General features: G+C 36.9%; 1 pseudogene; it reads right to left on the bottom strand.

The window, feature by feature from the left end:
• Window positions 1-42,385: 42,385 nt before the first annotated feature.
• LOC114026596 lies at window positions 42,386-47,617 on the bottom strand (annotated as a pseudogene).
• Between the last annotated feature and the right edge of the window lie 24,472 nt (window positions 47,618-72,089).

Raw genomic sequence — 72,089 nt, 5'->3', positions numbered from 1 at the left:
GGTCCATGGGGTCATAGGTCATGAAGAATCTGACATGACTCAAAGACTCAACGACAATGTGGGGAGACACCAGGTGGTAATTTTGCCCAGGGCATCTTGTTTGGTGGAGTTTAAACCAAGCAGAGCTACAGATGGAAAGTGGAGTGAGCTGAAAGTACAATTTCTGCCTTCTACAAAGGAAGGTTTGGGGAGGAGTTCAGTGGTCCATCCTCCAGCCCTCCAATCAGAGGAGGCTGAAGAAGGTAGGAAGGAGAAGACTATCTAAGGTTTGAATTAACAGCATGGTGATGAGATTTGACCAGGAAGAGCTGCACCTTTTTTTCCTTTTGGATGAGACGGAAAGAGTGACACAGGATGAACAAGTGTGGATGGACTATGATCTGAATCAGAGATATTCACCTTCTAAACTTCCTTAATACTGTTGAGTGATTTAATATCCTTCCAGTGTTTTCACAATAGTGTCACCTTCAACTCCTTACTCTCCTAAATCTACATATGCAATCAGGTGCCAAATCTTGTCATTTCTTTTTTCCCCCCTTAGGCAATTGGGGTTAAATGACTTGCCCAGGGTCACACAGCTAGTAAGTAAGTGTTAAGTGTCTCAAGTGGGATTTGAACTCAGCTCCTCCTGATTCTAAAGCAGGAGCTCTATCCATTGCTCTACCTAGCTGCCCCAAACCTTGTCATTTCTACCTCCATTTCTCCATATATGTGTTTCCTTCTCTGTCTTCACACAGCCACCACCTAGCTCAGGGTCTCATCACCCTTCTTCTAGACTATTATGAAAATCTCTTACTTTGGGCTACCTGCCACAAGTCTCTGTCCTCTCTAATCCATCCTCCATGAAACTGCCAAAATGTTTTTCCTAAAGCACAGTTCTTATCATGTCATTGTTGACTCAGTAAAATCCAATCTATTATCTCCATTTTACAGATGAGGAAACTGAAGCCAGGAGAAGTTAAATGACTTCCCCAGAGTCACATAACTAGTTATCTGCGATATCTTTCTCACTTTCACGAAACCATTTCTCTAGACATTGTACTACCAAGTTTCCTTACTAGCTATGGAACACTAAATAAGTCAAGAAGTATTTATTAAGTACCTACTATGTGCACTTAATAAATAAGAGAACATTATGGCCTACTTAGAAAACTCAAAAGAATCAGCAAAGAAACAAGAGGATAGTTTCAGTTATGTAGGAGGATTAAAAATAGACAAAAGTCATCTGTTTTTTAACACAGAACTAACAAAAATCAGGAGAAAATTATAATACCAGGCACTGTTTTAAACAATGGGGACATGAAAAGACAAAATTAGTCCCTTCTCTTAAGGAGCTCATAATCCAATCATGAAGCCAACATGCAAATAACTACCTAGAAATGAGATAAACGTAGAATAAACTAGAGACAGAGGTCATTTAACCTCTCTGAGTCTCAATTTCATCAGTTCAAATTACAGGGTCGGACTTAATGGCCTCTAAGCTCCCTTCTAGCTCTACTTCTTTGATCTTAGGAAGTTAGACATAATCTAGTACAGGATCCTCATTTTACAGAGAAGGAAAGTAAGGACTTAGATTAGGAGAAGCGATTTGCTCAGTCACACAGCTAGTAGGAAGTAGAGTTGGTGTTGGAACAGCATTCTAATATCCTGTGCTAGCTTCATGACTAACATTTCCCCCTCTGCCTGAAATGCCTTTCCCTTCTCTCCACTTATTAAGATCTTACTTGTCTTTTACCTCTTTTTTGTATTCCCAGTGCTTAATACAGTAATTTTTTCCTTTTCTTTTTATTTTTATAATGAATTTATTTATTTTTGGTTTTCAACATTCACTTCCACAAGATTTTGAGTTTTAAATTTTCTCCCCCTTCTACTCCTCCCCCTTCCCCAAGACAGTACACGATCTGATATATCTCTACTTACACATTCATATTAAGCATATTTTTCACATTAGTCATGATGTAAAGTAGAATTAGCACTATTGGGGGAAACCATGAGAAAGAAGAAACAAAACAAAACAACAAAAGAACAGGAGATCAAATAGTATGCTTCCATCTGCATTCAGATTCCTAAGTTCTTTCTCTGGATGTGGATAGCATTTTCCAACATGAGTCTTTTGGACTTTGGACATTGGATAATGTCATAGATCCTCCTTGCATTGCTGAGAAGAGCTAAGTCTGTCCAAGTCAGTCATCTCACAATATGACTGTTACTATGTACAATGTTCTCCTGGTTATACTCGTTTCACTCAGCATCAGTTCATATAAATCTTTCCAGATTTTTCTGAAATCCACCTTCTCATCATTCCTTATGGAATAATAGTATTCCATTACATTCATATACCACAGCTTGCTCAGCCGTTCCCCACTTGATGGGCATCCCTTCAATTTCCAGGTCTTTGCCACCACAAAAAGAGCTGCTATAAATATTTTTGTATGTGTGGGTCCTTCTCCCATGTTTATGATCTCTTTGGGATACAAACCTAAGAGTGGTATTGCTGGGTCAAAGGATATGTATAATTTTATAGCCCTTTGAGCATAGTTGCAAATTGCTCTCCAGAATGATTGGATCAATTCACAACTCCACCAACAATTCATGAGTGTTCCTATTTTCCCACATCTTCTCCAACATTTATCATTTTCTGTTTTGTCATGTTAGCCAGTCTGATAAGTGTGATGTGGTACCTCAAAGTTGATTTGATTTGTATTTCTCTAATCAATAGTGATTTAGAGTATTTTTTCATATAACTTCCCTTCCCTTTAATTTCTTTAATTTCTTCCTCTGAAAACTTCCTGTTTACATCCTTTGACCATTCATCAATTGAGGAATAACTTGTATTCTTATAAATTTGACTCAGCTCTCTATATATTTGAGAAATGAGACCTTTATCAGAAACACTGGCTGTAAAAATTGTTTCCCCACTTTCTGCTTCCCTTCTAATCTTGGTTGTATTGGCTTTGTTTGTGCAAAAGCTTTTCAATTTAATATACTCAAAGTCATCCATTTTGCATTTCATAATGTTTTCTATCTCTTGTTTGGTCATGAATTCATCTCTTCTCCATAGATCTGGTAAGTAAACTATTCCTTGCTCTCCTGGTTTGCTTATAGTATCAGTCTTTATATCTAAATCATGTACCCATTTTGACTTTATCTTGGTATAGGGTGTAAGATGTTGGTCTATGCCTACTTTCTGCCATACTATTTTCCAGTTTTCCCAGCAGTTTTTGTTAAATAGTGAGTTTTTATCCCAAAAGCTGGAGTCTTTGGATTTATCAAATAGTAGATTACTATAGTCATTGACTGTTGTGTCTTGCATGTCTAACCTGTTCCACTGATCCACCACTCTATTTCTTAGTCAGTACCAAGTAGTTTTGATGATTGCTACTTTATAATACAATTTAAGATCTGGTACAGCTAGGCCACCTTCCCTTGCATTTCTTTTCATTAATTCCCTTGATATTCTGGATGTTTTGTTCTTCCAGATGAATTTTGTTGTTTTTCCTAGCTCTATCAAATAATTTTTAGTAGTTTGATTGGTATGGCACTGAATAAGTAAATTAATTTAAGTAGAATTGTCATTTTTATTATATTAGTTCAGCCTACCCATGAGCAACTGATATTTTTCAGTTATTTAGATCTGACTTTATTTGTGTGAAAAGTGTTTTGTTATTGTGCTCATATAGTCCCTGAGTTTGTTTTGGAAGGTGGACTTCCAAATATTTTATAATGTCTACAGTAACTTTAAATGGAATTTCTCTTTCTAAGAGTGATAGCTTTGTTTCTTCTTTGCTTATTCTAATTCTTTCAATGTCTTTTTCTTCTCTTATTGTTGAAGCTAACATTTCTAGTACAATATTGAATAACAGTGGTGATAATGAACATCCTTGTTTCACCCCAATCTTATTGGAAATGCTTCTAGCTTATTCCCATTACATATAATGATTGCTGATGGTTTTAGATAAATGCTACCTATCATTTTAAGGAAGACTACATTTATTCTTGTGCTCTCTAGTGGGTTGTGGTTTTTTTTTGTTTGTTTGTTTCACAAGGCAGTTGGGGTTAAGTGACTTGCCCAGGGTCACACAGCTAGTAAGTATCAAGTGTCTGAGGCTAGATTTGAACTCAGGTCCTCCTGACCCCAGAGCTGATGCTCTATCTACTGTGCCACCTAGCTGCTCCTTTCTCTTGTGTTTTTAATAGGAATGGGTGTTGTATTTTGTCAAATGCTTTTTCTGCATCTATTGAGATAATCACATGATTTCTGTTAGTTTTGTTGTTGATATGGTCAATTATGCTTGTGGTTTTCCTAATATTGAATCAGCCCTACGCTCCTGCTATAAATCCTACCTCGTCATAGGGTATTATCCTTGAGATAAGTTGCTATGATATTTTTGCTAATATTTTATTTAAATTTTTGCATCTATATTCATTAGGGAAATTGATCTATAATTTTCTTTCTCTGTTTTGGCTCTTCCCGGTTTAGGTAACAGCATTATATTTATATCATAAAAGGAATTTGGTAGGACTCCTTCACCTATTTCCCCATATAGTTTATATAGTATTGGAGTAATTATTCTTTAAATGTTTGATAGAATTCATTTGTAAATCCATCTGGAGATTTTTTCTTAGGAAGTTCATTGATGGCTTGTTCAATTTCTTTTTCTGAAGCATAGTTATTTAAGTATTTTATTTCCTCTTTAACATAGTAATTTAAATGTCATAGTAGACACTTAATGCTTATTGATTGACTGACTGACTTGTCCTTGCTCAAGATACCCCTTCAGCACAAACAGTAGCCTGAATAATCTTATTCTACTTACTTTGAATAGCATAATCTTGTTATTTGTTGTGCATTCCTAGGGTACATTTATCCCTATTCCCTGAACCACTGACAATAACTTCAGACTTCACAGAGGACTTTATTCATATATCTCTAGTACACTTATGATGTAATTCTATATAGTTAACTGTTTCAAGGGCCAGAAAAACAAATGAGAGCTCGTAAATCATCTGCAATCTTCACTAAAGCAGGGACTGCACATTCATGCCAAAAAAAAAAAAAAAAAAAAAAAACGTAAGTCCATTGAAAAATTAAAGTACCATTATCTAGCTTGGTGTTTTATTCCTCCTGATAGACGATAAGCTCCATGAAGGCAGGGTTCTATGTTCCCTAAACTTTTGTATTTCCCTAGCATTTAGCATGGTGCTCTAATTATAAAAGGCAGTTATGAAAATTTCTTTCTTTTTCTTTGTTTCTCCTTTTTTTTCTTCCCTCCCCACCACCCTAGAGATGACTATCATTAGACACAAATATGTGAACATATATATATGAGTGTGTGTGTATAAAATTATTCTATACATACTTCTATTTATCAATTTTTTCCTGGATGCAGATGCAGTCTTTCTTCATATATATCCTTTATAGTTAATTTTGGATATTTATAATAGTTAAAATGACTTGTTCACTCAAAGTCATTCTTAAAATAATATTGTTGTTACTGTATGTAATGTTCCCCTGGTTCACTTGTTTCACTCTTTATTATTTCATGCAAGTCTTTCCATGTTTTTCTAAGATAATTTTCAAAGAACTTTATTATATATTTAAAAGGAATAAAAGTTGCATGTAATAGATTTGCAGTTTTATGTGCAAGCATTTTTTATCATACTGTGTTATAAAAATACTTATTTTATTCCATAAATTAAAAATAAAATGAATAAATGTGGGGGGGGGGGGGAAATGCAGTTAGCCTTGAATGAATAAATATTGCCCTTGCTGCAAACCAGACTGAATCCTGATGAATGTGGGAGCAGAACTCTTCTCCTGCACACACACGTCCTCCACTTAAGGTCTCTGTTATCCCTCAGACTCTAGTCTATGCCTTTCTTGCCTTCAGGAAGGTGGTGAGAAAAGAGATATGTAAGAACTTAGAGTAAAAGGGTGGTGGTGAAAGCAATATGCATTACTCTTAAACAATTATTCCACCTTTTCTACAGGGAGACACTACTCTGAGCTCTATTCAGGTTAAGATATATGAGAATAATGTATTTTTGCTTAGGACCCTGGGGGTTTTGTCAAATTGTGCTTGTGTATTTGTGTGTTTTTTGGAGATAGAGAAATATTGGCTTTTAAATAGGTATTTAGAAATTTTGGGGTTTTTCTTTCCTTTGAGGTGGAAGGGAAATGGGCATGAGAGGATAGAAGGGGTATCTAGTGTGATAAAATGTCAGAGCTGGAAGGCATCTGAGAGATCATGAAGCATGGCCCTCATTTTACAGATTATGTAACTGATGCCTGAGGAGGTACATTTTCAGAGAAGCACTGCTATGTAATCTTACTTTAAGATCAAAAATGGAGATGGATTTTTATCCACAAATAAGTCAAAGCCAGATAGTCACATTCCAGCAATTTGTGCTAATAGAGCCTCACATGTGACTTAAGAACTGGATATCGTGTGGTCAACAGTAACAGTGTATAAGTTTCCCTTGCCAGCTGACCAACCAGATCCCCATGATCTTTTTTTTTTCCCTCATGCTGACCTTAAACTACTTTTAGAGATACAGCACTCTTCAGGCACAGTTTTATTTAAAATTGTGTAAAGGTCAAGTATCTCACAACTATATGGTCACTCATACATAATTATTAGGAGTATACTGTATGTAGGAGTTGGGTAATGTAGGAAACTTAATTTACATGAGATGTGGTCCCTGCCCCAAAGGAATTCATAGTCTAGAAGGGCATAAGCCAACAACAGAGAAAGCTGATTTATACAATATTATATGACCAATTAATGCAAACTCAGGTAACAGAAAGTCTAGAATACAGGAGGTAATAGTTAATCAATAAGCATTTATTAAGTATCAACTATATGCTAGGCACTGTGCTGGTGCTGGGGAAATAAAAACAAAAATGAAACAGTTCTTGCCCTAAGAGGGCTTACATTCTACTGTGGGAGACTATAGTGTATCAGTACATACAAGGTAAACATAAGGTAAATTTGGGGGATAGGGCAGTAGTAGTTGGGGGATCAGGAATGGACTGATACAAAGGTGGTGCTTGAGCTGAGTTTTGAAGGACATAAGAAATTCTAAGAGGCAGAAGTGAAGGAATGCATTTCAGGAATAGGGAACAGTCAGTGCAAAGGTGTGATGATAAGAAATGTTTCATGTGTGAAAAATAGCACGAATGGCAAGGGCACTTTGGCTGGACCATAAAGTATGAAAAGGGGAATAATATAATCTGATATAAGTTATACATGCACAGTCATGTTAAATATATTTCTGCATTAGTCATGTCGTGAAAGAAGAATCAGAGCAAAAGGGAAAACCACAAGAAAGAACCAAAAAAAAAAAAAGAGCAAATAGTATGCTTTGATCTGCATTCAGATTCCATAGTTCTTTCTCTGGATGTGGATAGCATTTTCCATCATGATGCTTTTGAAATTGTGTTGGATCATTGTATTTGCTGAGAAGCACTAAATCTATCATAATTGATTATCACACAATGTGTTGCTGTTACTGTGTACAATGTTCTCCTTGTTCAGTTCACTTCACTCAGCATCAGTTCATGTAAGTTTTTCCAGGTTTTACTGAAATCTATCTGCTCATCATTTCTTATAGCACAGTAGTATTTCATTACATTCATATACCAGAATTTGTTCAGTCATTCCCCAATTGAGGGGCAATCCCTCAATTTCCAATTCTTTACCACCACAAAAAGAACCGCTATAAATATATTTGTACACGTGGATCCTTTCCCCCTTTTTATGATCTTTCTGGGATACAGACCTAGAAGTGGTATTACTGGAACAAGGGGTATGCACAGTTTTACAGCCCTTTGGGCACAGTTCCAAATTACTCTCCAGAATGATTGGATTAGTTCACAACTTTACTAGCAATGCATTAGAGTTCCAATTTTCCCATATCTTCTCCAACATTTATCATTTTCCTTTTCTGTCATATTAGCCAGTCTGATAGGTGTGAGGTGGTACCTCAGAGTTGTTTTAATTTATATTTCTCTAATCAATAATGATTTAGAGCATTTTTTTCCACATGTCTATAGATAGCTTTAATTTCTTCATCTGAAAACTGCCTGTTCATATTCTTTGACCATTTATCAATTGGAGGTTGACTTGTATTCTTATATATTTGACTAAGCCCTCTATATATTTGAGAAATGAGGCCTTTATCAGAAACATTGGGTGTAAAAATTATTTCCCAGCTTTCTGTTTTCCTTCTAATCTTGTTTGCATTGATTTTGTTTGTGCAAAACCTTTTTAATTTAATGTAATTAAAATTATCCATTTAGCATTTCATAATGTTCTCTTTCTCTTGTTTGGTCATGAATTCTTCCCTTCACCATAGATCTAACAGGAAGACTATTCCTTGCTCTTCTAATTTGCTTATGATATCACCCTTTACATCTAAATCATGTACCCATTTTGACTTTATCTTGGTATGCAGTGTGAGATGTTGGTCTATGCCTAGTTTCTGCCATACTATTTTCCAGTTTTCCTGGCAGTTTTTGTCAAATAGTGAATTCTTTTCCCAGACGCTAGTCTTTGGGTTTATCAAACAGCAGATTACTACGGTCATTGATTACTGTGTCTTGTGTACCTAACCTATTCCACTGCTCCACCACTCTATTTCTTAGCCAGTACCAAATAGTCTTGATGATTGCTGCTTCATAATATAGTTTGAAATCTGGTATGGCTAGTCTACCTTCCTTTGCATTTATTTCATTAATTTACTTGACATTCTTGACCTTTTGTTCTTTCAGATGAATTTCATTTTTTTCTAGCTCTATCATATAATTTTTGATAGTTTGATTGGTATGGCACTGAATAAATAAATTAATTTAGGTAGAATTGTCATTTTTATTATATTAGCTTGGCCTACCCATAAGCAATTGATATTTTTCCTGTTGTTTAGATCTGACTGTGGGTGAAAAGTGTTTTGTAATTGTGTTATATAGTTCCTGGGTTTGTTTTTGGCAGGTAGCCTCCCAAATATTTTATATTGTCTACAGTTATTTTAAATGGAATTTCTCTTTCTATTTCTTGCTGCTGGGCTTTGTTGGTCACATAGAAATGCTGATGATTTATGTGAGTTTATCTTATATCCTGAAACTTTGCTAAAGTTGTTTATTATTTCAAGTAGTTTTTAAGTTGATTCTGTGGGATTCTCTGAGTAAACCATCATATCATCTGCAAAGAGTGATAGTTTTGTTTCTTCATTGCCTATTCTAATTTCTTCGATTTCCTTTTTTTCTCATCACTATCGCTAACATTTCTAGTACTATATTAAATAATAGTGGTAATAATGGGCATCTTTGCTTCACGGTGAACCCTGATCTTATTGGAAAGCTCCTACCTTATCTCCATTACATATAATGCTTGCTGATGATTTTAGATAGATACTATTTACCATTTTAAGGAAAACTCCATTTATTCCTATGCTCTCTAGTGTTTTTAGTAGGAATGGGTGCTGTAATCTTATAATTTCTGTTAATTTTGTTATTGATATGGTCGATTATTCTAATACTTTTCCTAATATTGAACCAGCCTTTCATTACAGGTATAAATCTCACCTGGTCATAGTGTATTACACTCATAATCATTTGATATAATCTCTTTGATAATATTTTATTTAAAATTTTTGCATCAATATTCATTAGGGAAATTGTTCTACAGTTTTCTTTCTCTGTTTTGGCTCTTCCTGGTTTATGTATCAGGACTATATTTGTCTCATAAAATGAATTTGGTAGGACTCTGCCTACTTTTCCAAAAAGCTTATTTAGTATTGGAATTAATTGCTCTTTAAATATTTGTAAATACTTGTAAATCCATCTGGCCCTGGAAATTTTTTCTTGGGAGTTCATTGATTGCTTGCTCGATTTCTTTTTCTAAAATGAAGTTATTTAAATATTTTATTTCCCTTTCTGTTAATCTGGGCAATTTATATTTTTGTAAACATTCATCCATTTCACTTAGATTGTCAGATTTATTGGCATACAGTTGGGCAAAATAGCTCCTAATTATTGCATCAATTTCCTCTTCATTGTGGTGAATTCATCCTTTTCATTTTTGATACTGGTAATTTGGTGAGTTATCCTCTTCTAAAGGTTCTTACTATTTTCACCCCAGCCATTAGCCACCATCTCACTGTTGCTGAGAGTAAATGTACAGGTTACCCTGACTGCTAAGGCCATGGCTAAAGGAGGGAAGGTGAAAGCTAACAACTTAACTTCAACAAAAATTTGTTAAATCCCTACTATGTACAAAGCATTGTAGTGGACACTAGGGTTTCAAAAATTTTAAATGATCACTGCCTGTAAGAAGCATACATCTTACCGATGAGTCACTATTTAAACAGATAAGTAGATACCAAATGATCACTAACAACTAGGTGCCCTAGATAGCTTTCTTGTCTGAGGTGATAGCTGAACTGAGCCTAGAGGAAAGTTAAGGATCCTAAGGGGTGTAGGTGAGGCAAGAGTGCATTCCAGGAATAGGCAAGACTGTGCAAAGGCAGGGTGATGGGAAATGGATTACCAAGTTTAAAGAGCAGCAGGTAGACCAGTTTGGCCAGAGCAGATTAATGTGAAATAAGTGTATAAAGGTAAAGCAGCCAGATAGTGAAGGGCTTTAAATGCCATGCTGAAGAGTTGGTATTTTATCCTAGAAATACTAGGGAACAAGATTTTTGAGCCAGGGAGTGACACAGCTATATGAAAGATGGATTGGAAAGGGAGCATACAGAAAGCAAGGATAGCAATTCAAGGATGGCAATGGCCTACTGAAATAGACCAGATGAACCCAAACTAGGGAAGATGCCATATGAATAGAGAGAAGAGGAAGGACGGAAGAGATATTGGGGAGGTAGAATTGAATTGATTTTTTTTTCTCTTTCAGTATTTCTATACACTTGGTTTTAGTTTACATTTTATATTAAGGCTTTCCCACTTCAGATTTCTTGATAAGATTTTCTGATTTAAAATCCCAAGATGGCCCAATGATAAGTCATCAGTCTGGGTAGCTGATGCCTTTCCATCAGGGAGTTTAGTCATTGGAACAAGCCCTCAGTTTCCCATACTAGAAAGCAACCAGAAAAAATTTTGAAAAATAAAAAACAAGCTAAAATACTAATCACATCATTCACCTTCCACTTGACAGGGGAACAGGTGCTTGAACTGAAGTCAGGAAGATCTGCATTCGAGCATCACCTCAGCACTTGCTAGTTATGTGACCATGGCAATTAATTTAACCTTCTGATCATCAGTTTGCTCATCTGTAAAATGGAGATAACAATACTGACTGAACTGAGCAGTATTGAGGATGGAATAAGATCCTGTATATAAAGTGCCTTGCAAACTTTACAGCTCTCTATTGTTTAGATCTAGCCAACGGCCAAAATTTGCAAAGAGAAAGACACAAGATTCAATTATTCAGTTTGTCTTTTGATATTTTCTGCAAATTACTTCTCCAAGACTTGCTAGGGGAAAAAAAAACATTCTAATTACATCCAGAGATTAGAGAGTTAGGAATCATAATCTTCTGGTGCTGACTGGAAAAAAAAAAAACAAACTTAAAACTAATTAGCTGTACATACTGTATCTTGTATCTTATTTGATATTCCTTTTTTATTTGTTTGTTTGTTTGTTTCTAATTAGAATCACTTATCTTCGTGCTTTTCCAATGAAATGCAAAACTATTCTGAGTTCTTTCCTTGGCTCCCTTCGAAGGTCCTCTGTAGAGGTTTAGAGCTTTATGTATTTTGTTCTCATCTCATATTCACAGGATCATCGATCTGTAGAGGTTAGAGTTGGGACTTTTCAGATTAATCCAATCCAAATCTCTCTTCCAAAAAATGAGAGTGCTTAATTAACACTGTGCCAAGCACATAGTAGGTACTGAATAAATGTTTATTGATTGATCGTTTGACTGAAACCTTAAGCAAGATCCACAGGAAGTGGAAGAAGCAGGACTGGATCCTAGGTCTTAAGGTGTCAAATTGAGTGATCGTTCCACTATTGCTGTTGTTTAGTCATTTTCACTCATGTCCAATTCTTCATAACCCCTTTTTGGGGTTTTCTTGGCAAAGATACTGGGGTGGTTTGATATTTTCTTCTCCAGCTCATTTTACAGATGAGGAAACTGAGGCAAACAGATACGTGACTTGCCTAGGGTCACACAGCTAGTGTCTTAGGCTAGATCTGAACCCAGGTCTTCCTGATTACAGGCCCAGCACTCTATCCACTGCAGCCTCATTTTACAAATAAGAAAGCCAAGGTGTAGAGGAGTTATGTGACACAAGCTTTGTAAAAGGTAGATCTATTACTATTATTGTTTTATTTAATTTCATGACAGCATGCTTGCCCAGGTTCTAAATAATGGACAATGCTTTCATGCTTTCCTAGTCACCAATGGACTAAAGCAAGGCTGTGTCCTTGTTCCCATGCTTTTTTAGCATGATGTTTTCAGCAATGTTGTCAGACACCTTTGATGAGAACGAACAGGGCATCAAGGTCAAGTATCTCACTGAGGGTAAATTATTTAACTTGAAAAGACCACAAGCGAAGACTAAAGTGGAGGGAAACTTGGTGCATGATTTTTGTTGTTGTTGGCAGATGAATATGCTGAGGCAATAAAGTGTAGATCAATTCTCTGCTGTTTGTGCTAATTTTGACCTAACAGTTAACACCAGAAAACAGCAGTTCTCTACCAGGCAGCATCACACCATCCTGATGGGGTATGGGCCCAAAGTAAGACCTTTGTCCCAATTTGGGCTCCATTTGTCTATGGGCCCTAGAAAACCTTTGGACTGTCTTTGAATTCTCCCATTTGATCAAGGAGATCTCTGGCATTCCCCTGAGGCCGTGATTCCTGTCTTTTTTTTTTTTTTGGCTACACCCAATCCCCCAATTCTGTTGTCCTTGACCTAGCCCGGCCCTCCATTGTCTTGCTTCCCTATGGCCCCAGGCCACTTCCCACCCTTGGTCCCACCTAGGCTCCATTTACCTGGAATTATATTACCTCATAGACTACTTGGCCACTCCTAGATATTACCTCATAGACTACTAGGCCACTCCTGGATCCCTCCCACTGTCTTTCTGTATATAAGGTCCATCTTGTCTCTATTAAGATGCTCAGAATTTCACAATCTAGCCAATAGCCCATAGATGCTCAGATTCCTTAAGAGTCTGGCTAATATGGCGAATCTTCAATAAACTTTGTTTTTGGCTGCAAGAAGGCTTTTGGGTCGAATTCTTTTGGGCAGGACACACATGTCGTGATTTTGGGATTCCAGGACCCCAACCTCTAGACCTCATCAATCCTGTGTGTGGAACAATTGGTCACAGCAAATGGAGAAATTTTAAATACTGTGGATAAGTTCACTTATCTTGGCAGTGTACTTTCCTGGGATGTACATGTAGATGATGAGGTTGACACATGCATTATCAGAGCTAGCTCAGTGGTTGGGTGGCTCTGAAGAAAAGTATAGGAGAGAAGAGAAGACTTCTTACAAACAAGGTTTACAGAGCCCTTGTGCTGATCTCATTGCTGTATGGCTATGAAACTAAATTGTTTCCATTTGAATTGTGTTAGGAAGATTCTGAAGATCACCTGACACGACAAGGGACTAGTCACAGGTCTTTCTTAAGCTAAACTGCCAAGCATTCAAGCTCTAATGCAGAGAGTGCAACTCTGAAGGGCTGGCCACTTGGTTCGAATGCCAAATGTGTTGCTGCCTAAAAGACTCTTTTATGGAGAATTCACACAAAGCAAGCCCTCACACGTAGGTCAGAAGAAGCAATACAAGGACACTCTTAAGATCTCTCTAAAGAAATCTGGAATCAATTGTGTAACCTCAGAAACACTGTCAAAGGACTGCCCAGCATGGTGTGCCCTCATCAAAGAAGGCACTGTGTTTTATGAGCGAAGCAAAATTGCAGCAGCTCAAAAGAAACATGAGATGTGCAAATTTAGGGACATCTCCATTCCAAATGTTCATGTGGACTATTTGTGACTGGCCTGTCGTACAGCCTTCCAAGCTCATACTGGTCTGATCAACCACACAGGGACACACTGTACCCTGACTCCAACATAGTGATGTCATTTTGGTCGTCTTTGAGAATGAAGGACAACAACCAACCAATCATCTTACTTCAGCACAAATACAAAATTACTTCTTTGGGTGACTCTTAACATATTTACAAAAAGTCACTGTTTTTCCTAATAAACAAGACTCCTAAATGAGTGCCAACAGCGACTAAATTGAGTTCAAATGGCTATTGTGAATCTGTAACAGTGGAGTCCACATCTCAGGCTCTCTGAGAAAGAAGGGATGTCTCATCTGGCTCTCCAATGACTAGCTCCAGCTAGAGAGAGATAGGAGCAGCTTGGAGTAGTGAACTGGGAGCTGGCCTAAAAGCCAGGGGTACTGGGGTTTAAGACATGTACTCCCTTGGTGATCCTAGGCAAGTTCTTTAACTTCTCAATGTTCTAAGCAATTATCTGATACTATAAATTACAGCAAAAATGCAGATCTGCATTAGGAAAGGGAGTTTCCTTACCTGGAAGTTTCCTATACCAGTGAAATCATAGCTCTAGTTCCTACCTTGCATCTAGATCTATGTTTAACTTTAGCTGTAGCTCTGAGAGGCACCATGATATAAGAGACAAAAGATAAGATGATATGGGTTCAAGCACCACTTCTGCAATCTTTTGGCTATGCAAACCTGGTCATATCATTTAACCTCTACATGCTTTATTCAATTCTCTAAGACAATAAGTTGCAGAGTAGATACCAGCCTGCAAAATGCTTTTCTAGCTAAAATGGCTGTCAGGGCCATAATAGAGTCGAATCATTTGAAGGCATTCACCATTGACTTGTAAACTTAGGTCATTGCTGAAAACTCCTCCCCTACCTAGTTATTTACCATTACTTATTCATACAAATTTCCATGTGCCCCATATCTTTTTCTGGGACCCCACTGGTGTAACAGTTCTTGTATAGAGTCCTATTTTTCTTTTCCTCTGCTAGTTGATTTCAGAAGGAATAGGGACAAAGAAGCTAATTATGTGATTTCATTAGTGTGAGAAATCCCTTTGAATAATATAGATCAGCAATCTGTCTAGAGATCTATAGCCTGGGGTACTAAGAGGTTGTGTTAATTGTCCATGGTGACCACAGCTAGTAAATATCAGAGGCTGGACTTGGACCAGGACTCTTTTACTCCCTGGCTAGACTTTTATCTATTATAACGTTGCTTCTTTTTGAATATTGATATATAAAATAATGAATAATAATAATAGCTATAACCTATATAGTGTTTTAAAGTTTGTGGAGTGCCTTACATACATTTTCTCATTGGATCCTTACAACAGCCCTTAGAAGCAGGTGGTGTTTTTATCTCCATTTAAGATATGAAGAGAATGGGACTGACTGAGGTTAAGTGACTTGTCTAGGGTCACACAGCTTGAGGCAGGATTCAAACTCACATCTTTCTGACTCCAAATCCATCACTCTAACCATTGTACCACCTAGATGAAAGACAATTTACTTTCTTTCCCCTACTTCTATCTGTTGTGTCAGACTTAAAGTCAGGAGAGACCTGGATTTTAATTCATCCTCTGGCAGTTATAAAATGTGTGGCCCTAAGTAATTCACTTAACCTTTTGCAGCCTCAGTTTCCTCATCTCTAAACTGAGGATAATAATACCATATAGGACCTATGGCAAAGAGCTACTGTGAGAATCAAGAGCAATAATGTGTGTAAAGTACTTTATTAACCTTAAAATACCATCTAAATATCAGCTGTTTTTATAACTCTCCCACCATATTAGAGAGGTAGTATAGTATAGTCAGAGTTCTGAACTTGGAATCATGAAGATCTGGTTCTAAATCTCACCTCAGGTACATACTAACTGCGTGACCCTGGGCAAGTCACTAAACCTCCCTAAGACTCAATTTTTTCATCTATAAAATGAGGGTATTACTAGTACCCATGTCATAAGAGTGTTGCAAAGGTCACATAATATAATCAATATAAAGAATTTTGTAAACTTTAGAGCACTCTATAAATGCAACATTATTATTATTACTCATATTTAAGGCCTATCTCAAATGCCATCTCCTCCATGAAGTCTTCTCCATTTCTAGAAGGTTAGATGAGAAGAGATCATACCCACTGTGTGTATCCCCTAAAACTATGCCATGGACCCTCTTTTCTTCATGTACTATTTTACATGATGAATCATCAGCTCCCATGGGTTCAGGTATCATCTCTATGCTGAAGATTCCCAGATCTATATATGATATCATGTCCCAATCTTTGGCCTGAGCTCCAGTCCCCCATCACAAACTGCCTTTTAGACTCTTGCACCAGATGTTCCATTAGCATCTTGAATTCAACATTTGTAGAACAAAACGTTTTTACCTTTCCCCCAAACCCTCCCCTCTTTCAAACTCCCTATTACTATCAAGGCATTGTGCTAAGTGCTAGAAATACAAAGAAAAGCACACAGTGTCCCCCATCTTCATAGAAGGAAAGAATAACAGGCTTCTCATTTGATATTTTGTAGTATACATTCAACTAACTAGATTATAAGCTACCTGAAAGCAGGCATTGTGCATCTTGTATACAAGTATTTGTATATGTGCTCACTGTACAAAGTAAACAATTAATAAAATATTTGTTTAATTATACTGGCATAACAAGTTTCAGTAGGAAAAAAATTATTTCATTGTAACTGTTAGGTAGAAGGCTATCTATAAGAAATTCAGGGGAAAAAAATGCTAAATACAGTTTGTGCCATTTGTTTAATTCTAATCAGGTTGACAAGGGTTTATTATTCCTTGTCACTTACACTTTGAATATAGAAGTTGGTCTGGTTTTGGTTTCTTTTCATGCTCTAATGTCTTTAAAACTCAATGTTCTCTGGTGTTGCCCAAACCACAATCACCCACTCTTGCAATCCTTGTAATAACAGAGTGAGAATCAAGGCTGGCAGCTGTGTTAGCATTTTCCCCTTCCAACAAAATCATCATCAGTATCAACATCATGGATCCAAACTAGCATCAGGGGATCCAGTTCAGTTGTTCAACCAACATTGCCAATTGTTTTGTTGCCAACCATGTTCCTTTTTAATAAAATTCCATCACATGCAAATTAGAGGAAGGAGGGAATTTAGAATCAATGGGTAATCTACATCCAGCACTCACCCACCATGACCTTTTTGAAATGCTGCTCAATTTTTCAAAGAAAACATTATTTTATTCAAATTTCATGATCCCAATCCCTCTTTCCTAAAGAGAGATAATACTAATATCATCATAAAATGAGTTATTTATTTTAAAATGCACCAGTGAAATTCTAAAATTTCACTTAATCATTACATTGGCAAAGATGGAAAAATCAACAACAGCAGACCAATAAAGTAGAAATGAGGTGTTTGCCCTTCCCAATCCTTCCTTCAAGGCTCAGTTCAGACATTAACTTTTCTTCCTGAAGCTTTCCTGGTTTCCCTACCTGAAAGCACTCTCTCTCTGCTCAAATTTTCCTAGAGTGCTTAGCAATAACTTTCTTTTTGCTCCCATCACAGACTTCTTTGAATCACACTTATCCATGTACATTCTGTATCTTTCCTCTCCCGAGTGTCCTTCCTCAGACTATGCCTCCCAGAAGCAGAATATAAGCTTTTCAAGGGCAAGGATGATGTATTTTTATCTTTGTATCCTTAGCACTTAGCACAATATGCTGCACATAGGAGATTCTTAAGAAATATTTGCTAATTTAAATTACTGGAACAGAAGAGGAGGAATTAGAAGATAAATTTCGACATTTTTACAGAGTACCTGGACCTCATTTTACAGAATAACTGTTCTGAAAAAGTTGTATGTAAACAGAATTTCTGTATGCTGAAACATTTTAAATATACTAAAGAAGCTTAGTATTTAAAGGAATTGTATAGTGAGTCTTATTTCTAGCCCTCATCAACATTATAATCATTCACAATGCTATAATTATTTAAAATTTGCAGACTACTTTACTCACAACAGCCCTCTGAGATAGATGCTACAAGTATTATTGTCCCTATTTTGTGAGTGAGGAAACTGAAATTCTGAAATTTTATATGACTTGTCCATGGTAAAAAAAAATATATAACAATAGTAATAATTAATTAAAATTAAAAATTAAAGAAAAAAAACCTTAGTAAGCATTTGAGTTAAAATTTTGAGCCGGGTCTTCCAAACTCCAGGTCAAACACTTTCTTCATTATAATACACTGCCTCTCAACCTTAATACATCTCAGTAGGTGGCAACCAATCCAAGCCTTTGCTTCCTATACATTGTGACAGTATGACACAGCCTTTTCATACCTATCATGTGCCTTTCCACTGGACTTTGGGCAAACCACAATTTAATTCCTCAGACTCTGTATTATGTGACCAGTAGTAACCAGAGCATCATCATCAGAACAATTATATTGAAAAGATAGCCCTTTGTCTCAAGGAGAAGCCTAAAGTTATTAAGAGCACTGCATACTTTCCCAGATGCAGTTAAGATTACAATTCTATTAAGTTCTAGGTACTACTCATTGTCTATCTGAATAACTTATTGAAGACCTATGTCCTGATAGAACAACTCTATGGATTGTCTGTTGAACTGATTGTCATAGTTTGGCCTATAGATAGCTTTGCTTCCACTTAGTTTTTTCTATATGGATGTTAGAAGAAATTATTTTGAGTGCTTCTAGATCTCATCTTGAAACTCAACACTGTCCCAAGGCCTGATTCAATCTGCATGATGTCATCACAAATTAGGGAATCCTCCATTCAATTTGTTCTGTGGCCTGAATTTCATGCGTAACAGTGACAAATAACTTTGTTGAGGTTGAGCTCTTTGTTTTATGCCTCACATAATTTTAATAATCAATTATTTCTGTTGTTACACCTTTTATCAAAGTCATCTCTGTTGTTACATCTTTTAAGGAATATTGTATGATTTTAACAAATGCATGGGAACCTTCCTATGGAAGCAAAGTCTTTAATACTAATCTACTGAATTAAATGGGGTTTTTAATAGTCAATAAATCATAGACATGGTGAGATCTTGTATTGTCTCCACCTTTTAATCAATTATGTATTCACAAAATTGTGGTCTGCTATAGAATATTATTTGCAAGATCCTGTGTATTTCCTTCTCAGACCTTAATTGAGGATGCCCTTGATATGCTTTTGACATTGTTCTTGTAAAAATTCTGTACCGATGGGAAAGTATTCATATAAATACATAGGTATTGATATTGACTTTTTGGGGGTCATGGGTATATGATATTTTTGATAAGTATCCTTTGGGGGTTATCTCATAACTTGCTGGTTGAGTCCCCAGAAGGTAGATAACTACTTTCACAAGTTCTGCAGAATTTAGCTTGTGGTGCTGCATTCCTAATCCTATAGCTCACCAAACCCCACTGGTGTGCTTCCCATTCACAATCAGTCAATAGCTCTTACCAAAGGCTTTGCCAAAATGGCACTAAAAAAAAAAAAAACCAAAACCTACTAACTAAATGTCATTCCCCCCCGAAAAACCCTGAGTCATACTCTACCACAAATATATACAACAATGGTAGTGAGGCATACATTTAAGATACATCTATGGCAAAGGAAACTTTTAAATTCTGGTACAGTAGGGGCTAGACAGCTTTTTTTTCTTTGTGGAGCCTCATGCAGCAACTCATGGGTACAACTTCTCTGGCAGGTTACTCAAATGAACCCCCAGAATCTGCCTTTCTCCACAGTCAGCTTTTTTTCTCTGCTTCCAATAGTCCTGTTCTTTTAAGGTACCTCCTTTCTTGAGGGTTTGTCTTTTTATGTCCATGTATATCTAATGAGCGTGTCTCTGCTCAGAGTCCTCCCCCTCCTGGACTCTCTCAAACCAGTGAAAGCTTGAATTGTTGTATATGTCTCCCCATGGGCAAGTTACTACTTAGAGGATTTATGAGGAGGGGGGAAGAAGAGAAAAATCCCTTCCTTTTCCCCCACAGGATTTTCTTCCACAAAGCATACCTGAGCTTTGACTCACTCTCATTCTCCAGGGCTAATCTATTTCCGGCACCCAATGGCATAGCTAATTTGCTCAGCCAATTAACTTATTCCCTTCTGACTCAATCATAGTGCTATTCATACTTCACAGATGGGTCAGTGTGTATGAAGTTAGTCTAACATATCATTTATACCTTGCGATTATATTCTGACCTTTCTGAGAGGGAAGGTTGCTCAAAGATTAACTTCCTTACACTAATTTCCCTTCTTAATATACCTTATTCTAATCTTTTCTTTCCTTTTTTGGAGTTAAGGCATGTAGTTCTGACTGGTTCTATGACATATCATCTTCTTTCTAACTACTTTGACCTTGGAACTCTGGACTTTGGTAATCACATGTCTGCTTCAGATGAGGTTTCTCTTTGTTAATGACTTTTGGAATCAATCAATCTTTATTTTGATTCCTGGTTTCAATTATTCTCTTCTATGATTTCTTAAGATATGATATTCAAGTTTGTCATTTCATTATAATTTTCTGCCACTGATTCTTATATTATCACTCCTTACTCTGTTTTACAGATCAATTCTTGTTCATAGTAGATATCTTGTGTGTTCTTCTAGTTTATCTTTGCTCTAACATGTTTTGATAACATTGAATCTTTTAATTTTGTTTCTTTCATCCTTTTTTTTAAGGGTTTCCATAGCTCTGCTAAGCTTTCCCAGTTTCTTCTCTAAGCTTTTCTTTTTTTATCTCTTCCTTCAATGCTTTGATAAAGTCTTCCAAAAACTTGGAATTCTCATTCTCCCAACCTGCTAGTATCTTCCCACTCACAGTTACTTTGTGTCTGCCTTGTATGTTTCTTTTTTAAAATTTTTAAATAATATTCTTCCCAATTACATGTGTCTGGTATGTTTCTTACATACTAATATACATACATCTGGTCTCCCTCCTTAGAATGTAAGCTCCCTGATGATAGGGACTGTTTTGCTTTATGTCCCCTGTATTTACACAATATCTGGCACATTGTAGGTCTCTAATCAGTATTTACTGATTGATCAAATGGTTGATTTGTGAATATACCACAGTCTTTTCTGGGGCTTACAAAATTATTTGCTTCTGGAGTCTTATTTTGGGATTCTATTACACTATAGTGTTTCTTCATTGCATTAACTGTTTTCCTTTGTTCAGTCATTTCTTCAGTATTTTTACCATTTTTCGCACCACTTCAATTAAACTCCACTCTCCCCTGACTTTACTGATGAATTTCTCTCCTTTTGAGTAATAGAGGACTCTAAATAGTTACAAAAGGAAATTTTCTAGGATTGACAAGTAAAGGCCTTTAGTGACTATTTATCCCTTCCAAAATTAGTTTCAAGTTTCCGTTAAATTATTCACCCCTAAGTGAGATGCCTATAGCCTAGAAGCTGAGCTAGGAGAGGGTACCAGAAGCTGCTAACTTTAATGGAATCTGGTGTGGTCTGTGAGGATCCTTGATATTGTTGCATGAAAATTATATCTCGTTCTGGTCCCCCTGACCCCCACCCCCTTCTAGTTAGTATAGAAAGTAAGTTATAAGTAGCCAGTATAAAGTAACAACAACAGGAAGTAAGATTAAGAGGGCAACCTCTTACAGTCATTTAAAGACTATCCCAATGGATCAAAGGAGCATAATTTGCAAACTATACAATATATTAACTAAAATCACATGCTGAGACTATATGCTAAATCAGGGGAAGTCATGTAGGCTTTTCTGTCAGAAGTTTTAGGTGCTATGATACGTAAACCTAAGATAAGTTCCAGATATCCTCAATAAGACTAGCAGAATACTGAATAATGCTGATAATCTTGAGATAATGTGGATATGCTTATGAACTTAATTTTGAAGTATTGCTGATAATTTTGAAATGATGCAGATATGTTAATGAACTAACCCCAAGGTGGCACAGATAATAGTCTGTCCCCTACTAAAACCTCATGAAAATGAGGCCCTAAACTCCTGCTCCTGAACACTTTCCCACCTCCTAAGAGCTCATGTTGCTCAAGTATTCCCAATTCTGATCCATGGTTATGTAAGTGACTTTCTGCCTCCTCATTCCTTTCCTCATATTGCCTGTCTTCTTTCACCGCACTATCTCCATTCCCACAATACCTGACTCTGTGTCCCTCCCCTTTTAACAACTTGTCTCTGTTCTTTCTGTGCCATTTGCCCCTACAACCTCAGTGCCTTACTAAAGCGTGATTGCAGTCTTACTTTCCATAGCCTTTGTGGTCTTTCCTGGTGAATACCCAAAGAACCAGGTGTGCCTGTTCCCATTTCATATTTCCGTAAATTAGTTAGCAATTCAATTGTCTACTATACCTGTAGGTAGTTTCAAGCTTTCATTGATTCAGCAACTATTGTAGACATTGACCATGATGATACCATAACAGGGCAAAGGTGGTAGTGGGGCCATATAAAGTATGTGAAATAAAGTATAGTTTGAGTTTTTTTTTTCTTTTAATTTTCAAACTACCATGTGAGAATTTCATTTTTCTTCCCTCTTCATTTCTATTATTCTACTTCATGGGCATACTTCTTACTATTTTGACCAGACACATTTTGCCATCTTCCTGGAGAATCTTTTATTTTGTTCTTCATAAGATTTTCCTCTCCTCTCATCTTCTGGAACAGATGATAATGCATGAAATTTATTTATCTTCATGATGGTCTTTTTGCAAATGTTTATCATGAGCATTGCAATATGAGACGAACAAATGATGTTTATTATTGCCTTTGGATGCATGACAAAATGAATTTTACCAATTCCTTTATTTGCTTCACAAAGTTGAATGAATCTATGAGCCTCTCTTCCATTGAACTGCACCAAATTTTTGTCCTCTGGTTTTATTTTTAATATCAATTTTAATTTCAAGTTTGATATGTCTATGTATCCTCTAACATGTCTATGTATACAGATGCCAATTGTATAATTATTGGTCATAATTTAAAGAATTACATCAAGAATTTAAATTACCAATAGTTAATGTTCATAGAAGATCCAAAAGTATGTGATTCTTAATACTTTCTCCCCCTCTCTTATACTCTGCTGGATTGGAAAGTGGTTGCATAGGACTGGGGCCACTTTGTTTATTACTGTTCCATGAGTTACCACAGCCAAAGAATTCACCACCAAGCAGCCAGACTAGTGATGAACCTTTCTTACCTTAGTAAAGTTAGTGAGGGTGGTCCTCAAAAAGAAAAAAAAATCAGTTGCCAAGACAATAGTTGAAGACTACCCACCCTCTCACCTTAGTGTCTCTTAATCCCCCAATAAGAAACCAGGTGTCTCAATCCCTACTGTCCCATTTTTCCATTCCCTTCAATTACATAATAAATGCCTGGGACCCAATTTGTTTCTGCAACTGCATGTCTTGCTAAATAAATCACTGTCTGGATGTAATTACTTGGAGTTTTTATTCCACCATACCATCTCTTATATCTTCTACTTGTTTTATCCTTTGAGGAATCTTTATACATATTATATTCACTAACTGTGGACATACCTCAAGGTTCTATCCCAGGCCATCTTCTCTTTTCCCTCTTTACTCTCTCCCTTGGTGATGTCTCCAGCTCCCTTGGGTTCAATTACCATCTCTATTTGGATGATTCCAACATCCACGTAAATATCCCATAGTATCTCTTCCTTGTGAGATTCTCACAAATGAAATTATCCTGCCCTTGCAGAACTTACAATCTAGCCACAAGAGAAAATGTGACTGTATAGGTTTATACAAAATGAGAAAAAAGATAATGTACGTGATGATGACAGTAGCATCTAGGCGGATCAAGAAAGGCTTCATGTAGAAAATGGCACCTGAGATAAGACTTGAAGGAAAGCAGGTATCTTAAAAGACAGTGGTGAAAAGGGAATACATTCCAGTCATGGAGGACAACCAATACAAAGCTATAGAGATGGCAGGTAGATTGCTGTGTATTACTATAACAAAAAGAAAGTCATTTTGTATGGACATGGTGTGTTTATATTTGAGCAATATATGATAAAGCTAGAAATGTAGATTGGTGCCAAGGCCTGAGTCACCATTCCCATGCAGTCCCTCCTCAATTTCATCCACCTAAGCTCGTTCACAGGATTTGACAGTTCACTGTTAATGGCTATGTAATTTATTAAAGTAATCAGATTATATTAAAAAAAGAAATTATGCTCATCATGTAATGCTATTATAATTATCTGTGTTCATGCCTTATTTCTCTTACTAAACCATAAGCTCTATGGAGACAGGGACTATGTCTCATCTAAACTTTGTGTCTTCTCATTTTCTTAGCATAGTGATTTGTACTATGAAGATATTTAATAAATGTTCAATGAGTGAATAAGTATGTGGTTACATTCCTAGAACCTGAGAGAATTCTAGATAGAACCAATGAAAATCATGCAGAAGATCCAATATAAATTGTCTCTTCTTTCAGTTCTTCATTTGGCTTCTATGGAAATTTGTGTTTATCAGGAAAGTGATGCTGTGTCTGTGTGACACCAAGACAGCAACCAGTCCAAGCTAAGTGCAATTAATAAATTCACTTGCCCAATTTTACACACAAACACACACATGTACATACACACACATGCATTCACATGCAAGCACAGGCTATAAAACTGCAGGGTTGTTTTTTTGTTTTTATTTTTTAAGGTGAATTCTAGCAAATGTTTTTGTCCAAACTAAATTGAGAGCATTTTCTTCTAGGGGATGCTTTATTGTGTGAAAAGCAGTAACAAGAGGTAAAGATGAGTAATTTCTTGCAATTATGCCCAAGGATTCTTTAAAAATCTATGAAATTGGTTTGAATAATTTAATTCATTTGGTATTCATCTTCTTTGATCCCTCACACACACACAAAAACACACATATTTAACTTCAACAAAATGTAAGCTTCTTTAAGGCAGGGAAACTTTTGGTTTTTAATATTGTACCCCCAACTCAACAAACATTTATTGAGCACCTACTATGTGCCAGGCAATGGAGATACAGAGGTTAAAATGAAAAAGTCCTGGTTCCTGAGGAACTTACATTCTGCTGGGGGAAAATAGCATGTACACAGATAAGTACATATACAATAAAAGTGTATACATATATATTTATATATATCATTTGAGGGATTAGGAAAAGGGTAATGACTAGAGAGATCTGGAAAGGGTTTTCAGTAATAAATATCTGTTGCATTTAACCCTGTCCTATTCAATAAAATAACTACAAAGAAATGTTTTATATAGGCCTTACTACTCCAGAGCTTACAATCTAATTGGGAAAACAATATATCCACACAAAAATATTCTAGTAATAGGAAGTCCTTCACCTAGAAATCTTTGTCATTTGGTTTATCTAACATTGTACTACTGTATTTGATTGTTTCTAGGTCTAGCTTATCTAATCTGTTACACTGATAGAATATTTTAAACCTGTACCAATTGTGTTGATAATTGATGCTTTATTATACAGTCTGTGCTCTGGTATTGTTGTGTTCTCTTCATTCCTACTTTTTTTTTCATGTTTTCCCTTGAGGTTCTAAACATTTTATTGTATATGATAAAAAGCAAGTAGGAGTGATACAAATAATAAGTGCCATCAGGATTCAGTGAAGAGAAAATTCAATGAAGACTTGAGAAGTCAGGGAAGATTTTGTGATGGAGATAGGTCTTGAACTGAACCTTGAAGGATAGAAGGACCATAAGAGGTGGAGGTGAAGGGCAAGGACATGTCAAGTATATTTGAAGGAAAGTGAAGAAATTGATCTGGCTAAAGAAGAGCCCAGAGAGGTTCAATGGCCTGCATAAAGTCACAGTTTGTTAGTTAAAAAATAATTAGAACTATTGAAAAATCAAATGGGTTTTCTCCTCTGAGCAAATTCCTGCTCATCAAAGGTATTTAAGGAAAGGCTTTCTATATGCCATAATCTTGTAAGGAAAGCCTGGTATCAATGAGGTACAATAGGCTTTGTGGTAGAGAGGAAGGAACAACAGATTTAAGAGTAAGAACTTTTGAATGTGAATCTAAATTTTGCTACACACTTAACAATAATCTTGGACAAGGAACTTCCTCCACATTGAACATCTTCAAGCAAAAGCTCAATGACCACTTGTCAGATGTGTTGTAAGCAGGGATGTGCTGGTAAATGTTTAACAACCAACTAACTCTATCTCTCTCTCTTTCTCTTTCTCTCTTTTCATATATGTGTGTGTGTGTGTGTGTGTGTGTGTACATGTATATATGTATATGTATATGTATATATGTATGTATGTGTATATTAAATAATTTTAATCTGCATTAACATTTTCTCCATCACTTAAGTCTAGACATGCAATGAAACAATAAATTAAGTTCTAACTTGTAGCATTTGCCAATTTCCATGATGTACGAATTCACACTGAAGATTTAATTATTGCCTCTCACAAACCAGTATGAGCTGACTCTAACATACCCTTGGTTGCAAATCAAATCATGTCAGTTAAACACCTACTGTGTACCAGGGTGTTGGGGATAGCCAGAAGGAAAAAAAAAACAATCCCTTCTCTCAAGGAGCTCACAATCTAATGTGAGATGTGACTTGCAAATAATTATATACAAACAAGACATAAAAAGCTTCTGTAAGAAGGCTTTCCCAGTCTTTCGTAATGCTAGTGCCTTCCTTCTGAGACTATTTTCAATTTATCTTAATACACATCTTACTTGCACCTAGTTGTTTGTGTGTCATATTCCTTATTAGATTGTGAGCTCCTTAAGAGCAGGGACTCTTTTTTCCCCCTTCTTTGTACCTGGAGCACTTAGCACAGTGCCTAGCACATAGTAGGTGCTTAACAAATGCTCATTGAATTCACTCAACTTCCTTTCTTCATATATTTCACCAATTTTCTTCTTCTTAAATGAAATTCCATGACTCCCCCTACAAATTCTCCTTATCAGTTCTTACTCCTGGTAATTACTTTATCCTGAATATAACCTTAGTCCCAAAGCCCATTGTTATGGAACTCTCTTCTCATTGATGGAAATGAATACCCTACTAGGGTGGTAAATTAAGCTGCTGCACTTAGCACAATTCCTGGACCACAGTAGGTACCTAGTAAATGCTTATTGACTTGATAAATTGTAGATAATCCCAAAGGGAAAGAGGGACTGATAGGAAAAAATTCTCATTCAAGTACAGGTTAAACTAAATAACTACTAACCATCCTTCAAATTCTAGATTTCTGTGATTCTTGAAGGTTTTTTCTATCATAAAAATAAGGTTAGATGAGTAATATGAAGTCAGTTTAGAAAGTGCCTTCAATGTGAGTACTTTTGACATCGTCCAGTAGGCAGTGGGAAACCACTGGAGGTTTCTGAGCCAAAAAGTGATATGGGGCAGAGCAGCATGGCCCTGGAGTGGAGTCAAGAGACCTGGGTTCTATTCCTTTCTCTGCCACTAACTAGCTATGTGACCTTGGGAGAGTCAGTTAATTTTTCTGAGGCTCCATTTCCTCATCCACAATATGAGAGGCCTGCATTCATTGAGCTCTAAGGTCCCTTCCAGTTCCAACATTCTATGGTTCTATTATTGTCAGTGCTTAGCATCACCCTGGTTACAGCTGTGTTTAGGAATGATTTTGAGGATGATAAGACATTGCACATGAGGGCTAAGAAGGTGTGCCAGACCTCAAGCTCTTAGTGCGGTATAAAACTGAGCATTCTCCCATGGTCTATGTCTCCATGCCATGGTGTTAGAAATCAATGGCCCATTTCTTGGCTTGCCTGAAAAACTGATCGAAACAAGAAGTTCTCTTTACAAAGAAGCTCTGTGGGATTTCCAGAGAGGTTTCTGTTCAGAGACTGCCTGTGGTGAGTGGAATAGAGTCTCCTTTTGGCAAACATGGTTGTTAAAATGTTTCCTAGTTTACATAGCACCAGGAAGCAGAGCTGCACCTTGATGTTTGACAACAGCTTTTTGTTATTGTTGTTTTTAAAGACACTTGCATTTTTCTCCTTAGGTGGATAAGCAAGTCTAAACAGCTTTCCTAAATTAAGAGCTTTAAATAGTCAGTTTAGGGAACTGTTATTACAGCAAACATCGGAAGGAGGGGAAAGTATTGGATTCACTTGAAATCCACAGCTAATATGAGCAGCCTGAAAGTGACAAAAAATCTTTCTATACTGTCTTGGTATTTGACAGGAAATAGATTTCTAAATCATGTGGGAATAGGCAAAAAAGATAGTGCAGACACTATGGGTCAATTCAGTAAGTAGGATAACAAATCTATATCTAGACAGGACCTCAAAAGTCATCTGGTTCAACCCTCTCATTTTACAAGGAAAGTAACTGAGGCACAGCAAAGTTAAATGACTTGCTCAATACCACACAGATAGCTACTGTGAGAGATGGAATTTGAACCCAGATTTTGTTATCATGGAATCTTTCTATTCTATCATATAAATAAACAATGACCTAGAACCACAAACATCCTCTCATGAGGCCAGCATAAAACATCTCAAAAAATTAATCATTTTGACACCTTGTTTCCTCATCTACATATAATAATAATAAAAATAATAGCTAATATTTATATAGCACTTTGAAATCTGTAAAACACTTTGCATAGATTATCTTATTTGATTTTCAAAGCACCTGGGTAAGAAAGTTAAGATTACTTTCCATTTTATAGACATGAAAACTGAGGGTGAGAGATTAAGTGACTCCTCTGGGTTACTCAGACACTAAATGTGTGAGAGAGGATTTGAACTCAGGACTTCCTGGTGCTAAATCAGGCATAGTATCCACTAAGCCACTTAGCAAAGTTAGATGATTAGACTATATGAGCTCTAAGTTGCATAAGTGAAAATTACTAGCTTATGGAGTATATGGGGAAAAAATTAACCAGCATCATGAAAGAAAAACATTAGCAGAAATCAGTAAGACACAAACCAAAAGTAAGTAACACTTCAGCTATATCTGAATATCTTTCAGATAATGAATCATTTTTTTTCTGAAATTCACCTTAAGTACATGTTAGAATTGTCCCATGAAACTTCTTGCATCAGTTCAATTCAATTCAACAAATATTTAACTGACTGTTATGTGGGTGACACTGGTAAAATAGTCCTTGCTTCAAGGACCTTACATTCCACTGAGATGATACAACATGCACCATAATAATTAATCAATCACATTAATTTATGTAAAGTAATGTAATTTCGAGATGGAAAGACTTCTAAAAACTGGGAGAATCAAGAATGGTCTCATGAAAGAAGCCACACGTAGAGATCCTAGGAAGCAGATGTAAAGAAGAAGTAAATTCTAGATATGGAGCACTGTTTGTACAAATGCAGGAAGGTGTCAGTTTGGACTAAAATAGAGAACACGTTAAGGGGAATGGGATATTCTGGAAAAGTAGATAAGAGTTAAAAAATGGATGGTCTTCAATGCCAGACTGAAGATTTTGGATTTCATCCTAAAGGTTAGTGAGTAAAGCATTCTGAGGAGGCAGAGAGGGGACGGAAGAGAAAAGGAGAATTGGTGAAATGGTAAGAGCTGTGTTTTAGGAATATGAAGAAGAAACAACATAATGTAATGGAAAGTGAACTGAAGAGTCAGAGAATACACATTTGAATCCTGGTTCTGCTACTTCCAATCTTGGTAACCTGAATCAAGTCTCTAGGCATCAATTTCCTCCATGGTAAGATAAAGGAGATGGACTAGATAATGTCTAAGACATTTTCTGACTCTAAATCTCATGATTCCTATAATTTCATATGAATAAATCAAGAATAAATGATAATTTAGACATTTCTCTGATTTAAGAACTCAGCAAATAGAGGTTTATTGGATTGTAGTAGTCTGATGGTACCAGCCTTCAAACATGATTTGGAAATGAAAGCTTACCTTGATTTGAGAAAGTAAGATTGACCTGAAAAAGAACCTTTGTTCTACTCCCATGACATCTCAGGATGCTGCTCAGGAAGCAAGTAGGTGGTAGAGTGGATAGAATGTTGGACTTGGAATCAGGAAATCCTGACTTCAAATCTAAACATTTACTAGCTGTGTTACCCTGAGAAAGTCACAACTTCTCTTTGTGTGCCTCAGTTTCCTCATCTGTAAAATGGGAATAATAATAACACCTACCTCCCAGGGTATTGTGAGGATAAAATGAGATAATATTTATAAATCACTTTGCAAATCTTGAACTACCATATAGATAAATGCTAGCTACTGCTACTATTATTATTGATATCTTTTGTGAATGCTCTTTTCTATTCACTCACATAGCCAATCCTTGAGGTTGCCTTACACGCCTTACAAAAACTCAGATCTAAACAGCCAGACTATGGAACAAAGTGTTGTAATCAAAGAATCAACCATGAATTTTAGTGCCTGTTTGAGAAGTGAGCAATGAGACTACACAAATGAATAAAAACAATCAATTCCCATTAATTTATTAAAATAGGTACAAAAATATTCAAGCAATATACAAACTAATTTTCTGAGGATTAGTAGGGGAAGGCAGCATATGCTAAGAGTAATAATAATAGCTAATATTTATATAACACTTACTATGTGCTGGGTAGTATGCTAAGTGTTTTATAATTATCATCACATTTGATCCTCACAATAACCCTGGAAGACAGGTGCTATTATTATCATCCCCATTTTACAAATGAAACTGAGACAAACAGAGGGTAAGTGACTTGCCCATGGTCACCCAGCTAGATTTGAACTCAGGTCTTCCTGACTCCAGGCTGACAATCTATCCACTATGCCATTTAACTTCCTCCACAATAGCATCTGAGAAGACCAAGAAAAGCCTTAGGCTTAAGATAGCACTTGAGCTAAGCATTAAAGGGAGCCAGGCATTCTAACAGACTGACATTAGATTGTAAGCTCCCCCATTAGATTGTTAACTCCTTGAGGACAGAGACTATTCTTTTGCCTCTTTTTGTATCCCTACTGCTTAGCACAGTGCCTAGCACATAGTAAATGCTTAATACATAGTGATTGATTAATTGGCATGAGTTAGGAATACATTTGAGGCATGGGGAATAGCCTTGAAAAAGCACAAAGATAGTAGATGGAATACTGAGTTTGAGAAACAGAAAGTAGTAGAACGGATTGGCTGGAACATGGAGCATATAAAGGGGAGGAAAATATGATTGTAAGCCTACAAAGGGAGGCTGGAGCCACATTTTGAAGGTCTTTAAATTATAAACAGAAGCATTTGTATTCAGTCTTAGAGGAAAAGGGGAGCCACGGAAGCTTTTTAAACAAGGGAGTGACATGGTCAGAAGCGTACTTTTGGCAACTGTTTGGGAGATGGATTGAAGAGAAGAGAAACGAGGTAGGAAGACTAATTAGGATGCTATTGCAATGCTACGGGTAAGAACTGAAGAGTGGGCATTTGTAAGCCATGTTGTGGAGGTAGAATTGACAAAGAACTTGTCACCTGATGAAATGTAAAGGGTGAGGGAGAGAGAAGGGATTTGCTTATGATCACATTGGTAAGAACTAGCAGGGCTGGGATCTCTTCATTCTAAAGGAGTTAGCAGTGTAGTATGGAAGCCAGAAAAGCTAACATGATCTTGGGTTGAATTAAGAGAAGCATAACTTCCAGGAATAAAGAGGTTTGAGAGATAGAATTTCTGGGTAATTAATAATCAATTTATTAATTATGACTAGTGAATAATCAATAAACTGAGGTCAGTGATTTCTCTTAGCAACTGAAGACCAACCTCAGAGGCCATTAAATGCTTAAATGTCCTTGGAAAAGGGGTTGTCCCTGACAGGTAGAAATAAACTGTTTGGTTAATAATGAGGGATATTATAATGAGAGGTAGGCTTATTCTAATGAGAGGTTGGGGAAATTTGACTTTGAAGTGAGGCTGCTGATTACACAGTCCTTCCTCACTTAAATCCAATTCACTTGCAAGTCATGGTATCACCTCCCTCACGTCATGGTTCTCTCAAGAAGGAAGGACAAACTACAACAATCAGAGTAGAACAATGGACAAGAATTCACCTAGATTAGATTCTCTTTACTCTTTATTCTGAACTAAGCTTTCCCAGTTGGGCAGTGTCCCACCCATTGTCAGCCCTGTCCTTCACAAGGAAGTAAAAAGAAAAAAATTGCTTTGGGTATAAAATTGGTTATTAATAAAATAAGAAAATAATCATTTTTCTCAGGTGATAGTTCTGCTATACCCTATCCTACAGTAATATCTCATTTGGAATATAGCATTCAGTTGTGAGCACTACAATTTAAGGACATTGATAAACTAGAGAGTATTTAGGCCTAATATCAGCATACCACCCCCTCTGATGCTACTTCCTCAACTCCTATACATATTAATAAGGCTGGTGGCTACTAATACTCTTGGAGTAGCAGGCAACTAGGTGGTTTGATAGATAATTAGGCCTGGAGTCAGGAAGACCTGAGTTCAAATTTGGCCTCAGATACTAATTGTGGGACTTTAAGAAAGTCACTAAATCTCTGTTTGCCTCAATTTCCTCATCTGTAAAATAGGGATAATAATAGCACCTATCTCCCAGGTTTGTTGTGAGGATCAAATGAGACAATAATTGTAAAGAGCTTAGCATGCTGCCTGGCACTTAATAAGAGCTATATAAAAGTTGCTATTATATTATTATTATTATTATTATTATTATTATTTAACCTTTGTTGCCTCAGTTTCCTCAACTATTAAATGAAGATAGCAATAGCACAAACCATACAGGGTTATTGTGAGGATTAAATGAGATAATACTTATAAAGCACAGTGCATGGCATGTAGTAGATGCTATATAAATGCTTATTCCATTCCCTTGAGGTATTTCCCCAGAAGGTTGCTGGGGTTTCTAATACTGTCACTCATGAACCCCCATCACTGTGCTTCCCATTGATTATCGGCCAGATTTAATTAGCTTTTAGAAAGAGCCTTTACTCAGCAGCTATAGCTAGAACAGTTGTTACAGAAACAATCTTGTAAAATAGGCAGTATACTCTCCCCTCATACACAGAAGGTGTCTGAAGAGAATAGGCTCAAACTCAGAGTAAAATGGTAGTGATGTATAGAGAAACTGCATGCCCAAAGGTAACTCACAGCTCCTGTTTGCTGGAGATGCCTTTCTTCCTTCTTGTAGTCCTCATGAAGTTCCCCTTAGGTGTAGCTCTCTAATGGAATCTCGGAGTTGATACCTTTGCAGAGTCATGAAACTGCCTTTCCTCAATGCTTGCTATTGACTCCAGGGGACACTGCTACAAGACCAAAGGGACCTCCAAGTATTCTGACTTTTTGAAGTTCATAAAACTAGTCCATACTTGGTCAATTTAATCACTGAACACTTTCTCAACTTTTCTCAGGAGACTTTCTGTTGGCCCTCATATTTCTTTCTACTCCTAGCTCATTCAGTCTCTCTAATAATATAGTTAATATGGAATGGGAAGAGAAAGAGAGAGGTACTATCTTCTCCTCAAAGTGAATTCTCTCTCAAGGGTCTGGAGTCCTTATCTCCTGAATTTGGATTCAGCTGCCTATAAGCATACCACCCCTTACAATCCTCAGACTTGCTGAGTTCAAATTTAGTCTCAGATACTAGCTGTGTCTCCCTGCAAAAGTCATTTAACCGTTATCAGCCTCACTTCCTCAACTATAAAATAGAGATAAGAATAATACCCACCTCCCAAAGCCGTTTTGAGGGTCAAATCATATATATATATATGTGTGTGTGTGTGTGTGTGTGTGTGTGTATATGTATATATGTATAAATATATATGTGTATATATATATATATATTGTTTAGTGTAGTGCCTGACACACAGTAGGTGCTTAATAAATGCTTGTTTTCTTTCTTCCTTCTCCCAATCAACTGACTGATTCCAAACTAGCTTGCTGTTTTTGTATGTAACCCAAGAGGCTTGACTTGATTTTATTTAGTAAATCAAAAGATAGTTCCTGTTTGGTGCCATCTCTTTATCCAGTGACCCAAAGTTCTTATTATTCTTTCAAAGTAAGGGCTTATATAAACCTAGTTTTCTTTTGATTGATTGTTTCAGTCATGATGTTTGAGACTTTTGTGATTAATTGAGTAGGAGTCCCCTAGCCCCCCCCCCACACTTTCATCAGGAAAAAAAAAATTTTTTTATTTTTTTCCTCAATTACATGTAAAAGAAATTTTTAACATTCATTTTTAAGACTTTTAAGTTCCAAATTCTTTCCCTCCCTCTCTCCCTACCCCCCCTCATTGACAAGGCAAGCAATTCTATATAGGTTATACATGTGTAGTCATACAAAACATTTCCATATTAATCATGTTGGGAAAGAAAAGATAGAACCCCCCCCCAAAAAAAAAAAACATCAAGAAAAATAAAGCAAGTAAACAAAAGTATTCTTCAATCTGTATTCAGACATTATCAGTTCCCTGTCCAGGGATACAGATAGCATTTTTCATCATAAGTCCTTCAGAGTTGTCTTAGATCATTGTACTGTTCAGAATAGCTAAGTCATTCACAGCTGATCATCTCACAATATTGCTGTTACTTCGTACACAGTACATTTCACTTTGCATCAGCTCATGTAAGTCTTTACAGATTTTTCTGAGAGCATCCTTTGTATCATTTCTTATAGCATAATAACATTCCATCACGATCACATAGCACAATTTTTCAGCCATTTCCCAATTAATGGGCCTCCTCCCAATTTCCGACTCTCGGCCACCAGAAAGGAGCTGCTCTACATATTTTTTGTACATAATAGGTCCTTTTCCCTTTTGTTTTTTATCTCTTTTTGGATACAGACTTAGTAGTGGCACAGCTAGGTCAAAGGTTATATACAATTTTATAGCCCTTTGGGCATAGTTCCAAATTGCTCTAAAGAGTGGTTGAATTAGTTCACAACTCTACTAAGAGTTCATTAATGTCTCATTTTTCCCCACATCCCCTTCAACATTTGTCATTCTCTTTTTCTGTCCTATTAGCCAATCTAATAGGTATGAGATAATATCTCAGAATTATTTCAATTTGCATTCCTCCAAATCAATAACAATTTAGCGCATCCTCTCATATGATTACTACATCTGAAAACTGTTCATATCTCTTGATCATTTATCAGTAGGAATGGCTCCTATTTTTATAAATTTAAGTCAATTCTCTATATAGTTGAGAAATGAGGCCTTTATCAGAGAAACTTGCTTCAAAAATTTTTTCACAGTTATGGTTGAAAAAAATATTTCCCTCCATCTTATTTCCCCCTCCTCCAATTATTTTATTCTCTCTCTCCTTTCACCCTGTCCTTCCTCAAAAGTGTTTTGCTTCTGACTATGACCTTCCCCAACCTGCCCTCCCTTCTATCACCCCCTCCCTTCTCTTATCTCCTTCCCCTCCTACTTTCCTTTAGGGTAAAATAGATTTCTATACCCAATTAAGTGTGTATGTGATTCCCTCTTTGAGTCAATTCTAGTGAAAGTGAGGTTCACTCCAGATTTTCACACCTCTTTTATCATTTGTCTTATTCTTTGAATGTTGGAGCTTTAACTTTGTTATTTTCTTCTTCCTTGTCACCATAGCAATTTTCTACGGTCAGAATTTTTTTTCTGTTGTTTGCTCATTTTTCCAGTCAATTTCTTGACTCTTTGTTAAAGTGGGGCTCTGCTTCTAGGATGGAGAGCACACTATCCCAAACATCAGGGGTTTCGTGCAGCTATTTTGAGAGATACTTCTAGGTATCTGTAAGTTTTCAGTTCTTCCAAAATGGTAGGATCTAAGGAGAGGTGTTTACTATTCTTCTGGCCTGTGCTCTATTCAGTGAGTGACCACAAGCACTCTTCTCTGCCCTGGAACTGTGAAGAGGGTCCCTGCTCCACTGTGGCCACGAGCTGTGGTGTGTTAGTGTTCCTCCTCACCCTGGAACTGCAACCCAGATCTGACAATGGGCAAAGCAACAGAATCCTGCCCCAGTGTCAGAAAAGAGACCCCTGCCCTCTCCTTCTGACCAGTTGTTCAACCCCTTTACTCTCTGTGGGCAGAGAGCTCTGGAAGTAGCTGTTGCTGCTACTGATCCAGTGGCTCCCAAGGCCTGCTCCTGACTCGGCTAGGGCCTAGTCTGTGCTGACACTGCCTGCTCTGGATTGTACTTCACTCTCACCTGAGTGCAACAGGCCTTTCCTGCCACCCTTCTAACTTGTCTTTGGCTAGGAAATTATTTTACCCCGTCTTTTTGTGAGTTCTGCCACTCCAGGAATTGTTTTATGGCATTATTTAAAGGTGTTTAGAGGAGTGTGGTGGAGAGCTCAGGAGCGTCGCTGCCTTTTCTCCACCATCTTGACACCACCTCCCAGGAAAAAAATACTAATCACTAATAGTTAGGGCTCTACAAAAATGAAATAGGTTGCCTCAAGAGATAGAGCTTCCCCACAATAAATCGAAAGACAACCTGACAAGTATGCTACAATGCAGATTCTTTTCTGGAAATGACTACTAAGTGACTACTGAGGTCCCTTCCAATTCTTAAATTCAGAGATTCTGTGAAATCTGGCGATCTTTCAACTACAGCATGTTGTTGATATAGGATCAAAGGAATAAAACAAATAGTAATGATTGGTGACTTACTGATCAGGGATACCCAAAGGTCATTTGGTAACATGACATGAAAAGAGAGGTCTGTTGTCTCCCAAGGACATTTATCCAGGACATAATGGAGAACCTTCCAATACTCATCAGAACGAAAAACCATGACCCACCCCTGTTGATTAATATGGTAGCAAATTATACTACCAGAAGGAACCTGTTAAAGAATATAAAGTCAACTTAAAAATCAAAATGAGCAACTAGATTGTATAGTAGATAGAGCAGTGGGCTTGGAATCAAGAAGATTTGTTTTCATGACTTCAAATGTGACCTCAGACACTTGCTACTGTGTGACCCTAGGCAAGTCACTTAACCCTATTTGCCTGAGTTCCTCAGCTATAAAATAAGTTGGAGAAAAAAATGGCAAACTATTCCAGTATCTTTGCCAATAAAACCCCAAAATGGGGTCACAAAGAGTCAGACATGACTAAAAATGATGAACAACAACCACAACAACAAAAAAACAGAATATCTTTGGGATAGAGAAGCCTTTTAATTGGAAACTGATGAGTGAATTGAACCTAATGAATTGACAACAGGGAATTCATAAGAGAAAGGCAGAAATGGTAAATGAGCAGCTAGTCTTAGTGAGCCTCCATTGATGGCCACATGATTCTTTTGCATTTATTCCAAGAGTTTCATGAAATTGAAATCCTTAAGCTTTGGCAACAGTGCATTTTGGCAGTTTATATCCAGCAACTCACACTCTCACAAGCCTTTCTGCGTAAACAAGAATGTTATTTTATTAAGCATCCAAGATTAAAACAGATATTGATCAATTTGACCAGTACTGGGACTTCATTGGACTAGAGGGCTCCTTGATTGGAAATAACTTCTACCAATGTGGATTGGCAAGAGTTTTGCAGCTTATGGTCTTACTGAATTGCCTGGAGCATGGAGATGTTAAGTGTCTTGCCTAGCATCACACAGCCAGTATATGTCAAAGGTGAAACTTGAACTCACATCTTTCTCAAAGTAGGAATTCCATTTACTATAACAAGGCTGCCTTCACATTGTTTCTAATGGGGAAATTTTACCTCATAGGTAAGTAGGCAAATCATCATCAAAATGAGAAGTGGCTTGCTCAAATAAAGCTATTATACTAGAAACTTAGCTTTCACAACTTCTAAAAGTAAAACACACTAAAATTTCTATACTCTTCACCCTAGAGATATCACTGCTTGGCATGTATCCCAAGGACAAAAGGAAAGCTCCCATATATAACAAAACATTTATAGCAACATGTTTTGTGGTAGCAAGAAATGGAAACAAAGTAGATACTCACAAATAAGTAATGGCTAAATTAAATTGTTGTACATGAAAGTAATGGAATAGTATTGTGCTGCAAGAATTTTTTAATGTGATATATATAGGGAGTAGCATGAGAAGACTTAAATGAATTGCTGTAAAGTACAGCAATAAGAACCAGGAAAACAATATATATAAGGATTACAATGATGTAAATGGAAGTAACAACAAATATTGAAACTTAATGTTATAAAATTATAATAACAAAGGTTGGCCATAGAGAAGAGATTATTAGTGATTGGTAAGATTGAGATCGTTGGATATTGGTAAGAAGAAATCAATGGTGAGAAGACATCTCCCTGCTTCTTTATAAGGGTGGGGAGCCTATAGATATAGAATGCTTCATATTAACAATCAGTTTTTTTATGTTAGTTCTTTTTGCTGGTTTTTTTCTTCCTCTTTTTATTATAAGGGATGATTCTCTTAGATGGGCTTAAGAAAGAAATACAGTAACATATATATATATATATACACACATATATATGTATGTATCTATATACACATATACATAGGTGATAAGAAAACAAAAACTATTAATAAAAATGTACTGGCTTTTTTTTTTAAATCACACGTATTGGCCTCCATGGAGGGTGTAACAAATATGCTAGCACAGTCTGCAGTTCCTGGTACTAAAGGAAGGACAAATGGTAATATATACCTAAACAGTAAGCTAGCACATAAAGCCTATGAACACACTACAGTCAGTCAGAGAAGACACAAAGAGAAGGGAAATGAACAGGACTGGGTGAGGGAAAAGCCCATGTGTAAAGAAGAAACAAAATTATCGCTTTTTGAGATGATATGAACCCTTAAAGAACTCTAAAGAGTCAACCAAGAAGTTAATTGAACCAATTAACAACATTAATGAACTTGCAGGAATAAAATGCATCCAAAAAATCATCAGAATTTCTATATAATACCAAATAAAACCCAGCTAGAAGAGATAGAAAAAGAAATTTGATTTAAAATTATTACAGAATGTATAAAATGCTTGGGAGTCTGCCTTACAAGATATATACAAGAACTATATAAATATACCTACAAACACCTGTTTACAGAAATAAATAATTAGAAAAAATATTCATTGCTCATGGGTAGGATGAAACTATAATAAAAATGACAATAATATCTAAATTAATTTATTTTTTCAATGTCATAATCAAACTACCAATGGATTACTTTATAGAACTAGAAAAATAATAACAGAATTCAAATGGAGAAAAAAAGGTCAAGAATTTCAAGATAATAACAACAATAACTGGCATTTATACAGTGCTTTAAGGTTTGCAAAGCACTTTACAAATATTATCTCATCTTATTCTCACAACCACCGTAGTAGGTAGGTATTATAATATGGTTCCCATTTTACAGATGACAAAACTGAGGTTAAGGGAGGTTAATTGAATAACTTGCAAGTTTCTGTGGTTGAACTCGAGCTTAGTTCTTCCTGATTTCCAAGCCCAACACTCTATCCAGTAAGTGCCTTTTCTTTCAAGAAAACAATGAAAAGAAAAAAGAAATGGGATTAAAGGGGAAATATTGGGGGCAACTAGGTAGAGCAGTGGATAGAACACCAACCGTGGAGTCAGGAGGGCCTGAGCTCAAATCCAGCCTCAGACACATAACACTTACTAGCTATGTGACCCTGGGGAAGTCACTTAACCCCAATTGCCTCACAAAAAAAAAAAAAAAAGGAAACACTATACCTAGAAACATTATATCTAAATACTAGAAATACTCTATCTAAAACTATACTGGCCGCACGCCGACCTTCTGCCAGCCGTACGCCGGTACCCACTCCTTCTATAAGAAGCACACTACCAGAGTCTTACTCACTCCCGAGTCTTCGGTACTCAGCCGGATCACCACACAGAGACGAGCCATCGGGGGGCGCCAACACCAGAGCTTTATTCAGAGGCCAACACAGCAAGCCATCATAGCAAGCCCAAGCAGCAAGGCCAGAGCAACAGGGCAGGAGCCAGGAGAGCGCACGTGTGATCTGACCACGCTTGTTCCTAAAAACCTACCTAGCCCCTCCTCCCCAGCCCACTTACTAGCCAATGATTGTAGGGTCAGATACCGGAAGGGGCTGTCTGAGTTTAGCACACCAAGGGGGAGGGAGTGACGTAGGAGGCTAGGACCGGATATAGGAAGGAGGGGTCTGGGATTAGCGCATAGACAGAGAACGTGACCTAGGAAGTCAGACTCAGGAGGGGTCTGGGGTCAGTGCTGCACAAAGGGACCCAGGAAGTCAGGAAGGTCACAAGAGGCGTCTAGGGATGACGTTGCATATATGGAGGGGACTAAGCAAAGGGAACTCAGTCCTCTGCCATCCCACTCCCACGTGGCACCGCCCCTTGCCTCAGGAGCTCAAGCTCCAGCTACTTCCTTGTACCCAGCTTATCTCACAAGCACCGTCCATTGCCTCAGGGCTTCTCCGTATCCAGCCCATCCCAGTTCACCACGACTCTGCCTACCACAGCCCCTGCCTCGACTTCCAAAATACCCAGATCCTACCCTACCCTTGCCACAGCGCCCAACCTGGTAGCTGCCAACATCAGATAGTCCCTCACATAAAACTGTACTGCAAAACAGTTTTTAGTAAAACATTTTGGTAACGATTAAGAAACAAAGAGATCAATGGGTATAGACTGGGTATAAAACAAAAAGAAGCAAAGTATCTAATACCCTACCATTCAGTTAATACAAAGACCCCTAGCTATTATGATAAGGACACACTATGTGACAAAAACTACATAAAATTGGACAGTACCATGGAAGAAATGAGATTTATACACCTCACACTTTATACATAGATAAGCCCTAAATGTATACATGAACTAGATATAAAAAGTCACATTATTAACAAATTAGAAACGTGGAAAAAATTACCACAACAATTGCACAACAAATCTCATAAAGCTAAGATTTAAAGGGAAACAACTGGGGGAGATCGTTTCAAAAAGTTTCTCTGACTAAGGTCTCATTTCCAAGATATATGAAGAAATGATTCAAATTTATAAGAAAAAGGGCCATTTCTCAACTGATAAATGGTCTAAGAATATGAATAAACAATTCTCAAGGGAAGAAACCCAAACTGTTTAGAGCTATATGAAAAAAAAATGCTCCATATCACTACTAATTAAAGAAATAAGAACCAAAACAATTCTGAGATTCAACTTCATATGTATCAGAGTCTCAAAGTTTTTGTTTTTGTTTTTTTTAAAGGAAAATTATAAAGTTAGAATTGCTGTGAGAAAACAGACATGTTGATGCTTTCTTGGTAGGTCTATAAATGAGTACCATTCTGGAAGGCAATTTGGAATTATATACACAGTTACTAAACAGTGTGTGCCCAGCTATAGCACTATAGGGCCCATACCTACAAGAAATCAAAAAAAGAAAAAAAGGCCCTTTCTGTACAAAAATATTTATAGCAACACTTTTTGTAGTGCCCCAAACTGGAAACTGGAAGAGCATTTTCAACAACTAAGGAATAATGGTTAGATAAATTGTGGCATATGAATATAATGGAGTACACCTTTGCTGCAAAAAATAAGAAAATAGATGTTTTCAAAAAGACATTGAAAAACATATAAACTTACATAGAGTGAAGTGAGCAGAACCAGAAGAACAATTTATGCTCTAACATCATATTACAAAAATGAAAAATTTTAAAGATTTTTATAAACTAACAAAGACTGAAATGGGGAGAACCAGGAGAACATTTATATAACAACATTGTACAAACAACTTTGAAAGCTGTAAGAACTAGGATAAATGCAATGACCCTTCATTACTCCAGAGGATCAATATTGAAACATGCTACTCATTACAGAGAAGTGATAAATTTAGGATGCTGAATGAAAGATATGTACACACACACACACACACACACACACACACACACACACACACACATACACACGAATTTTTTTTTCTTTTTTTCTCAATGGAGTGGGAGATGGGATGGAAAGAAAACATATTTCTGTTATTTTTTTTTTAATAGGTAGGAGTGAATATAGATACAAAATGTTGCAGGAACCTTCAAATGTGGTCACTGTATTTTTTGTTTTACTTTACTGTTTTATTTTGTTACAAGAGACCTCCATTGAAGTGGGAGTAACATGTAGATATTTGTAATGTATATAGAAAACATCAATAAAGCTGAAAGCATAAAAATCTTTTAAAAGTCACTTAAGTGACTAGTTTGTACATGCACCATCACCATTAAATTGGGGGCCAAGGCCAATTGTTGGGGCCTAGGGCCAGAATTCCACAGATGAGTGGATTAACTTCCCTAAGGACTGAAGAGTGAATTCAAGAAGATTCAGGTTTATAGGTCCAAGTCTCAGATATGCTGTGGGAAATGCTAGTCCAATGGAAGAGTACCATGGAATTAGGATTCCGAACACATAAGACAATTTCTCTCATCACTGCGGTCTTCACATTGAGTGAATCTATCACATTTCTAAACCACTGGGGTGCAACCAGTCTTTGTGAAACAAGTAAACTACGGAGGAGAGCATATTGCAGGCTCTCCACAAAATGGTTGCTCCTGAAGTAAGATCAAATGCATTGGACAATAGCATCTTGTGGTAGCATCTTCACATTTCTTTCTTTGTTTTTGGAGACAAGGTCTCCCTGTGTCACCCAGGCTGGAAGTACAACGGCTACTCATAGGGCCAATCCTATTACTGATTTTTGGGGAGGTTTTGACCTGCTCTATTTCCAACCTAGGCAGATTCATCCCTTCTTAAAGTAACCTGATGAACTCCTGTGTCCCAGGGGCCTACTGTTTTGGTACTGGATTTAGCTCAAGACATCTGATTAGCTAGCCTACTGCAGCTCAGAGCTCTTTGAACTCAAACAATCTCTCAGTCTCAGACTCCTTGGTGGCAAGGATTACAACCATGCACCACCATCCCTAGATTCTATCATCTCCTTTTCACAAGGCAAATATGTGAAGAACCACCATTATCCTGAGAACATAGGACTATTTATATTCTGTGATGTTAGCCTCCTTCACAGCACAGATGTCACTGAGCCTGAACTTTGGTCCATAATTTGCAACTGGTCATATCGATTTTGCAAATCATTCCCTGCTACCTATCCCAGTAAAGTTAATTTTTAAATACAGCCAGTCCCATAGTTAGACAAGATATTAGAATCTTCTAAAGCTCTATGACTGGAACCTAAGAGGTCATTACTTTCATGTTGCCAAAGATATGGCTATCAAGGGCTAAAGCTACAGTTTTACTCAAGCCATTGGAAAAAAAAAAAAGACCTACCTTTCTGTTCTATCCAAAGACGTCTTCTCAATCTTCTGAGATCTTTCTTTACAATTGTTAAAGTACATATGCTCTTTCTCTATATATACCATGATGGCTCAAAGTTAGCCAAAGTTCGAATACCACTCCAACAGGTTTCCTGTCCAACCTTGTTACATTATTGATGTTAGTGGCCTTGTAAGTCTAACAGATGTAACAACTATAAATGTCAATGCTGAGGTTCTGAATGGGAACTAAGCTCCAAAACTACAATAAAGCCCTTGTTACCATCTTCCCGTTTATTTCACACAACGTTTTGTCCTAAGTCAACCCAATAAAGCTATTTGTCTGAAGTAGGGTGGGTGTCAAAGTCAAAGGCTCTGACATTCCACAGGTTGTAGATAGAGAGGATGATTTAATTGTTTCAGGGCTCTAGTGCTCATCAGCTATCGTGTGGCTAATGGCATTCTTTTTTATTAAAGTGAAGGAAAGTGATAGGAGTACTGCAAGTCCTATTGTCAGTACTCAGTGCTCTGAATATCCACAAATAAAATCACCAACTGGCATTGCCAAGCAGAGATTGAATCAGTGCCCACTGGTGGAAGCACATTCATTCCATCCTGCTGCTGAGAGGAGTCAAAGACCAGTACACTCATTACATAATCCAAATGACCTTGAATTATTTCAGGATTTTGATCCTAAAGGCAATAGGGATGAGTTTATTGAATAAGGGGTGACACAGACCTGCACTTTAGGAAAATCACTTTAGCAGCAATGAAGAACATGGATTAGCATGGAAAGTTATTTAAGGTAGACAGACCAAATACAAAGCTGTTTTAGTAATCCAGTCAAGAGCTCCCACTGGTTGGTTTTTTGTTCATTTGTTCGTTTGTTTGGGGTTGGGTTTTTTTTGTTTGCTCGTTTGTTTTGTTTTTTGGTATGATCAATACCTTCAACTACCATCTACCCAATGGAGATAATGCTGATAATAAGTCATGCCAAAAGGATGGGGTGAGTCATTTGCTAAAAGTTCATGGTTCAAGCCTAGCATATTACTCTATTAAACTGGCATCCAGGTGTTTCCAGTAGAAAATTATTTTAACACAATCAATAGTTATGCCATTTGTCCATCCCACAATTGAAACCAATTCACTTTCACTCATGAAAACTGTCTCCCATGGACTTTTCACCTCACTCAGTCCAAAATATTAACCTTTCAACATGGTCTAGTGACAGAACTCCAAAATTATCTAGATCCTTCCACTCCAGAACTTGATGGTGCTGTTGATCCAGTTTCGATACTTAATCACAATTTGTTCTAGAGTCTGTCCAGTATAAATTCCTTCCTATCCAGTTGACAGCCATACCTTCTATATAGTCTAAGCCAAACTCCATATATGCTTCAAATGTGCTACCATTGATAAAATCTCTACTGATAGTCTCCAGAGAAAAATCAATCTATTAAGTATGATTATCTGTCACATCAGAGTCTAAAGCAGAAGTTTCTTTGGCATCAGTAAGTAAGATCTGCTGCACTGTTGTTTCCAAAGAGACTTGCCTAATGTCTACTCTCCCTGAAAACCAGAAGAAAGCTTCAAGAATAATATGTCTCCATTTCACTAATAATTTCAAAGCTATTGGAACTGGCATAGCAAAGGCCCTGAGATATGAAGAGAAAGAGATGGCTGCAACCTTTATTATCATTAGCATGTATCTTAGAACCAATAATTTGACAAACATTTTTGGCTTTCATGCCTACAAGGTCAGGTATCTCCTCTATTTTCCTTTTAGCACTTTGTTTGCTAAGTGGCACAATGGATAAAGCATTGGGCTTGAAATCAGTAAGACCTGAGTTCAAATCCCATCTCAGACACTAGTTAGCTGTGTGAGCTTGGGCAAGTCACCTAACCTTTGCCTCAATTTCCTTAACTGTAAAATGAGAATAAGACACATATCTCTGGGTTGTTGTGAGGACCAAATGAAATCATATTTGTAAAGCCCTTAGTAAAGCTCTTCTGATGTCATTGGTCTTCTTTAAGAATGAAGGACAAATAACAGCAATATTCTCTGCCCTCCATTCACACCTATACTTCTGCCTATCAGTCTAGGAAACGTGGTCTTCCAGCAAAATGAGCTGAAAAAAAATTTTGAGCAAATTTGTCTACAACAAATATTCATTTTCCAGTACCATCTGCCTTCATGACCTCAATCCTATCTCTTTTGGCATGTGTCCAGTATATTTTCTCTTCATTATAATCCAGAGCTAAACAATTTGGCCAATCAAGAGATGTATCTGCCAAAATTACTCAGTCAGACCCATCCAAAGCTGCTCACTCAATTCTAGGGATTTCTTCCCAATCCAGCCATATATTCAATGTGGGGATCCAGAACTGGGTCCCTTTAAGTCCTCTGAAATCACAAGAGGGATTGAAACCTACAGAGAGAAACTCAATAGCCAACATGGTATTATCTAAGAGTGTGTGTGTGTGTGTGTATCTGTGTATGGTCAACTCACCTTTTTTACTGAAGTTAAGAATGAGATTCATATGGTGTCGTCCTTCCCTACCCCTTCCTTATACATTCTCCTCTCATACCTTAGTTGTAAGAGCAAGCCCCTCTCCCTTCTTCCTTTTCTCTATACTAGTATATCCCTTTTGCCCTCATTTTCTTTCTGCCTTAAAATTCTAAGTACAGAACCAATCCAACTCCAGGTCTTCTGCTTTCTTTTTAAACTCTCTCAGTGTTCTTTTGAAGCATTAAGGTTATCAAGGGATATTTGTTTCTTCTCTTCCAATTACAATGATAGGACTATGTTATTAATAGTCCCTTTCAATTGTTCAAATAAATTTACCTTTCTAGATTTCTCTTGATGTAAAATACACATTTATATTTCACAAACTATGTGTTTACATTTCAAAGTTTAGTCAACTCTGGTCTTACCATCAGAAATTCTTGTAAATTCTCTATTCTATTAAAGGATCATTTCCTCCCCCCACCCCCCCCCCACCTCCCACCCACCAGCCAAATCCCCTCCAGAATTATACTCAGCTTTGCAGAGTAAGCTACTCTTGGTCGTAAGCCCATATCTTCTACCCCTTAGAATATTGTATTCCACAATCTCCTCTTGCTTAAAGTAGAACTTTTGTGATCCTGAGTCTGGTTTCCAACACTTGAACTCTTTTTTTCCTTTGATATGGAAGCTCTGGATTTTGTCTATGATATTCCTGGGACTTTTCTTTTGGGGGTTTCTTTCAGGAGTTGATTGGTCAAGTTTATCTTCACTTCACCCTCTAGTTTGGATTGATCTGGGCATGGCTTCTTGAAATGTTGACCGTTTGTTCTTTTTTAATAATGTTTCTCAAGTAGTAAAGTAATTCCTAAATTATATCTTCTTGACATATTTTCCAAGTCAGTTGTTTTTTATATCAGATATCTCACAGTTGTTCATTGTTCCATCTTTTTATTTTATTCTAATATTTCTTGCTGTATAGTGTGGTCATTGATTTATGTTTGATCCATTCAAATTTTCAGAGTACTTTACTTGGGTAAAGTTGACCACTTTCTGTTCTAATCTATTTATTCTCTTTCCAATTCTTTCCTTCAGGGCTTTTATTTCATTTTTATGTCTTCATTTCTTCTAGGAATTAATGTAGTTCTTGTGTAAAATAGGGTTTTTTTTTCCCTTTTAAAGCTCTGTTTGCAATTGTTTTGTAGTTACTCCTTCCTTCTAGGTTAGATTTTCGGTAACTCTGTATTTGGCAATAATTCTTTATGGTAGTTGGTGTCTTCTTCCATTTACTCATCTCTCCAACTTTAGTTCCTGAACCTGGGGCTTTATGCTAGGACCAGGCTCTGTTCCTGCTGTGTTTTTCAGTGGGGTGGTCCAGCCTACTTGGTCTTAATACTTGACTTCCTGTGCTGACCTTCACCTCCTGGTGTTAAGCCCCCTAAGATCTTTGGAGTTTACAATTCTGGCTGTTCATGGTCACCTGAAGAATCTTAGGAGAGAGTTCTCAAGACCTCAGAGCTCTAGGGTGTTTTAGTCTGAGCATTATCCCAACCAAACTGGTTATTGCTGCTCCCAGTTGTTTCCAAGATCTACACTGTGGGTTTTTTTACTCTTCTGGGTCTTTCTTGGTGGAGCCCTCTGCTCTAGCTAACTATGAATACAGAGCCTTGAAAGCTATACATTTCATGTGCCCATCTCTGGTCTCACTGAGAAGCATCTGGCTTATTTGTGCTAGTGCTGGTTTTACTGGTGACCCCCTCACCCCTCCCCTGTGGGTTTCTGGGTGACATTTCATGTAGTTATGGAGTAGAAAAACTCACTATGATTTCTCTTTGGATTTCTTGATCGTCATTTGGTCTAGTGCAATTCTCAGGTCTTTGCTAGAACATGTACGGCAGATCTTAGGAGTCTGCCTCTTTTCACGCAACCATCTTGGCTAGAAGTCTAGAACTTTTCTAGTAGATATTTTCAGCAAAATGACTATGACCCTCTGAGATTACATTTCTTTTTTTATTATATGTGTATATATGCATATATGTATATATACATATGTATATATATGCACACGCATATGCATATATCTTATGTGTACATTTGTTTTGCATGTTGTCTTCCTCATTAGAACATGAACTACTTGCACATGTGGTCTGTTTTTGCCTTTCTTTGTATCCCAAGTGCTAAGCACAGTACCTAGCATATAGCAAACACTTAATAAATGCTTTCTGACTGACTGACAGACTATACTAGAAAGTATTTTTATGGTCAAAGATATAGCCAAAAGTCTATTTCTCACCATGAATTTCCATAGGAAAAATACTCGTTGAGAAAAATGGTGAAAATGCTTTCACTTTAGACTAAGTGTGAAAGCTTCAGAATATCACACTTGATTTTGATCTTTTGACTACAAGTTCATGCCATTCTTCCGGGATATTCTTAAGCAGAGCTGTCCAAAAAGCAATTGGATTCAGCTTTTGATTGCTTTTTTTTTGTTTTGTTTTGTTTTTTTTAACAGTTTGAGGGCCCCTTCACTGTTGACCTCTTGGGCAGTGATTGGTGGAAGAAGTCAAGAGTGGAAAAAGGAGGAGAAAATGCATTTGGCAATACTTTAAAAAAAAAATCTGAAATCTTTATATATACAGTGAACCAATAAAAACCCTAACTCACTCTCACAATGATGTGCAATAAGTCTTCATACATACATACACACACACAAACCAGCACAAAGCATGACTATTATGTAGCTATACAAACCTATGTTTCCAAGCTAATGAAGTGCCAATAAATGGGATAATCCTGAAACACTGAGGACAAATTAGAGGAACTGTGTGGTACCACATGGACAGTAATGTGGCAGATAACAATGAGGTCAAGCATTCTTTACCTGAAAGAGACTTCAAAAGAAAATCACAGACCAAGTATAGCAAATTAAGAGAATTCTTAGTCTAGTCCAACACATTGCTGCCTGTCACTTACTGGACTATCGAACATCCAAATTTTCTTTTCATCAGGTACTCTCCCCTCAGACCTTGTTGTGATTCCTGATTTTACCCTGCTTTCGCATTAAATAATGTTTCCCATGTCTGGGCCTTTCAGATGTGTGATTCATCTACCTTGTTCACAGTATGATTCTGACACCTATCTAGGTAAGGGTAGGGACTTCTTAGCTTCCTTAGTCTCCAAACCAGAAAAGATTAAATCAGGACAATGGATCCAATCAGTCATTGCTCTCCATGGGAGCCAACACTGGTCCTGTGCCTTTACCAGCTATCTGACCCTAGACAACTTAAACACTCTGATCATCAGTTTCTTCATTTTAAAATTGAGATGGAAGATCACTTCCAACTTTCAAAATCCATGATTCTGTGACTTGATTTTTTTTTAAAATGTCTCTTTCATCTCTAAATCTATGATTCTATGATCTATCAAAGACTAGAGAGAGCAGGAAGAGCCAGTGATAACACAGGCATTTACAAATGCATCATGTTTCAAAAGTTTGTTTATATGTTGGTTGTTTGGAATGTGGAATGCATTTTCTCATGGGAACATGGTAGTTAGGTTCCTAGCTAACCCACAAAAGCATCTTTAACCCATAATGTAGCTAAAATTAACTTTGTTTATTCAGTCCCCTCCCTTCCACATGACTCATGGGCTATGCATGGTCTATGTGGTCTTCCTAACACTGTTCCTGTACTTCTTATTACTTCTCTCATTTTTCTCCCTCCTATTGTTCTTTCTTTTCCTTCTTTTAGCCTTCTTCCTTCTCTTTCATTCACTCAATAAACATTTATTAGGCTCCTACTATGTACAAGTCACTTTTTCTTCCTTCTTCTGTGTTACTCCTTTTCTTTCCTTATTCTTTTTTTATTCTCTTCCCACAATGCTTGGTTTAATTACATTACAAGTTAAATTATATTTTGTTCACTAGTATAGAACATAAGTACTATATATAATGTTGTCTTTATTGGAAAATATTTTTTGTTTTGTGAGAACACAGATTAAGTTGATGTGCCTAAGTTGATGAGTTTACTGCCTTTATACTAATTTTGTCATTCAGCAGGTAGTATTAGCCAGAGAGAAAGTGGGTATTACCTGCAAGGCTATTATCCTTCCAGCCAAATGCAGTGGAGTAGGCCAAGGGATGGCTTATTGTTCAGTATACCCAAGAAGGCAGTTAGCTAGTAATTACAGGAAAAACAATACTGACTTTCTAAATTGATGTTTTCTTTTTGTAGTTGTCCTTTCAAACTTTGATGGCACTAACAGAAACTATAGATTGCTCACTAATTCAGCACCATCTGTAAAGCAGTATAAAGTATATTTTTTCTGTGCTCATGGCTTACTTTTTTAGTAGTTGTCCTCTCTTGTGGACTTGAAGCTTTCTGATTCATAAAACTAAAAGCATGCTTTCTGACTTAACTAGTTGTTTTTCCTAATAATCTAAAAACTGGAGTTCCAGTTTGGGGGTAGGTTGTATTTTGCCTCTGAGTTTCTTTTCCTTTTAAAATCATCACAGGAAAGTTCACATTTTCATCCATGTTAGCCTCCTTTCAACCTGTGTTTTTGAATGATCCTACATGGTTTTTCAATTGCTCCATCTTGTTCCCTCTAAGTTATCCTTAGGCATATGATTTTACATTATAGTCACCTGACAAAATAGCTACTGGTTGGGCAGAATAGATATTGTTTGTTCCTCTCTGTACATGGAACTCTCAGAAAAAAAATATACATATAGCAAAGTCTAAGAGCAGTTTTAAGCTTTAATAGCTTTAACTGTACTAAGACTTTTGGAACTTTCTACACAATAAAGTATAATTTATCAAAAGAAGAAAGGAAAACAAATTTAAATTTAAAATTTTTAAATTTAAGAAACAAGACTAAAGAAAGGATAGTAACAACAACCAACCAACCAATCTTGATATAGCATTGTACAGTTTATTACTCTGCACATGGTCAGGCTGTCTGCCACACAGAGATAGGCATGCTAAGAGCAGATAAAATGCTCTTCATCATGTTTGGATGAGGTCCATCTGACTATTTGCAGATGGGCTAGGTATATTTCTGCATTGGACAAAAACTGCACTGTAACCAAAACATCACATGTTTTTATATGGGGGAAGGGAGAGTTACTGAAAAGAGACTTGTGATGAGGAACAGGAAAGATGATCACTTCTTCTTTGAAGGGCTGGTACTTAGAGAGGAATTAGACTTATTCTTAGCCTAGAGGGCAGAACTAGAAGCAATGGATTGGAGTTGCAGAAAGGAAGATTAAAGTTTCATGAAAGGAAAAACTTACTAATAATTAGAACTATCCAAAAATGGAATAAGAAATCCCTTAGAGTAATGGTTCCCCTCCCCCACTAGAAATTTTTCAAGGTTAGATAGCCATGTGTTAGACATGTCATAGAGGAAATATTTTTTTCAGGTATTGATTGGATTAGCTGGCTTCTTTTTTTTTCTATTAGTGTTTTTTAAAAGTTTTATTGATGTGTCTTATTATTACATTACAAACATTTACAAATTACTCTTGCTTCATGAGACCTCTCTTATAATAAAGTAAAACAATTAAATAAAATTAATAATATAGTGACTTCATGCAAAAGCGATCTGTAATCTGTAATCATCTGTCTTCTACTTTTTAAAAAATTAACAGAGGGGCAGCTAGGCGGCACAGTGGATAGAGCACTGGCCCTCAAGTCAGGAGGACCTGAGTTCAAATCCGACCTCAGACCAAACACTTGACACTTACTAGCTATGTGACCCTGAGCAAGTCATTTAACCTCAAATGCCTAAAAACAAACAAAAAAATTTAACAGAAATCTATTTTCTCTCTTTCCCCAACCCTTTGTATGTATATGTGTATGTGTCTTATTCTGCACCCTAAGTCCATCCCCTCTCCGTAATAGATAGCATGTTTAATCATCAGTCGTCTGGAATTATGAAAGGTGATTATATTGATCACAGTTTTTACTGTGTTGTTTGATTTTACAATGTTGTTACTGTAAAATTGTTCTCCTGGTTCTGCTCATTTCATTTTTCAGCAATTTATAAAAGTCCTCAAAATTGTTTATTTTGTTAAGATTGATGTTATAAAGCATTCTCTCAATTCTACTTACTTCCCTCTTCATCGGTTCATATAAGTCTTTCCATGTCTTTGTGAAATCCTCTATTTTTTTCACTTACAGCAAAACTCCTCCATCACACTTGTCTACCACAGCTTATTCAGCAATGCCTCAGTTATTGGACAGTATCTTCATTTCCAGTTTTTTGCCAGCACAGAAAAGGTGTCTAAAGTCCCTTGTAATATTGAATTCTGAAATTGTTGTCATTTTATGAGATGATAGAGATGAATTTCTTTAGTTCTTATTCACTGTCATCAACTAATCTCTCATGGTATCATTGGATTTAGAGCTGGAAAAAACCTTGGGGTCCACTTAATCTAACAACTTTACAAATTAGGAGGCTGAGATCCAGAAAGGGAACTGACAATCAAAGTCATATAGTTGATAAGTATTCCGAGTCAAAATTCAAGCCCCAAACTTCTGATCTCAAATTCAATTCCCTCTCTAACCCATCACACTGCTTTTTACCTCTTTGTAATCCTTCTTTCATAGTAATAATATGGCAAAAGACCTCTTTAAAATGTATGATGATGTTTCAGAAAACACGGCAAAACATATATGAACTGATGCAAAGTGAAGTGAAAAGAACCAGGAGACCATTGTGCATAGTAACAGCAACGTGAAAGACTTGGCTACTGTGATCAAAACAACAATCCAAGACAATTCCAAAGAACTTATGATGAAAAACTGCTATACACCTGCGAGACAGAAGTGATGAATTCTGAGTGCAAATTGAAGTATAGTTTTCTCCCTTTCTTTATTTTTCTTGCTTTTTTTGAAATATAATTAATGTAGAAATGTTTTGTGTGTTCTCACATATAAAATTAATATTATATTGCATTGTCAGTAGCTGAGGCAGAGGATGGAAGGAATAGAGAGAATTCAGAACTCAAAATTTAAAAAGAAAGTTAAAAATAAATAATAAAATTTTTAAGTGCTTATAATAAGAAGAGTCAATTTAAGTCAATATGTAAGAACCTAGGGCTCTGTGATCTTTAATTGACAAGTGATAGGTTTCTGCTCTCTGTCAATAAAACTGACATGCATTATCCAAACTGGCCTGAGATTTTTTCCCCACCATAATTTTCCATCTCCTATCTCTGTTTCTTTGCGTAGGTGGTACCCCACATCCATAATACCGTCCTTCATCAACTTTGCCTTCTAAAATCCCTCACTTCCTGCAAAGCACAACTGGGATGAAACTTTCTGCATGAAATCTTCCCTGATTATTGTTGTTGTTCAGTCATTCACTAACACTATCTATCAATCTCATCCTCTGCCATTCCCTTTTCCTTTTGCCTTCAATCTTTCCCAACATCAAGATCTCTTCCAATGAATTCTTCTTCTCATTATGTGGTTAAAGTATTTAAGCTTCAGCTTTAGTATTTGACCTTCCAGTGAACAACCTGAATTAATTTCTTTAAGTATTGACTAATTTGATCTCTTTGCCATCAAAGGGACTCTCAAAAGTTTTCTCTAGCACCACAATTCAAGAGCGTCAATTCTGTGGCTCTCAGCTTTTCTTACAATCCAACTCTCCTGACCATACATCATGACTGTAAAAAACATAACTTTGACTATATGAACTTTTATCGACAAGGTGATATCTCTGCTTTTTAGCATGCTGTCCAGATTTTTCATAGCCTTCCTTCCAAGGAGCAAGAATCCTTTAATTTCACAGCTGTTATCATTATCTACAGTGATCTTTGAGCCCAAGAATATAAAATCTGACACTTCTTCCATTTCTTTCCCCTCTATTTGCCAGGAAGCAATGAGTTCAGTTGCCAAGGTTTTGTTTCCTTTTTTTTTTTATTTTAAGCTTCAAACTAGCTTTTACACTCTCTTTCACCCTCATCAAGAGGCCTCTTACTTCTTCTTCGCTTTCTGCCATCGGACTGGTATCATCTACATGTCTCAGATTGTTGATATTTCTCCTGGGAACCTTAATTCCAACTTTTAATTAATCTAGCCTGGCATTTCACATTATGTATTCTGCATATAAGTTAAATAAATAAGGTAGCAGCATACAGCTTTGTCATATTCCCTTTTCAATCTTAAGCCAATCAGGTATTCCATGTTCAGTTCTAACTGTTGCTTCTTGGCTGCATATAGGTTTCTCTGAAAATAAGTAAGATGATCTGGCATTCCCATGTCTTTGAGAATTTGCCACATTTTGTTGTGATCATACGGTCAAAGGAGTTAGTGTAGTTAATGAAGCAGAAGCAGATGTTTTCCTTTTTCCATAATACAGTGAATGTCGGCAATTTGGTCTCTTGCTCCTCCGCCTCTTCAAAAAAAAAGGTTTGCTCTTCTGGTAATTCTCAGTTCACGTATTACTGAAATCTATCTCAAGGATCTTAAGGACATGAAATGAGCACAATTGTTTGATAATTTGAACATTCTTTGGTATTGCCCTTATTATCTTTTCCAGTCCAGTGGACACTATCAAGTTATCCAAATTTGCAGGTATATTGAGTGCATGAGTGCATTATTGATGATGTTAAAATCTTTCTTGTATAGTTCTTCTGTGTATTCTTGCCACTTTTTAATCTTCTCTACTTCTGTTAAGTCCTTACTGTTTTGTCATTTGTCATGCTCATTTTAACATGAAACATTCTCTTGATGTCTCTAATTTTCTTGAAGAGATTCCACTTTCCCCATTCTATTGTTTTCTTCTATTTCTTCACAATGCTCATTTAAGAAAACCTCCTTATCTCTCCTTGCTATTCTCTGGAATTCTGCATTCAGTTGGATATATCTTTCAATTTCTCCTTTACTTTTTGCTTTCCTTCTTTCCTCAGCTATTTGTAAAACCATATCAGATAGCCATTTTGCTTTCTTGCTCTTTTTTTCTTTTTGTTTTATTATTGTTGTTGTTGTTGCTGCTGCCTCCTGTGCAATATTGCAAACTTCTGTCCACAGTTCTTCAGGTACTCTGTCTACCAGATCTAATCCCTTAAATCTTTTTATCACTTCCACTTTATATTCATAAGGGATGTTATTTAAGCCAGACCTATCAAACTTTCATCACCAGACACACCTGCAGCTGAGCTTCTTTTTAGCTTTGGGCAAACCCCTTTATTAGTACTGGAGATACTTATAGTTGTCCTCCACTCTTCTCCAGTAGCCTGTTGGACACCTTTCAACCTAAGAGGTTCATCTTCTGGTGTCATATCTTTTATCATTTTAATACTGTCCATAGAGTGGCAAAGATACTGAAATGGTTTGTCATTTCCTTCTCCAGTGAATCATCTTTTGTCAGAACTCTCTGTTATGATCTGTCTGTCTCAGGTAATGCTGCATGGCATAGCTCATGGTTTCATAACCATGAAGCTACATAAGCCCCTCCACCATGACAAGGCAGTAATCCAGGAAGAGACCTTTGCTGATACCCTTCAGCTATTAATGTTGTCTCCTTCTTGAAGTTATTTTTTTTTTACTTCATATATACTTTGTATTTGTTTATCTATTTGTACATGAGAATCAATGAGGTATTACGGATGGAGGACTGGCTTTGCAGTAAGGAAAACCAGAGTTCAAGTACTACCTCTGACACACACTAGCTATGTCACCTTTCACACGTCACTGAACTTCTCAGGACTCCCAAGGAACTCTGGAAAACTCAAAGTTATATAACTGTTGCCAATCTGCACTTGTAGAAGGAATTTATTCACTAGGAATTCCTTGAATTGATGAAAGTGCTGATTCAGATTAACCCCTACAACATCACAAAAAAAGTGTAAATGTTGTAGTGCCCAATAGAATGTAAGCTCCTTGAGGGCAAGGGACTCTTCTATTTCTGATTTTGTATCTCGAATGCCTTGCACACTATACTGCACATAGTAGGTACTTAATAAATGGTTGTTGAATTATTTAATAGATTAGGATGTAGAACTAATATAATAAAACTCTTTGAATTAAATATAATCCATAGATAAATGAGATCCTCTGAATGGCAAATATTCAAGGTTTATATTCATTTACATTCAGTCTAAGTAAAAAATTAATAATAATTGATGCCCTCTGGTATAAACCTGAGTGACAAATGTAGTGCCATTCCTCCTTTATACCCTAAATCCTTGCTGAGTTTGATTACAATGCAACAGTGCTTCAAGTGTTTTCCTTGGAAGACCTTGGAAAATACTCATTTTTCAAGAAAATTTTTTTTTGCCTTTGGATCCACTGGATTTTTCTTCATTTCAGCCCATTAACTCTAATTATTGCCCTGTACAAATCTAAAATAATGATCTCCATCATTGGGGTATCACCCCCTTCAGATATCCAATGATAATTATCACATCCTCCCAGTAGTTACTTAGCTAAGCTATGCTCAATTAGCTTCTCTAATCTTTTGTTATAAATCAATCTGCTCAAGACTTCACCCTACCCCCATTTCCACAGTGATGTGCGAGTCTTTCAATTCTGTCTAGAGAAGTTCACTACCATGGTCAACTTAGTTACATGTGCCTTGATCTTTTTTGCTCTCTGTTCTACCAAGATGAAGTTCTAAGAGAAAAACTCTGAGGTACTTTTGAAAGGAAGTGTCTAATCAATGAGGAATACTATTTTCTAGCTGCTGTCCACCAAAATTCTATTAGTACATCCTGGTATCTTCAGGATAGGAAATATGCAGCAGGAGGATCAGCTAGTCAGAACATTTGGGTTTGAATCCAAGCTCTGTCACTTACTAACTTTGACCTTGAGTATATTCATTTCTTCCTCTCTAGATATAATCCAGCAAAAGTTAAAGGAGCACTTTGCAGATATGAACAAGAAGGGAATTCTTGTTCAAGTACATTCTGAACAAGCATGGCCTCTGAATACTTTACACTTCTGAGATTCTATGATTCTGTGACTCCATGATTTAACCTCTCTACATAAAGTTTTCCTCATATATAAAATGGGCATGATAATGTGCTGTTGGTGGAGTTGTGAACTGCTTCAACCATTCTGGAGAGCAATTTGGAATTATGACAAAGGGCTATAAAACTATGCATATCCTTTGATCCAACAATACCACTTTTAGGTCTGTATTCCAAAGAGATCATCAGAAAGGGAGAAGGACCCACACGTACAAAAATATTTATATCAACTCTTTTTGTGGTGGCAAAGAATTGGAAATTGAGGGGATGCCCATCAATTAGGGAATGGCTGAACAAGTTGTGGTATATGATTGTGATGGAATACTATTGGGCTATAAGAAATGATGCGCAGAATGTTTTCTGAAAAACCTAGAAAGACTTATATGAACATCAGTTCATATAAGTGAAGTGAACAGAACCAAGAGAACACAGTACACAGTAAAGCAATGTTGTGTGATGATCAATTGTGAATGACTTAGCTATTCTCAGCAATACAGTGATCTAAGACAATTACAGAGGACTCATGAAAAATGCTCTCCGCCTCCAGAGAAAGAACCGATGGAGACTGAGGACAGATTGAAGCATACTATTTTTTAACTTATTTTGTCTATTTTTTTGTCTGTGTTTTCTTTCACAACACGATTCATATGGAAATATGTTTTGCAAGACTACATACATAGAACAAATTGTTTGCCTTCTCAATGAGGGTGGAGGGAAGAGAGAGAGAGAGAGAGAGAGAGAGAGAGAGAGAGAGAGAGAAAGAGAGAGAGAGAGAATTTGGAACTCAAAATTTAAAAAAAAAAGTTAAAACTTTTTTTTACATGTAATTGGAAAAAATATTTTTTAAAAAGTAAAATTACTGTAACCATTTGTGTCACATGTTTGAAAGCTCCCATGTAAACATGAAACATTGAGGAAATAAAGAAAAGGGAAGTCTGAATGTGCAGTGAGCTGTCTCAGCAGGCACTGTGTTCTCCCTCACTCGAGGTCTTTCAATCAAAGGCTGGACTTGAACATGGTGTAGAGCAGGCAGTCGTGTTAAATTCAAACAGAAACATGGGCTACTAAACCAAACATAAGAATCCCTGCAGGGGCTTATTAGCATAGGAAACCACATATTAATATTATCTGTGTTTTACTGTATTTTTATTTATTTTGTTTAAAATGTCCCAATTACATTTTCATCTGGTTCTGCCCCCTTAAGTGTTCTCAATATGCAGCATGTTTGACACCTCTGGTGTAAAGGGTTTTCTATTTCAGATATGGGTTAGACTAGCTGGCCTCTGGTTCACTTCCAACTATTAGATGCTGTGCTTCTGTGAACAAAGAAAAAGCAAATCTTTCTTTATCATGAAGAAGTCGTATATAAAGGGATGTGGTGTTATGCTATTTATAATTTCCTTTTCAATAGTCCCCACTCTTTCATTTATGAAATGGAAAAGCCCATTTCAAACCCAGAGTCAGAAATGTTAGCCAGAGACTCGGTATAGGTAGAGAAACAATTTGAAAGCTACAAATTCATAGATATTCAAGGCTAAATTAATCCATTCCTCTTATTTAGTGAGCATGGATTAAAGACCTACTCTATTCAGAACACTATGCTAGGAACTTGGAAAGGGTACAAAGTACAGATAAAACAGAGTTCCTGCCCTAATGGATCTTATAACCTATCAGAACAAGACATAAACACAGATAATTATACTTTGGTTTTCAATGGGTTCTTCTTCTTTTGGTATGTCTGCTTTCTTCATCCTCTTAGGCATTTTAGTCTTTGATTGTACCTCCTCTGTTACCCTTATTTTCCTCTTCCTTCTTCAATGGTAGACTTCTTGACATGTCTGAGTAGGGACCTCTCTGGTGTGGGGTCTGATTTCTGAGCTTCCCTTTTTCCACCTCCTCTCTTCTCACCTGAGTTTTCCCTCTGCTAAAGGACTATAGGAGTTTTGACTTGTACCTCTTATGTCAAATGATCTACCTCTCACAGGCTGTCATCCTGCAGAGTAGTTTGGGCTCCATGATCAAGAACAGGAGAAAAATTGGACCTAGTTTTAAAGCTACTCAGATGAGAAGTCTGGTTGGAAAAGGAGATTGAGGGACCCTCTCCCCATCTGCAAAATAGAAAGGATAATAGCAGATTTCAACGTCTCCTGAGGGGAACAGTCCCAGTAGTTTATTGCATCAAAATTCTGTCTTCATATGGATTTTTGTCTTTAGATGACAAGGCTTGATTTGTAAATATGCTCTTAATATGTAATACAAGATTACATGATAAATGCTTGAGAGATGCAGAATGCTATGTGAGTATAAGCTAATAATGGCACTGGAGATCATGAAAAGCTTCATGAAGTAAGTGATATTTGAGCTGTTTTAAAGGTGGAGTAAGAATTGAGCAGCCACAGTGAGCAAAGATACGGAAGTAGGAGAAAATGGTATTTTCAGAGGGCAAAGAGCAGTCACTATGTGTGTGGAGCAAAGGGATATGAGAGAAGGCCAGAAAAGCAGGATGGCATCAAGCCATGGAGGACCTTGAATGCAAGGCAAAGGAATCAGAATGGAAAGCTAAAGCAGCCTGGTAGACAAGCTAATCAGTACTTAGGTTTAAATTAAGAAATTCACACAGTAAATGTGTGAAAGACTTAGAGTTATAAAGCAAGATTTGTTGCAGGCATAAACAGATGTCTCATGGCAGCCTCATCAACAGTGATTACAGTTCACTTCAGGCTCTATACTGGGAGCCCAAACAGCAGGGGGTCACCCCAGACTCCCAACTCCCAACTGCTAAGACGACTAGAGGCCCCAGTGACAAAAAAAAAAAAAAAAACTAACTGGAAAAGTATTATAAACTATTACCACCCACTGAGTGACTCAAAATTCTTCTTCAGAAGATGAATTTTTATACCTGGGGGAAGAGAGAAGATAAATGGAAAAATACTGACACAACTTTGTTATTGATGTTTCACCAAGGCTAATTCTCACAAAGTAGAAGAATGTATCAGAGTTGGAAATGAATAGGTATCAAAGAGATAGCCTGGGTGCTGTACTGGTGTCTGCACAACGTTAACAGATCAAGATGGTTCTAGTTTGTACAAAATTTATGTGAACATATGTTATGCAGAATAAAAGGTTAAGATAGTTGCAATCAGCACTGTTGTACACATTTACTGGCTGTGTGATCCCACAGTACCTTGCATACAGTAGGTGCTTAATTAATTCTTATTTCTTTCCCTTTCCCTTCCCCTGTTGTAGAGAGTTAACAATGATGACATCATGAATCCCTTGAAGGATAAGGGAAGAAAAATGATATACTTCTATTGTTACATGAGAAGTTATTTCCATATTGTATTATTATCAAGTATCAGATAATGCTAACAACTCACATTAACATAGTGTTTTGAAAGTTTGCACAATGCTTTCATCACTGACCCCATTTTGAAGCAATTACTGCAAGTATTATTATATTATGCTTATTTTAGAGATAGGAAAACAAGTCTCAGAGAGGTTGGTCAACTTGCCCCCATGGTTGAGTAGCTAGTGTCAAAGACATGATTACCACCCAAGTCTCATGCATATTTGTCACATACACATGAGAGAGGCGATACAGTATACTGAAAAAAGCACAGGACTTGGAGTCTGGAGAGACAGATTCAAACCTTGCCTCTCACACAATAGTGTGACCACGGGCAAATTGCCAAAGCTCTCTGAGACTCAGTTTTTTTATCCATAAAAGGAGACAATAATATCTGTGGTAAATACTTCACAGGGTTATTGAGATAATGAATGTAAAGCAATTTGCAAACTTCAAGATCCTATATAAATGTCAGCTGTAATGATGACATCATATTTGTCCAACTTTGTGTCAGGAATCAGGTTTTAAACTTTTTTGTTATCAGCCACAGTGCCTGACATAGTGTTTATGCTTGAAGTAGATATTTACTAAATATTTATTAGTTTGGTAAAATTGAACCCCTCTTTTCCACAAGTCCTATCTCAAACCCTTACCTCGTTCAGACCCCTAGTAGTATGGAGCACAGGGTACTCTGTAGCTCTTTAATCCCAGATAACAATTTTAAGACTAACCAACCATCCTCCAAACCACTTGAAACATGTCCAGCCTCCTGAAGTCACTTCAGATATGACAGTAATGTCAGGGCATAGTATTGATAATTGTCTCCCTGGCAACACTTGGTGGTTTGGTTTCCATGGTGATGCTCTCAGAGCCTAAACAGTAAACAAATAAATCTTAGAATGAGCTGAAAAATACTGAATCCAATTCCATTCCTTTTGTAGGTGAGGAATGTGAGGCTCAGAGAGGGGATGGAATTTACCCAAGGTTACACAGCTAGTTAGTGGCAAGGTTGGGCCCGAGACCCAAGTCATCTGACCCCCAGTCCAGGGTCTGTTTTATTGTTTCACTGCATTTCATTTCAATGACTATTCTAATAAGTTGAGCATAATTTTAATATCCTTCACAAATGCCTGCCAAAAACTGATACTGCACCACATTTTGTATCTTTTTATCAAGACTTTTTGACTCCAACTCTGCAACTTCTCTCGAATCTATCACTTCCTCCCATTCCCATGGCTGTCACCCCTAGTGAAGGCTTGTTACCTTCTACCTAGATTACTACAATAATTGTCTAATTAATTTTCTCACCTCCCAAGTCTGTCTCCTCCAATCCTTCACATGTCACTCCCCCTCTACTCCCCCCATACCTTTATTATGCACAAATTGGGTCAGACCACTCTTCTGCTCAGAATTCACAGGTCCAAATCCTGGATTGACTCTATTTAGCTTCTATGTGATAGTCACATACTGCATGCTAAAGCATTGCTTTTCTGCTTAATTTTGTTTCTCAGGAATCAGCATTCCCTAGTTCCTGGCTTTCCCACCAGAGATGGGGAAGGCATATATCACCTGGCCTGAAATCCAGACTCCTGCTTAATTGTACTTTGTGCAAGGCCAGCTAGGGAGGATTGTATATTGAAATACTGATAAAACCCCCACGCCTTCTGGTCACAGGCTTTACTTAATTCCTCCACCCTGTGAGAACTAAATAGCATGTTGGGGGGGAATTAATAATTAATATTAACAATCAAGTTATATCAGCACTTTTCCACTTATTCCCTCATCTCCCTCAAGTATAAAAATCTATCCCCTGGAGAAGAGCCTTTGAGTCACTCAATAGGTGATAGGATATCTGACACAACACATTTTCAGTTGATTCTTGGTCAATTGGGGCCATAGGACCAGCAGTTGGGAGTCAGGAGCTTGGGGTGACCCATTTCTACTTGGACTCCCCTTATAGGGCCTATAATGAACTACACAGATGGCTGACAGGGCTGCCATTAGATACCTGCTACCTCTTGCTCTTGCTCCATGACCTGCCCACCTCCTTTACTAATCATATATTTTCTTGATATCTTTCCTACTACTTCTTTTGCATAAGCCATCACTGTTAATATATAATATTCCATTTACACCCACATATATCTTCCCATTTGTCCTCTGAATCACTTGCAAATTTGATTCTAGGGATATCGCGATGTTCCTTGATTCACAGCAATACAGTATCACCTGGGGAACGATGTCGAAAAGATGAGTTTTTGTTTCAGGTAGCAGTTTAAGTGCTATGCAATTTCTCAAACAGAGTCCAGCTGTTTCTCTTCCTCCTACTCAGTTCTACAGCCCAGTTCATTGTTCTGTCTGTAAAGTCTGCTCAAGAAAGAGGTGCTGATAGCGCTGAACTTCCCATCTAACTAAATATTGCTGGCATATAATTCTGCTATATTAAACAAACCCCCCCAAAAAGTATTCACAAATTAATGTCCTGTTGAAGTAGGAGTTAAGGTTAAACAACCAACCAGCCACTACAGCCTGACAGCAGTGTCCCTATGAGAGGTTGTCAGGTAGTCCAGAGACAGGGGTCAAAAGCTGGGGTGGCAAAGCCATCAGTCAATCACCAAGCATTTGGTAAGCATTTATTATGTTCCAGGCTCTGTGCTAGGTGCGGTAGTTATAAATAGTCCCTGTCCTGAAGGAGCATACATTCTATCAGATAAGTGTGCATGCATGTATTTATGGAGAGAGAGAGAGAATTAGGAGGTGGGGAGGGAAAGACACTAGCAGCAAAGAGGATCAGCAAAGGCTTTATTGAGAAAGTGGTATTTGAGTTGATCTTTGAAGTAAAGAAGGGATTCTAAAGAGTAGAAGTGGGGAAGGATAACATTTCATGGATGTAAACAGAAACATACATAGTATTTAGAGCTGAAAGGAACCTTAGTTTGACTCCTTCATTTTATAGATGAAGTCTAGAAACGAGAAAGGACTTTCCCACTTCAACACAAGCAGTAAGCAGGAGAGCTGGGATTTGAACATGTTTTTTTACACTATCATCTTGAGTGCTTTCCTATACCATGTTGTCTAGGGAAAAGAGATTTCTACACAGTGGCATATGATTCTTCAGTGTCCTTTTAAAGGCAAGTATACCTGCCAAGTTCTTGTGAAGTGAATAAGGGACTACCTTATACAATATAAAATGCTAATCTGGACCATTAAGAACAATTTTGGGTATAAACTGGACTTCAGTGTTACCAAATAAATAAAAATCATTAAAATTTTGCTGAACTAATTTGATTTCTAGTTAGATCCTGAAATTTTAATGTTCCCTTAAACCTACCCCTGCTTATGTCATTTATCTTCATGAATTTGCTTATTTAATCTCTTTCACTGCTCTTCTGATCTTTCTATTCTTTAAGCATTACCCAGTAGTTTTGATGATTAGGGCATTATAATATAGTTAGAGATCTGGAAACGGTAGTCTTCCTTCATTCCTATTTTTTTCCATTATTTCTTTTGAGATGCTTGACCTTTTGCTCCTCCAAATGAATTTTATTATATTTTGTGTAGTTCTATAAAGTAACCCCTTAGTAGTCTGATCGCACAATCTTTATAAATTTAGATAGTATCAGAATTTCATTATATCATATTTGCCCAACCATGAGCAATTAATATTCTTCCATCTATTTAATCTTTATTTTTATAAAGTGTTTTGCAATTATGTTTACACAAGTTTTGAGTACATCTTGGTAGAAAATAGATCTTCCTCTAAACCAGGTATTCATTACCTGGAGTCCATGAACTTGGATTGTGACTCTGTGTGTGTGTGTGTGTGTGTGTGTGTGTGAGTGTGTGTATTATATATTGAGAACTACATTATAGTATAATTCCTTTCCTTTGTAATCCTATGCATTTTATTTTATGCATTTAAAAGTATTATTGTGAGAAAGGGTCCATAGGCTTCACTAATCTGCCAAAGGTGTCCCTAACACAACAAAGTTAAGTTCTAAATCATAGGTTCCCAAAGTAGGCAATACTACCCCCAGAGGGTGCTGGAACATTGAGGGGGAGGGGGTGGTAATAGCCTCAGGTGCAATTGGGGAGCATTGAATAAAAATAAGGGGGCAGTGGAAGCATAAATAAAGAAGAAATTTTTGAAAAACCATTCGTACATGTTTCATCTGTTGTGTAACAGAGTTAAAGTTGTAGTGATTATATTATTTTCTAAATAAACACACAAAATGCAAGTTATAACAATCAGTGGTCAAGTCTGCCAACAGGTCTTAATAAGTAAGTGTTGGCAGGTGGTCATGTGCATTGTGGAGAAGTCCAGCATGCATAGGCAGGAATATGTATGTGTAATGATTTGTTTACAATACAATACTATATGGTTACATGACCCAATATTGTGTCATCAAAATTTCAATGAAGGAAAAAAACCCACAAATTTACAATAAATTATTAAATTTACGATGTGTGATTTTTTAAAATATATACTTTATATTTTTTTGAAATGATGCAAATTTTAAAAAGAAATATTAAAGGGTTAAAGAAAGTAGACTTCCAGGGGGGTGCTGAGTATTTTTTTTAAAGGGGTCCAAATAAGTTTGGGAACCTCTGCTCTAAATGTTGTTTTGCCATTGAATTAGCTTATCCAGACTTCAATCTCCTATCTCTCTGCACCCAAAGCTAACCACAAGAAGGACAATGGTCACTCTCCTAATAGTATGAGTAGCATGCCTCTAGTTTCTGCATTTGAAAAAACAGGCTGTTGGGTAAGTGCTACTTTTGCAGCAAGTGCTTGAGGCAAACTCTCTTGTTTTCCTGTCTCTGTCAGATGCTCAAGTTACTTCTGATTAGAAATACCACAACACATGCAGTGGTAGAAAGTGATAAAGATGACCAGCTCACTGACTTCCTTTTTTCTAGCATTAGCAAAATTTTTGAGAGGCATTTCACTTTTTGTGTTAACTGTCTTGGGTTATTTTTGTCAGTTAAACTCATGGGATCACTGCTGCAACCTACTCTGATAAAGTACCCTTTGTCAGGGAATCACGGAGTGCCATAATTGAAAGGGACCTCAGATGCCAAAATCTAGTTTGACCTATTCCTAAACAAGAATTTTCTCCATAACAGTGATGTCAAACTCAAATAGAAATGGGGCCAATAATCCAAACATAAGGATTCCTGTATGCCGCATGTTGACAGTTTTAGAACGTGACATTATCTATATTATATTTTTACTTATTTTATTAAATATTTTCCAATTACATTTCATTTTGGCCCCTTGGGTCACATGTTTGGCACCACTGCTCTACAACATACCTGGCAACTGTTCGTCTGGCCTTTACTTGAAGACCTCTGTTGAAGAGGTCCACTTTAGTGGTTAGGAAGTTTTTCATTTCTGTGGACCTAAATCTGCCCTCTTTCTCTTCTACCCCTCACACCTAGTTCTGCATTCTAAAGGCAAGCTGAACAGGTCTCATTCCTCTTCTATACAACAGCCTTTCAATATATAGAGACAGTTATTGTGTCCCTTCTCTGTCTTCACTGCACTAAACATCATCCCCAATTTCTTTATCTAATCCTTGTGTGGCGTAGTCTTTAGTTATCACACCATCAGAGTCTCCACCTTCTGGATCTACTCTAGTTTGTTAATATACTTCCCAAAGTGAAGTACTTGATATACACGATGACAATAACTATGTAACAAAGACCAAATTAAATAGAAAAAACAAACAAACAAAACCCCAAATTCATCTCAGGTGAAATATGTTGCACATCACTACTAACTCATTAAAGTTAAAGCAAACATTCTTCCTTTTTTTAAATAATTACTAAACTACCAAAGCATAAGATTATATATACTGTTTTCAGGAAATGTACTTTGCAAATGTTTTGTTTCTAAGTTTTGAGATGTTTGTCTGCTGTATAAAAACAAAATTGATGAATAAAAAGTTAATCCTAAACTGCAAGTATGGTCTGACAAGGTATAATGGATCACTTCCAAATTCAAGTGGGAGAGAGCTAAAAAAATTAATGCTTAGGAAGCTTACCTACCTATAATTTATTGAAAGGTGAATGCTGGCTCCTCTCATGTGTTCCCATAATCTTTTCCTTCAGCAACCTGAAGTGTGATTGGCCTCTTACATCTTCTCTCTTGAAGCTGAAGGCTTTTGCACTCTAAACTCGAAGAAGACTCTGGTTTGGAGAGTCCTGGGGTACTTTTGCTTTAAGAGACTGAGAAGGGTGGATTGGTTGTGAGATAAATGATTATTTCTCCCTTATATTTTTTTCTTTTCTTTTTTTTCTTAATTTATTTTGATTTATCAACAATCACTTCCATAAGCTTTTGAGTTTTAAATTTTTCTCCCCCTTCCTCTCTACCTCCCTCCCCAAGATGGCGAACAATCTAATATAGGCTATACATATACATTTTTTTAAACATATTTTCACATTAGTGATGTCGTAAGTAAGAGTAAGAACTAATAGGAGGAACCACCAGAAAGAGGAAACAAAACACAACAGAAGAAAAAAAATAGCAAATAGTATGCTTTGATCTGCATTCAAACTCCATAGTTCTTTCTTTGGATGTGAATAACATTTCCCATCATGAGACCTTTGGAGATGTCTTAGATCCTTACATGTCTGAGAAGGACTAAGTCTATCAATGTTAGTCATCACACAGTGTGGTTTTTCACGTGTAAAACGTTCTCCTGGTTCTGCTCACTTCACGCAGAATCAAACCATACAAGTATTCTCAGGTTTATCTGAAGTCTTCCTGTTCATCATTTCTTATAGCACAATAGTATTCCATTACATTCAGATATCACATTCACAATTATGATAACTATCTGTGTCTTTCTCTTCATCGTTTCCCCCCTCTGTTTATGCTTTTCTTTCTCCTTTCTCCTTATATTCCTCACTAATGTTTTGCTTCTGACCACCACCTCCCTCAGTCCCACCTCCCTTCCATTAGCCTCCTCCCTTTTTTTACCCTTTTCCCTCCTACTGGCTATAGGGCATGTTAGATTTCTATACCTAACTGATTATGTTATTCCCTTCTTAAGCCAAATCTGATGAGAGTAACTTCAAACAATGCTCATCTACCTCCCTTCTTTCCCTCTGCTCTAATAGGTTTTTGTACCTTTTCCTGTGATGTAACTTACCCTTTTCTGACTCCTCCTTTCCTTTTCTCTCAGTACATTTTCTTAGTTAAATCAGATTAATTCACTTACTTGGATCCATTTAACCCACTTGATTAGATTTTTTTCATCATTACATCAAAGTCAATTCATACCCACCTCCTTTATGTATACCCCTTTAACATGGTGTAATAACAATACAGTTCTCAAGAGTTACAAGTATCATCTTCCCTTGTAGGGATGTAAAGAGTTTGCCCTTATTAATAACATGGTATTACTTTCTGTCCTGTTTACCTTTTTATGTCTCTCTTGAGTCTTGTATTTGAAGATCAATTTTTTGGTTGAGCTCTGGTCTTTTTATCAGGAAGGTATGGAAGACACCTATTTCATTGAATATCCATTTCCTCTCCTGAAAGATCATGCTCATTTTCACTGAGTTCTCCCTTATATTAATAATCAATTATTGAAATAAGACCAGGATTTTTTCAGAAGCCTGTAGGTTGTTCAAGCCCTGAAGACTTTGCTGATAATGAGATTGTATTAATTTTCTCCACAATCTTGCTCAGACCCCACCCAACCTTACAAGGAATTTAATCTAAGGTGGGGAAGCCCATTGTGCTCTACACAGGTATGGGTGGGGATAAATTCTTTGATTATATTGCTCTGGGTTAGTCAATTTAGCAATAAATGACATAATCAAAGGTACATTCCCCTAGCCCCTCATTAGAATAGGTCCATTTCTTATTGTAATATTCATTCTTTCTTATTGATTGTTACCAGTCGGAGTTGATTGCTACCCTCAGGAACACCCACCCTTAAACTGTGAGCCCACCAACATGATTGGTCTTTGGCATTGGAGAATGTCACTGCCCCATTTTATTGGTAATGTGCTACCATTATTAATAAAATAATTAATTACCCAGATGTCTCTCAAACTTTTAAAATGTCACAGCTAAGAACAGAAGCTCTCCCTTTCTCTGTTCAGTCCAGCCCCTTAAGGCATTCATCTCCACCAATATGGAGAGTATCCCATACGTATGGGCTTTGCAACAGGGGTTACATTCATATCAAAACAAAACAAACAAACAAACAAACAAACAAACAAAACCCACCCATGGTCTTTTGTGGTCATCCTCAAATGTATTTCTTACATCTATCCTATTAGGAACTGATCTGCTTTGCCAGGATTTCAGACTGAGTTGTCTCTTGTTCTTTTATATTCCAGAGGGATTTTTTTTTCTTTAAATAAAACTATTCAGCTAGGTGGTGCAGTGGATAGAGCACTGGCCCTGGAGTCAGGAGGCCCTGAGTTCAAATCTGGCCTCAGACACATAACACTCACTAGCTGTGTGACCCTGGGCAAGTCACTTAACCCCAATTGCCACACACACACACACAAAAAAAAGACTATTCAACTCACTTAACCCCAATTGCCTCACAAAAAAATTAAAAAAAAAAAAGACTATTCAAGGGTATTGTTATTGTTTGCTGTTTTTTACAAATGTGCTGATCCGAGGGAAGAAATTCTCATTAATCTATATAAAAATTGAGATTAAGCCAGATGAGAATGGATATTCAAGTTGTTATAATTTATTTTGTTTAGTGATTATAGCTATGAATTCACCGGTTACTTTGGTTATTTCTGCCAATGTCTTCGCACCCCAGCCCTTCACTGAGAAAAGGTCTCAATGTGACCCAATCTATTTCGCTAGGGAAGAAACTCATCACCTTAGTCTGGCACCTCTGCCTCTCAAAACATAGCCTACAATACTTTTGATTTTTTTTGGGGGGGGGGGGGCAATGATAATCACTCTTTTGGAAGATCAAAAGAGAAAAGCAGGGGGAGGAAAAGTAGCATTGTATATTAAGAAAATATATTTATGTGAGAAAAATACGAGAACCAAAGGAGGAAGCATGACTTCCAACTTTTGGACAAATATCAATAGAGGGAGAAACAGAAGTGATGGTTTCATGGGAATAATCTATAAACCACCTGGACAGAAGGAGGAAATAGATCACAAACCTGGAATGGAAGGATGATATTAGTGATAGGGGAGTACAATTATCTAGAAACCTTCTGGGGGCCAGTCTTTGCCAAAAGAATAGCAATTAGGGGCAGCTAGGTGGCACAATGGATAGAGCACCAGCCCTGGACTCAAGAGGACCTGAGTTCAAATGTGGCCTCAGACACATAACACTTTTGTGTGACCCTGGGCAAGTCACTTAACCTCATTGGCTAACCAAATTAAAAAAAAAAAGAATAGCAATTAATAAATTCTCATCTTTTCTTAATGCTAATTTCATCCTTCAAAAAGTGGGGAGATCATTGAAAGGAGCTTCTTTTTTAGACCTGATTCTGAAATAATTTTAGTGATTATTGCTTTGTAATACTGCTTAAAGACTGGTAATGCTCCCTATAGTCATATTTTTTTTCATTATTTCCTTCTATACCTTCCTTCAAATGAGTTTTGTTATCATTTTGTCTGTTTCTGTAGAGTATCTGCTTGGAAATTTGATTGGCATCGTACTATATCTGTAAATTGATTTAGGTGGTATCATTTTTATTATATTGACTCAACCTATTCATAAGCCCCAAATAGCTTTCTTTTCATCTTCATTTATATCTATAAAAAGTGTTTTATAATACTGTGTATAAAATTTCCTTGGTCAGTTAACTCTCAGATATTTTATTTTATTTCATAAAATTTTGTAGTTATTTTGAATAAAATATCTTTTACTGTTATTTCTTCCTGGCTTTTGTTAGTACTGTATAGAAAAGCTGATGGGTTTTTTTGTTGCATTTATTTTGTATTCTGCTATTTTTTTCTGTCAAGTCATAAGTCATAAGTGACAAGCACCATGCCATGTGCTGGTGATACAAAGGCAAAAGTAAAACAATCCCTGTCCTCAAGGAATTTACAGTCTAATTAGGAGACAAGTCCATATATAATCAAACAATCTAATGGGTTAGCAATTTACATTGATAATGGGAGTTCCCTCCAACCACACAGATCAGAAACCATCTCCCAGAGGTTCCCAAACTTATTTGGCCTACTGCCCCCTTTAAAAAAAATTACTCAGGGCCTGCCTGGGATTAGGTTAGGTTAACCCTTATTTTTATTCAATGCCCCCCCCAATTGCACCCGAGGCTACTAGATTGTTCTAGTGTCCCCCAGGGGGCTGTATCATCCACTTTGGGAACCTATGAATGCCTACCCATCCTATGCACCTCTTGTCCATGTCCTCCTATTAATCTGCTTCAGGTGATGCACCCAACTAGCTGGAGGCCTTTCTTGCTTTCCCCTGACATTTTATAGACGCTAATGGAACATTCTGGCTCTCTACTTCTCATCCCTATCCCTTGCCACACTGAGTCCATCTTCACTGATTTTATAATTCTATGATGGCATTTTGTGTTTCTGCTCATCGTTGGAGTTTCTCACTGGTCAAATGTTGCAACCTGCTCATCCTTACAATATACCTCTCCATTGCCTTCTTCCAAAACTGCTGTATTCTGTTTCATTTCCCTACAGCAGTAGAATATTTTATTTTAAAAATATGATCGTTGCTTTCATGGGAAACTTTGGGTCATTAAAGATGCTTTAAAATTTCCTGAAGGCAAGGCATCTAGTTCTCTTCTTTTTGTTCAATTATGGACCTGACTCATTGTTCATTTTTACTGTCTTCACAGCTATACATACTGAGGGACAAATTCTATAGGTTGTCTATCCAAGTACATGTTATACTCTGGGTAACAGGGTTTTTAAAGAATAAATCTCAAGTATTTATTTTTAGGAACAGGAATTTATTAAATATACCATTTATACTCCTAGTACCATACCTGGCCTTCACCTGAGTGGTCTTTTGAGTCACATAAAGAGTTTAAATATAGGTAGGATTTGAAAGTGGACAGTGAAATAATATAACTGGTAATTAGACACCCATATTATGAAATACATGTGTTGGTTGGTTCATTTTTAGCATGGGTTTTAGCTACATTTCCTAACATATCATCTGCTCTTATAATCATTCTAAGTGTAAACATGATATATGCTGAAAGTTGCTTTTTCACACACAAAAAAATAAGAACACACCAAAATAATTGTTAGTTCTCTTCATTGTAGAGGTGGGGGGGGTAGTCCTCAACAAAATCAAGTTTATATTATAAAAAGTACTTTTGTGTTTTCTTTTTAAAAGCAAAGCTGTATTGTAAACACTTTCAGAGTTTGATGTTCACTATAGTTGAGAAGAGCCAGCTTGGTATAGTTGGTTTACCATGATTGTTGATAAATTAAGTTCTCCCTCATCAGTCACAATACAATAGTTCCCTGCTCATACTATAGCAGTCCCTGATGTATAACCTTGTCAAAAAAGGAAATGAGGTGAATATGGGATGACCTGTTCTTGATGGAGCCGTTTTGACGCTATGATCACAACTTTCTTTTCTAGATGTTCACTAACCATTGCTCTCATAAAAAGTTACAAGATCTTGGCATCAAAGTCAAGTTCAATGGGCTGTTATTTGCATATTCTATATCATTCTCTTTTACAAACATCAAAATATTTGTTCTGCAAGTCTGAAATATTTCTCCATGATCTTTCAAAGATCATTGACAATGGCTCAGCAGCCATACCTACCAGTTCTTTCAGGACCCTAAAATGTAACAGATATGGGACTGAGGGCAGAGCCAAGATGGCAAAGTAAAAGTAGGGACTCGCTTGAGCTCTCCCCTAAACTCCTCCAAATACCTGTAAAAAATGACTTGAAACAAGTTCTAGAGCAGCAGAACCCACAAAAAGAGTGAAACAAATTTCCAGCCCAAGACAACCTGGATGGTCCACCAGAAATACCTGTTGGGCC

The sequence above is a fragment of the Vombatus ursinus genome, unplaced genomic scaffold, assembly GCF_900497805.2.
Source record: "Vombatus ursinus unplaced genomic scaffold, bare-nosed wombat genome assembly UNPS02014841.1, whole genome shotgun sequence".
NCBI lineage: Eukaryota > Metazoa > Chordata > Mammalia > Diprotodontia > Vombatidae > Vombatus > Vombatus ursinus.
Note: the sequence above shows the minus strand (reverse complement) of the source record. Positions and strands in the feature narration are given on the sequence as shown.